General features: G+C 40.3%; 2 protein-coding genes across 2 annotated transcripts in view; both read right to left on the reverse strand.

Moving 5' to 3' along the window:
* Positions 1 to 1,677: 1,677 nt before the first annotated feature.
* On the reverse strand, positions 1,678 to 57,432 carry arhgef18b (rho/rac guanine nucleotide exchange factor (GEF) 18b). The gene is made up of 33 exons (XM_037698313.1): positions 57,334 to 57,432; positions 48,981 to 49,129; positions 46,774 to 47,396; positions 46,554 to 46,686; positions 43,977 to 43,998; positions 42,081 to 42,218; positions 41,939 to 41,996; positions 41,432 to 41,476; positions 40,968 to 41,042; positions 39,250 to 39,358; positions 38,819 to 38,996; positions 23,620 to 23,687; positions 22,958 to 23,000; positions 21,182 to 21,377; positions 20,597 to 20,802; positions 20,051 to 20,191; positions 19,571 to 19,821; positions 19,202 to 19,327; positions 19,001 to 19,118; positions 18,657 to 18,911; positions 18,453 to 18,529; positions 18,129 to 18,307; positions 17,864 to 17,937; positions 15,964 to 16,149; positions 15,727 to 15,873; positions 14,175 to 14,290; positions 13,261 to 13,329; positions 13,062 to 13,109; positions 12,663 to 12,944; positions 12,375 to 12,524; positions 5,118 to 5,466; positions 4,298 to 4,417; positions 1,678 to 2,061 (listed from the first exon to the last, which is right to left on the reverse strand). The coding sequence occupies exons 1-33, from the start codon at positions 57,407 to 57,409 to the stop codon at positions 1,796 to 1,798; spliced, it is 5,073 nt and encodes a 1,690-aa protein (XP_037554241.1). The 5' UTR covers positions 57,410 to 57,432; the 3' UTR covers positions 1,678 to 1,795.
* Positions 57,433 to 66,566: 9,134 nt separating this feature from the next.
* insrb (insulin receptor b) overlaps positions 66,567 to 72,089 on the reverse strand; it is a 92,642-nt gene continuing 87,119 nt past the window's right edge. Inside the window, exons 16-23 of the mRNA XM_037698085.1 lie at positions 71,947 to 72,043; positions 71,745 to 71,812; positions 69,778 to 70,007; positions 68,556 to 68,666; positions 68,207 to 68,369; positions 67,964 to 68,093; positions 67,726 to 67,860; positions 66,567 to 67,085 (exon numbers count right to left, since the gene is read on the reverse strand). Of these exons, the coding sequence (XP_037554013.1) occupies positions 66,731 to 67,085; positions 67,726 to 67,860; positions 67,964 to 68,093; positions 68,207 to 68,369; positions 68,556 to 68,666; positions 69,778 to 70,007; positions 71,745 to 71,812; positions 71,947 to 72,043 (1,289 nt within the window). The 3' untranslated portion in view covers positions 66,567 to 66,730. The remainder of the gene's footprint in view (positions 67,086 to 67,725; positions 67,861 to 67,963; positions 68,094 to 68,206; positions 68,370 to 68,555; positions 68,667 to 69,777; positions 70,008 to 71,744; positions 71,813 to 71,946; positions 72,044 to 72,089) is intronic.

The raw sequence follows: 72,089 nt of genomic DNA on the forward strand, positions 1-72,089 counted from the left end.
AGCTGCTAAAAACATCTACAATCAATCAATTAAATGGTCAATGGGACATGTGGACATTAATTAAAAGTGACATCCAGGCAGCAGAAATGTACCTTAAGTTTACAGTTTTAACGTCTTGCAAAATGTCAGATTAGTGATGAGCGACCAGCGAAACGAGCTTTTAATAAAGCACAACTTGTAAATAGCTGCAGGACAAACTGCGGCTCTGCTAAAGAAGAGGTAAAAACATGCATGAAGGCAAGCGTCGTTTCCATTTCTCTTCAGGTATTCAGTCATTTCCTTCTAACTGGTCCAATTAGTGCAAAAACACAAGTTACAATGAACTTTTTGTCTCATTTCTCATTGTTGCCATTTAAACATTTTCTTTTTGAGACTAGAAATGATCCAGTGAGCTGAAGCAGCTTTGGCTTTGAACCAGTTTTTTTTAGCAGTTATTTATAATCCTTTTTAAAACTGGACATTTTTACCGTCAGAGGAGAGCTCTTGTACATGTGTTAAAAGTATAGCTCCGGTGCTTTCGAGATCAGATTTGGCGATTTTGACAGAAAATTTGTTGTACAAATTTTTTTTTGAACACGTTTAAAATTCAAGCGACAAAACTGCGAAACGTTGCAACTCAAGCGAGGAAATGGGAGCTGCAGGAAGAGAAGCCACCACCGTCCAGATATGATCACAGTAAACTGCTTTTCTGAGCGACTGATAAAAATTCTTTGAAACATTTATCCAAATGTTAAAATGTGGAGGACAGTGTAGTTTAAATGTACCAAAATTAGCCGATTTTCAAAATGAAACACTTCAGCTACACTCCGTTTAAAAAGCTGAGGGGCATAGCTGCAAGAAAAAAAAAAAAAAAAACAGAACTTCTGCTTTTTTCCTGGACAAGACTTATTTTGTAGGAGCTGTGGTAGCTTGGTGGTCTGTGTCACGGTCTTGTAATCCTGAGGCTGCAGGTTCAAGCCCGGGTTGTGTCAGGAAGGGCATCCGGAATAAAACAAATGGGCAAATCTTTCATGCGAGTTTGCTCGCTGTCCCTGAAGGGAGCAGCCGAAAGAAACTTTTTTTTTTTTCTCGATTGTTTTGTAGATTAGGACTCTCCTTTAAGTGAAATAAAGTAATATTACAGTGACATTTCACAACCAGCAGCAACACCACCATTTTAGCTTTTATAAGCAAAGTCTGGACAAGTACCAATGAAAAAAAAATGAAATTAAGCTTCACAATATCAACAGCTGTACAATCACATTTTACAACATTTCCCCACAAAAAGCTCCTTCGTTAGCTTGGAGTGGAATATTTTACACTGAGCAAATGAAACTTCAGAGCTTCAGGTCCAGTGGAAGTGCACAGTAAAAACAAATATCCATCGCTGCACTCGTCCTCCTCATTACTACTTCATTCAAGAGAAACAAATCTGCACAACGTTCCTTTCAGTCACAACTCTTCACCTCTTGTGGCTTTTGTCTTTGGATTAATAAAACATTTCTATAAAAAATAATAATAAAAAAACTTTCTACATGATACCTTTGTTTGACCCCAGGTTTCCACCATATAATTAATAGTAGTTTAGATATAAAACTAAAAATTAAATAAAACATTATATGCAATTAAGTTGTTAAAAAGGAAATTCTGTTTGAGCCACTGCAGCCTTTGCTTTTATAAACTGCTGCAGCTTTGTACAGATAGTTAAACTGTGCTGCTTGTTAAAAGTTGCTCCTTTCAGAGGCTGATCAGGGATCAGTGCCCTGTGCCTGTTTCTGTGTCAAGAGTCTGTGCTTGTTCTTTGAGCAAAGGGAGTCTAAAAAAATATAACTTCCTCCTTATTCAGGTCTTCTGTAGGGATGGTGTAAGGAGGCGATTTGCTGTGGCTGAGCCCGTGAACGTTCTGCACGTGGGGCTGGAACTGAGGGGGATCAGTGCTCTGAGGGTGCGGAGGAATGGAGGGTGGAGGATGGGGATGCGTGGTCGGCATGGGGGGCTTCTGCGCATGAGGAGGGTGGGAGGAGCTGACGGAGGAGGTGAGCTGAGTGTCTAGTCCGGTGCTGTCTGGAGGACTCAGCTGATCTGTCAGGAACAGAAAGGAGAAGCCATCAGAGAACAAAGGATCACTTCAGACATGACAAACAGAATATTAGTGAGCAGCTGCTGCTCTGATCTGTTGGATTATTTATCCAAGCTGCAATCAATCACACAAACTCTCTCACCGATGGTTTTTGTGTCATTGGTAAATGTACGAGAACGAGATTAAAACGTCTTTCGGCAGCAGAGCCGGCCATTAATCAAAGGGAGGCGTGTGAAATTGATAGGTGTTTACACAGGGCGAGGCCAGCGTGAAGCTCCAGAGAGGAATGTCATGGGGTGGAGTCAGCTAGGCCCAGGTGAGGAATGTAAAGTCGAGTTTGTGTTCGTGGGAACCAATACTAACAGGAGTACTGCATACAGAACATTACACGCCCATCAACCATTATTCATCCATCTATTTCAATGGTGTGGACAAGTGAAGACCTTGTATAACCTTTGACCCCGATTTGTGACCTGGACCTTGAAGCTGGGGTGATGAAATGTGAACATGGTGCCCCTTTTTAGTGACGATACATATGGCATAAGTTTATTTTCATATGCAGAATCAACACAAGGTCAACAGTGCAATGAAATGCTCAGGACGAGAAGAACCGTCGACTCGCAACCCCCCCCCCCCGACAATACCAAAGCATGCAACAAAAATAAGGCACCAAATGTGCAAAAGAAATACATCTGCAGCAGCATGGTCCCATTAGCAGAGTGGTCCTATTAGCAATGAGGTTTTCTTAGCAATATGGTCCTGTTAGCAACATGGTCCTGGTAGCAGCATGGTCCTGTTAGCGGTGAGGTTCTATTAGCAACATGGTACTGTTAGTAATGTGGTACCGTTAGCAGCATGGTCCTGTTAGCAGCATGGTCCTGTTAGCAACATGGTCCTGTTAGCGGTGAGGTTCTCTTAGCAACATGGTCCTGTTAGCCGTGAGGTTCTCTTAGCAACATGGTCCAGTTAGCACCATGGTCCTATTAGCGGTGAGGTTCTCTTAGCAACATGGTACTGTTAGCAACATGGTCCTGTTAGCAACATGGTCCTGTTAGCGGTGAGGTTCTCTTAGCAACATGGTCCTGTTAGTAACATGGTCTAGTTATCAGCATGGTCCTGTTAGCAACATGATCCTGTTAGCAACATGATCCTGTTAGCAACATGGTCCTGTTAGCGGTGAGGTTCTCTTAGCAACATGGAACTGTTAGTAACGTGGTCCAGTTAGCAGCATGGTCCTGTTAGCGATGAGGTTTTCTTAGCAACATGGTACTGTTAGTAACGTGGTCCAGTTAGTAACGTGGTCCAGTTAGCAGCATGGTCCAGTTAGCAGCATGGTCCTGTTAGCAGCATGGTCCTGTTAGCAGCATGGTCCTGTTAGCAACATGGTCCTGTTAGCAACATGGTCCTGTTAGCAACATGGTCCTGTTAGCAGTGAGGTTCTCTTAGCAACATGGTACTGTTAGCAACATGGTTCAGTTAGCAACATGGTCCTGTTAGCAGTGAGGTTCTCTTAGCAACATGGTACTGTTAGCAACATGGTTCAGTTAGCAACATGGTCTGGTTAGCAACAAGGTACTGTTGTTAGCAGCATGGCACTGTTAGCAGCATAGTACTGTTAGCAATGTGGTTCTGTTAGCAGTGTGGTCCGGTTAGCAGCATGATGATAACGACTGCGGCAACGACGATGACTGCCCTCCAGAACTGGGTCCGGCTGACAGAACATCCAAGGTTTCCCGTGAAACCAAACTGTTCCCTAGAGTTTGGTCCGTGCAGGCAGATGGAGGATCATGGAGACAGCTGCCATGACAGGCCTGAGCCCGAGGCTGGAAGGGGGCCGGGAACTGAACCACGATGGCACAATGGCAAGGCAGCGACACACAAAACTCCAAAAGTGCATTGCGGTCACAGCCGTAGAGTGGGTGTTCAGTGTAGGCACAAAAAAGAAAAGTAAAAAAAACAACAGGAACAAAATAAAGAGCGAGTCAAAATGGAGCTTCCGTCAGTGCGAGCATACTGCGGCGCACGGGACGTCACGTGCATATGTGTATGAAGTTTCATTAAATTATCTTGAGCAGATCAGAAGGTATGGGCAGGACAAGAGAAAGTTTAGAGATAAGGAGGTAGACTGTCCCAACATGCCCCACCTTTGACAGGCATACACCAATGCAGCAGGCAAACACAGACAGAAGGGGGATCATGCTGAGGTTTGTCCAGATGTCCATGTATTCAGAAAAATACCTGTGTGGTGATGAAGAGAAGGGGGCTGCTGGTGGGGGCTGATGGAGCGCTTGGCCTTCAGGATGTTGTCCTCTTTGGAGGAGAGTTTCAGAGGGAGCATCTGCTTCATGTCCATTGACGCTGAAAGGAGAGAGTTAGAAAGAGAGAGGACAAACACAAAAAGGGTCAGAGTGATTTAATTGGAATATTAGATTTCACAGCAGGACACCATCTGATAAATCAGCAGGTTTAACCTAATTTAGACGGCTAATGAGAGTAATCTGCTCAGGCAAAGAGCAGTAAGCAGAAAAAAAAAAAAAAACTTTCACAGAATTCAAATAAAACTCTTGCAAGAACAGGAGCAAACGGTAATGATGCGTTTTCTACACCAGTCGTAGTTTTAAACCTCTGTTCATCTCGACAGGCATGAGTTTCACCTCAGAAAACTGCTTAAAGAAGCAAAACATAGAGAGGAAAAAAAATAAAAGCTCATCTCTGAGAGTGACCCAGAACAAGCACAGGCAAGCGTGAAGGCATCTCCGAACATACTTTGTTGCATATTTGGTCTCGTTTCAAAGAGCAACTCGAAACTTGTTTGCCTCAGTGATAAACATCCTCGTTTCCCAGAGGCTGACAGCTTTGACAGCATCTTTGTTCAAACCTTCTGCAACCAAGCATGAGCAAAGAGAGCCAACAGGCTGCTTCTTATTGTAAATCTTGCTGTTGTTTTCCTTTCACTTCAGAAAAACTTTTTATTGTTTAGTTGGTTTATTTGGGTGCATTCCTCTAAAGTCTGTTCTTCTTAAAAAAAACAAAATCTGAGACGTAACAGAGTCCTAACCTGTGCTGTCAGTACGATGCGAGGCTTTCCCCTTCCCCCCTTTTCCTTTGCCACTGTTGATTGCTGCCAGTTTGGTGGGGATCTGCTGCTGCACCCCCACCAGTTTGTGCTGCTGGTTGGTGGTGCTGAAGAGATGGAGCGGCACTTCTGTCTTCAGGGGCAGAGTGGAGGAGCCCGCCTCCCGCCGCAGAGTCACCTCAGGGCGCTCGGGATAGTCGGCCGGTGTGACGGACAGGCTGGAGCGCACTAAGGGCTTATGGGCCAGCGGCAAGTCGGACGCACTAGTGGAGCTGGAGAGGCCAGGAGGTGAGAGGAGCTCTCCGTTTAAACTGCCAGACAGAGGAGCCACCTTGAGGAGAAGAAAGACAGTGTCATTTGCCGACATGTGTTAGCAGCAGATACGTCTTCAAATTCTGCATTTCAGTTCAAAGAATGTCTTCCCAGCTCTGTTCTATAATTATTTGTTTCAGTGGTCAGAGCTGGTTTGGACGAGTCGTGGAACATCGTGTTTGCATTTTTCTTTAATCATAACCAGCTTGTATAGACGGCATGATTTTATTTTTCAAGTTTAAAACAAGAAACTTCTTCGGACAATAAATCAGCCGAGTGCTGCCGTGACATTACAGACACACGATCTGTTTAGAAGCAGAGGATTTATGGGTGTAAAGAGGAAAAGGGAAACCTTTTTCCTGCTGAGGCTGCATCTGAGCAGGTCTTTGATGTTTTGTTTTCAACTTAAGCTTAAGGACATTGTATGTGAACACACAAAACGAGAAACGTAAAACCGCTAAAGGTTCATGTGCACATAAAGGTGTGTCCAACAAAACAAGACAGGTCAGTCAGAAAAGCAGAGAAACATGAATACAGCTCTCATGACATCAGGAGATAAAAGACAAGACGGCATTGTTTGTAAAATCGCTAGAATGAATCAAAAACCATCAAGAAGTCAAGTCAGCCAGAAGGATTCATCTACACTGAATCCTTGTTTGTTTTAGGAACCCCACATGTTGGATTACAAGAACTATAAAAGTCTATTGTAATACCAGCCGTGCAATCAGGGATCCTATTCACTTCAACAAAGTGATTAAAGAAAGTTGAATATCCTGCAAAGGAAGACATGAACAAAAACATTTTAACTTCTGAACAGCCGGTGCACACTAAAACATGTGCTTGGCTTCATCATCGCAGCAACGATAACTTCCCATAAAATAAAAATCTCCAATGTGTGAATGCAGTTTGCCGATTTCAACTCCGCCTTTATTAAAATCGCCACCGTCAAACCAGCTGATGAATCGAGCTCTGGCCTTGAATATAATAAACCATCTCAAACACACTCCTCTGGGCTTTGGACATTTTTTTTTATAGTAGTCCCTCACTACTTTGAGATTCACCTTTCGTGAACTCGCTCTTTCGTGGGTTTTTTTGAGTAAACATGAGAAAAAAAATTAATTGTACAGGACACAGTTGTCAACTTTAATATTACTCACGTGATTCGGACAGTACCGGATACAGTACTGTACAGAAAAAAGTTAACGAAAAATTAAATACATAGGACAGGCGCTGCCATTTTGTATCCTGATGCATGCTCCATTTTGTAGTTTTCCCTCAATAAGCCTACACTGTATTGCCACTCAAAAGGACTACATTTCCCAGAAGCCAACAGTGCACTACCCAGAATTCCCAACAGTGCTTCCAGCTGAAATGGAGGGAAAGTTTTGATTCGATACGAAAAAGTTTGGTGTCTATTACAGTGACTTTGGCGCCCAGCGGATGCAGAGCCCCGCACGGAACCCACCGGGAACCGGAGCAGAACCGGACCACCAGACTCATCAATGAACCCGAGAGCTGCTAGTCGGCCCACGAGGACTTCTGAACAATGTTCAAACACAAACAATTTGAACTGAGTTTAGAACATTGTAAGTGTGGGGTTTCTAAATCCTTAAAATATATATAAATACTAAAATAAGTATAACGTCGAGTATTTTCACTTATTGCGGGTGGGTGGGTGGATGGAGGCGGGGTCTGGAACGTAGCCCCCGCAATAAGAACAGAGAGCACTGCACTTGGATTTCACCAGTACTATTTATGTTTGAATATAATTAAAGATAAATGTCCAAAATCAATTGTTAAAACAGTCATAACCACATTTATAGGTTGTATGTGTCAGTAAAATTAATATTTCTGATGCACATTCAACATGATGACTTTGTACCGTGTGTTGCCTCCAGCTGGAACCACAAAGTATAACTTCAGTAAGACGGAGGCTCCTCGATGGTGAAAGTATCCATACGTCCTTCCATTACTCCGCCCTCTTTTATTCCCTCCATCATTTGTCAACTTTCAGCTCTCGGTCATCTTACACTGATGTTCAACTGCTCTTTGAACAAGGCAATCAGTTCTAGTGACGTTTAAAAAAAAACAAACAGGTATCCAAGTCACTGAAGCAGCACGAAGAACTCTGACAATAAGCAATTAGCAGTCTCTGTCTTCCAGAGGTCTTTATAATTAACCAGACCAAACGTGTTATTTCCAAAGTCAGGTTCCTCCTAATCCTGAAAACTGCCTGGATCTTTCTGGATCAGGTGCATCTTTAGTAATGCTGAAATAAGTTGCCTTGGAGATAATGGACACCACCCACAGGCAAGCACAGGTTGGGTGGTTCTGCTTCCACTTTGCAGAGCACGTTAGCCATCTCTTAGGGCTCCTCACAGCACAGACTTCTATAGATGTTAAATACCCAGAATCCTTCACTCTGTGAGGGGATGAGATGGACACACAGGTGCAAACACATCCCAGGTCAAACTCTCATCTGAACAGAATTATGTGCAATAATGCAATTATGAATCAAACTGATGACTTTTTATGGGCCATCTGCAGCTCTGAGCTGGACTGAATTAACAAGATTAGTGAACAAGGCAAGCGAAATGTGTCTAATCCAGAATCAAACTGAGTCCAAGTAGTCACACAGTTTAGAAATGAGAGGATTACTCTGAGTAAACAGTTATGCTCTGTGGGGCATAATCAGAAACGAGCAGGTTTGTCAGACGAGTTTTTTTTAATCCATCAAAATGTCAGAAATCATTTTAAAAACTAACGAATCCATTAAACTATTTATGAAAAACTAAAAAAATGTTATTAACCTCTAAGCTATATTTGTTTAGCTGAAAACAGGACATCTGAAATGAAGTGCTGCTGACGTGAACATTTCTTATAACATAGAAATAAAAAAACAAAAAAACTGCGCATTAAAAAAAAGACAGTTGTCTGACATAGAAATTTATACTTTATGTACTACTACTGTCAAGGGAATTTTGGTAAAGGTTTATGGACGTTTGTCACTAACTAATGTTAGCTTAATGTTTGTTAGAGGTCTGCTGAGAGGAGCCTGCAGGCGCACCTCCAAGGCCTTCTTCTCGTCTGTAAACTGGAAAGCCGAGGTCATTTTGACCGTCTGATTAAGCGTGTATTATAAAGCACTTCCTGCCTCACTGTCCTGTGCAGATTCTCATTGACGAGGCTCAAAGCATGTAACTGTTAATCTGTGCAAGCTTCCTCGTGACTAGACTGGTTATACAAAAACCTTCTTGTGTCCTCAGAATGGCTTCTTTGAGTAAATAGAGATGAAAGGATATTTATTTTATTCAACAACTACACTTGAATAAATGCCTGTGGGAGCTCCTGAGAGCAGAAACTTACTCATATGTAATATTATTCCACAGCAGCAAAACTGATAAAGGTTACCTGAATGAGTTTTTAATCCCTTAAAACACAAAAAACACAAGATTATAAGCAGAGGTGGGTTAAACTAGTTAATCAAATAACTGCATATGTCGAGGAGCTGATGGAAGATGTGAAAGGTCACATATGTTTTTCACTTATTACTGTCTACTGTATATGAACCATGTGTGTGTTAAGAGTTGTTTTGTCTGGACAGAGTGCTGCAGAAGCATGAAGCCTTCACCTGATAAACTCAAGGCCTAAGCGGGCAGGCAGCGCCTCTGATAACATCATAAAAAGATCCTCTTCTATGCTCTCTGAGCAGACTTAGAGACGAAGAGACATGTAAATATCTTGCCTGCTTGTGTTTCAACTCTGCTCCATCTTGAAAGATTAAACTGGGATGAGAAAAATATCTACTCGTTCCTGTGTGGCATATTTATTTAATGAGCTACAAGGGATAATATTAAATTATCCTAACAGAAGCTATTTCTTTACAAAGCAAAAACTACAGGCTGACAAGGACAAAGAAGAGTCGTGTGTGTGTGTGTGTGTGTTTGTATTCATTACCTTTTAAGGCCCATTTTTCCAACATACTACATTGTGAGGACCCACAGCCCGGACCCCATAAGGAGCTGTGTCATTATTGGGTTAGGGGTTAGGTTTAGGGTAAGGGTCATGATTAGACTATAGAAATGAATGGAAAATGAGTGGAAGTCAATGCAAAGTGTGGGTGGGTGGTGTGTGTGTGGTCAGATTGCTGATGAAAATCAATAAATGTATTAAATGAACACACCAGAACAACTCGATATGCCCACAGGCTCTGGTTACAAATGAAAGAAATCATAAACCTGTTGAAGGCACAGATGGAGAACATTTTTAACAATTTTCTAGATTAAAAAAAATAAAATAGAAGTTACTTTTTATTGCCATTCAAATCTTTACCTTTAACCTTGATAATGCACGTTTTCCAAGTTTATATTCACAAGACTATTATGCAACTTGACACGTCTTTATTCTAGTTAACAGTCCAAAAAAACCCATGCTGCCGAACAAGATCAGAAGAGATAAGATGAAAGAAACGTTTCACTGAAACCCAGACAAGTTACAACTCGCACAGCTATTACTTAAACATTCACGAGTCAAACACACACAGTCTTTTTTTTTCTTTTCACAGAGTCTAATTATATCTCTCCAGGTTTGCTGATGAGTCTTCATTTTGGGCGGTGGTGATTAAATGTCATCAGGTTGGCTCAGAGCCTGGGACAGACTGCGAGGTTCCAATTAATGAAAAGACCGTTTGATGTTTGATGCAAACCACTTCCAAGACAAAACCGCAGCCAAGAAATGCACAGCGTGAAGGACAGTGCTGCAACCCATCCATGTGTGGAGATACTTTTTCGCTGGGCTAAGACTGTTTGAAACTAGCTGGTGAGTCATAATTGTGAGAAAACAGATTGATTTTCTGTTGCAGTCTCTAGAATTTTAAATGTTTGTGACCAAGTTAATAGTGAGCCATGCAGCGGCCAATTCTTGAAACTGACTGCCAATTTTAGTGTGCACAGCTTGTAAAACTGTATTCAAGGCCGTGCATATGTTGTTGCTCACCTCTGCCTGGATGCTCGCATGTTTATGACTTAATATACTGAAGTACACATTTGAAATTAAAAGGAGGAAGATTTTAGACCTGGATATCCAGAGCTGCAAGATGTTTTCTGGTATAGATTCACAGCTAAACTGAGACGGGTTTGAGAAGCGTGAAGCGACTTTGTGACAACTTTGAGAGAAAACCTATAGCACTAATCTTTTGCACAAGTTTAAAATTCAAGTAGCAAGACTGAGCGTCTGCATATTGCATGAGGAAATTAAGAACCCCTACAGATGTTTTGAGCCATTCAGGAGACTCCTTTTTGATTGTTTTTCACCAAATAGTTGCCAACGGTTGTAGCCCAGCGAGATACAGACTGCTGGTCTAACAGTGATAGCACATGCAGAATTTATGTAGAACTGATTTCACTTAGGCGTTAGGTCAAGAATGCTTTTCTTTAAACAAACTGCAATAAACTCATGCATTGAAAACTATATATTTAGACGTAGTATAGATTGAATAACTTCATGTACAGATTCCAGAGTTTTTTATTACCCATTCTGATAACTGGAAAAGTTTAATTAAGTTGATTAAGCTGATACCAGTCTTGGGTTAGGATTCCTGTTATTAGTCATCTAAAGACCTTTAAATTATTGGGATGCTATACAAAATAAATGGCAGATAAGGTGTCCGGTTGTTTTGTCAAAGTAATAAAGTGGGTATTGTTCATTTACTTTAGATAAAAAATACAGCACAGTCATTTGGGGGGGGGACATCTCAAATCGTGAAAGGACAATGAGGTATCTCTGTCAGTTCCTTACATGATTACATGAGTTAAAAACCTACGGTTATTGCACAGAGGATGGTATCATGGGAAACAACACACAAACAGAGATGACGTGTTGAAGCATGCATTAGCTGCACTGATAAACAGCTCAGTGGTCATCAAGTCCATGACTCACAGTGTTAACATGCTTTGTACTTATTTGCGGGACCATTATTTAGAGTAAACATATCATTACACGTGTCTTATTTAGGCTCCTGGGGATACAATCATGTGTAAGTCAGAGGTGCAGCTGTTCCTGTTAATGCTCTGACTTTATCAGTCTAGATTTGTTTTTGTTTGGTACAAAGGAAGGCTGTGCCAACACGAAGACTGAAACGAGCTTTCCTCAGGTTGTGACAGACAGACAATCAGCTAAGCAAAGACTGTGACACAAGCCTCTGAAAACACTCAAAGCTCCTATTGGGCAACTTTACGAGGACTCTGACAGATCTGTTAACACCAGGCGTGAAATTACAGTCAGCAGATCTTAAAACTCCTCTCCCATGAAATTCACAAACAATGACCCGCATTGTGTCACAAGGATAGACACAGACGCAAGAAAGAACAAATGGAGGAAACAATAGGAAATGCAAAGCGAAGACAGACTGCTCTTTGACAAGATAGATCCTCAGATAAGTGCTTTTATAAATATAACTTGTAACTTACAGTGTATAAATAGTAGTCTTTATCACTTTCTCCCATCCAAGTTGCACAAGTAGAAATAGATTCTTTCATGTGGATGTTAATAGAAAATATTTGTCCAAGCAGACAGTGATTTGTGATGCTCACAGTTGTCTGCTCATGTTGCAGAATTATGAAGAAGTGTCATAAATAAAAATGACTAACTTGAACAAAAGTGTGTGTAAAGAAGACAGAGGAGGAGATGCAGGAAGATGAATTTATTCAGAGTTTGAGTTTTGGAATTAAAGTTCCCATCATGTGTTGTGAAAGCTGCTCTGAAATGGACTACGAGACTGGCCTTAAGAGAAGGACTACAAAGAGAGAAGTATGGACGGCGTACATTATTCCACTTCATTTATCTTTGATTTATCAGCAAACATCGCATTTTGTGGAACAGAGATTCGTCTTGCTGACGTAACAGTTTCCACTACTACTGGCTTCCCACCTCAATCGTCTTCCTCTTGAACTTTTTCAGGTTTTCCAGGCGTTCCTTTTCTTTTTCCACTGCTTTGGTGGACTCTCTCAGTCTCTCCAAGTCCTGCTGGTACGTCTCTCTCTGCATGTCCAGCTCTTCTCTTTCCTTCGCCAGCTGCTCCTGTATTAAAAACAAAATTTTTAGATTTTACACATTGTAAAACAAAAAGACTACAAAACCTTTGCATCTTTAGCAAATTCAGCATGTATTGCCATTAAATTAGTTTCCACAGCTGTAACGTAGAATGTAGAACTTCACCTCAAGCCGCCTGCACTCCTCCTCTCTTTGCAGTAGCCTGGCCTCGGTAGCCTCAACCTGCTGGCGGTGCCTCTCCCGCTCCTTCTCCCAGCGCTGCTGCTCCTGCCTGTGCTGAGACTGAAGCTTATGCAAGGTGGCCAGCTCCTCTCTCTGCAGAGCCAGAGTCCGCTGCTTCTCCTGCTCCAGAAGCACGTTTCCTCTGTGACGGCCTGGCAGCGGCACCCGCTCTGTCAGTGAGGCCCGCTGCAGCTCGATCTGACTGTCCTGCTGCGATATGATGGCCTGAAGATGCAGAAAAATAAATACCATATGTAACTAAATATTGGTGCTAGTTCTCTCAAAAAGCTGAAGATTGCATTCAGTACATACGCAATATAAGTGAGGATGGGACTCATTTACCTGCAAGCTATAAAGCCTCTGGGAGAGCATCAACACTCTGTCAAAGAACTAAAATGTCAAAAAAATAAAAAGATTAATGAACAAAGTATAAGCAATATGGCTAAAATAACACAAAAGTTGACTGAACTACTAAAGGCATGGCAACAAGGTCAAATCCTACAATGATGAAAGGTGACATGATTAAAAAAAAAAAAGTTACCTCAGCTTCAGGAAACGAGTTGGACCAGATGCAGTTCCACCTTGGAGGAGAGCAGCAGGTCTCATCAACCTGAGCAGCAGTCAGGCACACAAAGTCAAACAAAATGTGATCACTGTTCAGTGGAGGGATATTAAAAAGTAAACAGGTAAATGAAGCCTTCAGGTTAGGAAAATGTATTTCTATGAGGTACAAATTAGTTAACATTTCATAAAATCTCATTAAACTTTTTATTTCATCGTTTCATTTTCTAATTCTGAGTGTTTTTAAACTCAATGTTTTGTTCTTTTTTTAAAAGTTATGAGTCATTTTAGCATTAAATATATGAAAAAGCAGGATTATGTTTGAAAGTGAGCCTGAGTTTACAACCAGATTTGTTCCCATCTCATCCGCCAACATAAAGTGTCACTGTTGTGGAAAAACTTAAATTTTAATAACCCATAAAGAAGGTTAAAAACAAAAGAACGGAGCAAATGTATTATGTGGCACCGTTTGAAGATTTATTATTTGTCAATGTTAAAACTAAGATAATGCTCAAATAATAGTAATAATAAGGTTCAACATTTGACCCATTCCACAGCTCTAAAACTCAGCTATAGAAAAATGCCAAAAATGTACGTAATCCTGGCGTTATTTCACACTCACTCTCCTTTGTTATATTTAACCAGTATAATTATTCTCATGGACCAGGGTTCACTGGAATTAACCTAAACGTTCAGAGTACAATATTTATCAAGGTTTTATCCATTTCCAAACAAATGTGAAAACCTGTGTAAACAGCATTCCTGTAAAACACAAGGATGTGGAAACTTTACAGATGACTTGGTCAGTTTTTGACTATTTACAGGAAATATTACTGCGACTCATCTCCAGATACACAGTATGTGTGTGTGTGTGTGTGACTGCAGAGCTCCTACCGTCTGCTCCAGAGTGTGGCTGCCACACAGGTCTTTGAGCTGAGGGTCCGAACTGGCTCTTTGGCTTCGGTCTCGGTTTCTGGGCTTGCAAGAAAAACTTTTCTTCATACTGCCATCTGGAACAGACGTGCAGACAAAAATACTTGTAGACACACAAAAACAAGCAAAAGGTGACAAACAAATAAAACTAACGCACTGGAATACACAAGTTTTCATAAAAAATTTAAACAAGCATCAACAGCTACTTTTATTTTATTCACAGTTTATGGCAAACCTGACCAATAAATGCATCAAGATTCATTGGTTCCCCTTCATTTCTGGCCTTTTTGGTAGGGGTGGGGGGTTAATTTGGAAGATTTATTTATTAAGTGTGCAGCTTTTCTCACCGCAGTGCATTCTTCAGAGCTTCTCAAAGAACTTAATGTTATTATGATAAAAACATTTTTTAGTTTGGGGAAGCAAAATGTTTGAATGTTTTCAACAAACAATCAAATATGAAATTTAAGATTTTTCATTGGTTACGTTAAATCCGTCTAGTTTGTCTGCATTTATTTTTTTCCCCCCGGATGGCCATGATCCAGAGGACCACCTGGCTCCGCCTCTCGCCATCCTTGTCCGAGAGGCTGCAGAAAGACCTGCTGGAGGGACCCATCACCCCAGAGGCGCTGTTCGGGGCCAACTTCAGGACCATCCTTGAGAAATTGCAGAGGTCCGAGGAGGTCTCAGAGACTGTACACCATCTGGTGACGTCACAGTCCTCCTCCCGCCCCTCCGGCCGTTGGAGGGACCGGCTTGGCCAGCAGCAGAGGTGCTCCACAGCTGCGGGAGCGACTGATTGGTAACTCTAAATTGTCCCTAGGTGTGGGTGAGAGAGTGAATGGTTGTTGTCTCATTTGTCTCTATGTGGCCCTGTGATGGACTTGTGACCCATCCAGGGTGTACCCTGCCCCTCGCACCGTGATTGCCAGACATGGGCACCGGCGACCCGCATGACCCAAAATGGAAGAAGCGGGTAAAAGATGGATGGATCGGCTTATTGCTAACTTTTCAAGTTGTCAAATTCACAAGGTTAACATATATACACATGAAGGCAGCCATCTCAGATTTTGACGTGGCAACCCAATTTTCAAGAGGAATATTTTTTACACCTAGATGTTGCCACACACCAAAATGGAAGTCAGCAGTTAACTTGTTTTTCATGTTATGCTCGCAACAAGCAAAGATGGATGGATAGATGGATGAATGGACAGACCAACAGATGGAAGGACAGATGAATTGCCATTTCCGATTCTCCCTCTTCGCTTTGCAACAGGGGACAACTACAAACACTTGAAACTGACAATCTTACAGAGTATTTAGCACTGAGCATACAAATGAACAACTTTTACGTTAATATTGCTTCCAAGAAATAAAGTTGCAGAATCGAGCTACTCTCCTTGGATAACGATAGGGGAAATGCTGAGATTTTTATTATTTATAATTTATTAAAAGAAAAAAGAGAAAACTTTTTAGATGCTAGACTTTAATAAAGTATTTTGAGTGCTGGACTCACTCTTAATGAAGATGGTTGGGTTACTATCATAGCCACCAAATGTGTCTGCTCGTCTGGGCAGAACCCCAGAACCTCCACCTTCCTCCATCCGAGATGGTTGAGTCTCCTCCCCCACTCCAGACTGCAGCAAGTTCTGCAGGTTCTCAACTAAGATTAAAAAAAGAAGAAATGTAAAATAAAGTAGAATGTATTTATGAACCTTGCACACAAGTACATTATTGTGCAGCATCATCTTACCCTCCGTGATGGCTCCTTTGAGCAGGGTCTCCCCCTGCTGGAGGTCTGAGGTGTCTCCTCGAAGCATAAGTCTGGAACGTGAAGCTACTTCCTCCAGACCGGACACAGACTCTGCCATCTCTGCAAACAGCTGCAGCTTCTCTGTAAGAGCCTGAACAATCACTGCATCCTTCTGGCTCAGCCGCTCTACAACAGAAAACATTTCACAAAAGAAGAGTCATAATTTAAAAAGGTAAAACAAATCTGTAGGTTCTACACAGAAATTATTTTTAGGTCTTTTTTGAAGTAGAACAAAACATTTGAATGCCAAAACTACTTTAATTCTCTGTTAACTTAATTTTACATATGAATGTTTCTGTTCAGTGCCCTGAGATGACTTCTGTTGCGATTTGGCGCTATATAAATAAACTGAAGTGAATTGTAAGAAAAAAAAAACGTCAGTCAACTAAGTATTTCAAGTCAACGGCATCCCCTGGTGGATGATCATATTTTTTTTCTTAATACCCATCAGCAATTTGACATCCGTCACTCAGTCCAGCAGGCTCGTCAGCAACTGACCAATCGACAATAGCAATTTTTCCCGAAGTGAAACACCCCTTAAATGCCGTAGCTGAACCCCTTTTTCCCATGACAACATTGTTGTGATTTTACATTACGAACATTTTGCAGTCAGAGGAATTTTGTGAAAAATCATTAAAAAAAAAAAAAAAAAAAAAGGGTAAAACGTCAGTGGGGAACATGCAATGCAGAATAGGGGTTAAACGACTACACATTTTAAAAGTCGAGTCGACATCGACAAGTCGATGACGTCATAGGAACTCAAGACGCTATATCATATTTGCAAAAAAAAAAAAAAAAAAACAACCCTCATTTATTATTTACAAAAAAAGAACAACAAAACATCGGGTGCATATTTATGCTCCTATCATTTATCATACTGCAAATAAGTCAAAGGAAAAGCAAAACTATTATCAAGCTGCAAAAATGCTGCTGTATTTAGTTTTATTCTATTTAATCCACCACGTGGATTGGGTGGAATAGGGTTGGGAACAGCGCGGAGGGTGTGTGTGTGTGTGTGTGTGTTTCTGACTAGTCGCCATGAAATATAGAAACTCGCGAGATGATCTATAACAGACTAGTCGGTTAGTCTATTCAACCCCTAATGCAGACATGCGTTACCCTGAGAGTAGAGGGTGGAATAAAGTTTATTCCATTTAAATCACCTAAACTGAATCTGGAAAAATGGAAAAGATGGATAAAGCCCTGCAGCTGACCTCATGAGCAGCCGAATACAACAGTGATAAACAGGAAATACCACATGTTCATTTGTATGACGGTAACTGCATGCAACTCTTCCATTTTTGTCATTATTACTTTGTATGCTCAATGATTAAATTAAATGTTAATGCTTAAAGCTAGGTCTAGTTGTGCTTCGTTTTGCATGTAGATGTGTTGCAACTTCGGGTTTCACAGGTTTAGTCTTGATCAGTTAAAACTAAACCGATTTTGCACAAAGCGTTTAATAGGTTGTGTAATGTAAATGTACACGCTTAGTAGCCTACATACTGAACGGAGAGGTGGAGGTATGCACATGATGGTAGTGTAACTGTCACATGGTTGTCACATAAGTCTGAATTCTTGCACTGTGCTGCTCTGCGGCATGGAGACATCTACTGCAGTAACTATTGTAAGTTATTAGTATCTTTGAATTTATTTTTGCCATCTTCACTGGCTTAATGTTGGCTAATAAGGCAAAAATGCCTCAGCAAACAAGCTCCACTACCTTCACCTTTACAGTTATCATTTGTTTGTCTGAGGTTAGCTCGCCCTGGGCTACAATTCCGCATGGGCAGAGCAATCTTACTATTCGTGTCATGTCAATGTCTTCATTTGATGTTACCTTGAAATTCTTTGAGCCTGACAGCCCGAGCCTCCTCTTCTTCGCTGAACAGCCTCTCTTCAGAGTGAGGACAGCTAACAGAGCGAGTGAAGAGGTGACAACACAAAGAAGGTTAATTCATACAGTGCGTGTGTCCTTTTGTTTGTGCACTGACATGCTGCCTTACAAGTTGTTCACATTTCCCACATTAAACCCATTCAGTGATTCCGGATGTGGTTGGAAAATGACAGAAATGTGTTGATAAATCTTGCGTGTAATGAATTACTTCTCAACAGCTTGTCGAATGTGCGTCATCCAAGTGTTTCGCTCCTCTTTACAGGTGGTGTGGATCTCGTACATCTCTGGCTCATTGGAAGAGGCACAAATAAGAAACATGGCTTTCTCCTCGTGGGCCACTTCTCTGACTATCAGCTTTTGGAGAGAGATCACTGGTGGCTTATTATCCTGAGTAAAATAAAACAAGGGCAAATAAAAGCATTAAAGAGACAAAAGTCTGAATGATTAAAAAAAAAAAATTGTAGATAATACTGACAAGGGGGAAAAACAATGTAGTTTTATACTGAAAATAAAAGTTTGAAACATCACTCACAACTGCAGCAAACGCATATCTCTGATCCTTCTCTTGTATTAAAAGCAACACATCTGACAGCAGAACAGCAAGAATATCTGAAAGGATAATCAGAAACAAAACCCTCAGAAAGACATCTAAATGACAAAAAAAAGTTTTTAATTTATGAACTGTTCATTTTAAGCAGAAAATTTGTTTTGAATTGATGGTGCTGTAACAGTGTACCTTTGAGTCTGCCAGAAGCAGCCTTCCAGCTGACTGTGCCCTCATGAAGCAGTTGTCTCCTGCCCTGCGTCAGGTCCTCCCTGCGAAACACCCGGCCATCTTTGAATTTTCCCGAAGCCTTTGGCTCTATCTTGTTGTGTATGTCTTGAAGTCTAGAGTTCTTCTCGTACAGATTAACCAGCGCATCCACCTGTACAATGGTGTCTTTAATCAGACTCAGTGCCCGAGTCAGGTTCTCATGCTCCTCAGTCCCCACTAGAGACAAGAAAACGCTCTGAATAACAATCCTTTTCTGGTTTTAGGACATTTTTCAACAGTAATGGTGATTTATTTAGCAGAAAGACCTTCAGTGTTGTGCAGAATGCGCTCCACCAGGACTGGGTACTTCGTAATCCGCTGTGTCACCAACAGAATACACTCCGTTATTCCTAACCGTCGCACAATGGACAGGTTGTTGATTTTCTAAAAAATAAATAAAGATTTTCCATTTATAGAAAACATAATTAATGAAAAAAATATATAATAAAACTGCTTGTTTATATTACTTTTATGAGGTTCTGAAACCGTCTGTTGTTCTGCAGCTGATCTTTGTAGTAGCTGACAGCTTCAGCGTGGTGACTGCAGAAATCTCCATAACTTTCCTTCATTTTCTCTCCTATTTCACCCGAGAACTAAAGAGAGAAAAAAAACTCTTTCACCAGAAAGTAGTTTGTGCACTGCAACATGTTGATCATACTGTTTAAAGAAAAATGTGCATGTTTAAGTAGTGCTATGGAGGTATGCTTCTGTAGGAGGGTGCCGTTTCCATATGTTTAGATAAATGGCATTAACATCCATGGGACTGCCAGGATGCAAGACACTCCATCTCTCAGTGGTCCTAATGTTATGGCTGACTGGTATGCACTCCTCCCTACCTGTGTGATTAGGATGTCTGCCACTCTGTTGATAGTGTAGTTCTTGGTGCTGGGGGAAACGAGGTTTTCTCGCCGTCTCTCTTTGAGGCGAGAGAAGAACTGTGTGTGAAGTTCCAGGAGGGTTTCCAGTCGGGGGAACAGACAGTCCAGTCGGCTCGAGTCCATCTGAAGGTTCTCCTTCAACTCTTGGGCGTACACAAGCAGCATTATCTTCAGTGTTCGCACGTGGTGCATCTCCGTCTGCATCAGTTCTGCAGAACATGTTTTTTTCCAAAACAGACTTTAACCGTAGAAGTTCTAGAATGGGTTCTCTCATCATTTATTTAATTGTTTTTTTTTTTTCTTGTGCATTCATTTGGCTAAAGTTATTACGTTACATTTATTTAGGGATTATATCTCAATAGTAACTTCTGGAAAGACATGCACACCTTTTTATGCATTTCTAGCTGGATCATCTCTAAGGAAATAAATTCCACTTACCATATATCACATCCTGCCTCTTCACCACTTCCTTCGAGTGCTTCTTTAGATACTGTGGGTCAACCTCCAAACTCCATGAGTCTGCCTTAAAGTCCTGAGCATCTGACTCGAGGTCAACTCTCACTGCTCCATAGTTGGCATCTAAAGAGGAGCAGAAGTGCTGATGATCTCACTAATTGACATTTTCAATTCTAACCAGGCCAGGATTATTACAGTACTGAGAGAGGAGTGCAATAATTAGTGAACTAAAGACAGACAAATGATTACAAACTAATTGCTCTCTAAGTTACATCTTGTTAACCAGTGAATTTTAGGTCGTGGCAGCAATATTAAAAGAGTCTGCATCTCTCTCCCACACACTTCAGCTTAATGAGATGGATGGAAATCGTGGCTCAGCAAAACGCCCTACACACATTCTCCTCTCTGGTGTTATGAAAACTCCCTTGAAGCAAACAAGCGAAGGTTTAAAGATTCAAAAGTCTGAGAAAGGCTCATAATAGCAGCATCGTCACCATCACGACATACAAGAGAGGAACTGAACGTTACCTTCTACAACGATGGACTCAGCGATGGAAGAAGCGAGGGAAATTGAGTCATCATTGCAGCGTTTGAATCCGCCAGCATCTGTTTCATCCATCTCCCCTGAGAGGGATCTGAGGGGTCCAGGGTGGCATACATGCCGAAAGTTAGACAAACTTGAACATACAAATACCCTCAGGGACGAGCACATGCATTTATCCAAAGCAGAAGGACTGAATCAGATAAGCCAAATATCTGTTTTCTGACTGATCACAGCACAGATTTGATCCTCTGCCTCCTCGGTCTCACTCTTTTTTTTTTTTTTTACCCACAAAGTCAAATAAAATGTCTAGATGCACTTTAAAAAGACGCTGCATTAGAAAACAGCTTCCTGCTTTAAATACACATCACAGAGGAAGTAATAATTGAGCTGAAAAGTCAAAAAATAAAACTATTCAGCACGTCTGCAAACATTTACAACTTAATACATTTTAAAAACACCTTTATTTTTTTAATTTTATTTTTCACTAAAATAAATAATTCCACACATAAAGATATATTTTTTAACAAAGTTAGAAAAGGCACTGCAACGTTCATTTCTGAGGTACTCACACTGAGCTGCTGTTGTGACGAAGACCGTGACCAGCGCTGCAGGCAGGGACTAACGTGGAGCTGGTGCTCTGGGCGGCAGACGTGCTAGGGCCACACAAACTAAGGGTCATGCCTGGGATACTTGGTCTGCGGCCATCCAGGACCTGGGATGTAGCTGTGCCTGCCTGATCCTTTTCTCTGTCCCGGTCTTTCAGCGCTGGGAAAGAAAGACGAGAAACAGGTGAACGGAGGAGACGAGAGCGGATGGAGGAGGAATGTGAGGACAAACGAGGAGGGGACACAGAGAAAGGAGAAGATGACCAGTGAAGCGGAGAAGCGGACGACTTGTCCGTGTCCTTTCCAAGTCGACTCCAGTATTTTTTCACCCAAGAACGAGGCAGGGATTGGAAAAAGCGAGAGGTGATCATATCGCGGTGCATCAAGACTCGTACGCCGACATGTCCAGAAAGACGGCATGATGAAGAGGAGAAAGACCGGGAGGACGACTTAACAGTCTTGGAACCACCTCTGGAGGCCCCCGTAGTTTTACCAGAGTTTTTAGCGACTGCTACATCCATAGTGTCAAACACTAACAAGATATTATTAATCCAAACTTCAAGAACAAGTTCAGTAATCTCGGTGGAAATTACAGCGCAGGCAATAGCAGGACAAAAAAGATAAAGAGAATGAGACAGAACCAGTTTTTACAAGCGCCCAACCCAGACTCTTTTCATCCCAGGTTTTGTAATAACTTCTGGAAAGACGCGCTCGCCCTTTTATATTTCTAGCAAATTCTGGTTCTTCACTGATCATCTCCTCTCCCTCCTCGCAGTCTTCCTGACCCCCTGCACAAGTCACTGATTGGCTGGAGAGGGACGTGTGGAGAAATCAGGTGTGGCTGACAGGACTCCAGCTGTTCAGAGGGGAATAACGACTGCTACAGGAGATTAACTAAAGCTGCTGCTGCTGCGGACACTCAGGTCTCCTGTGGGCTCAATCGCACGCAGCAGCACCTGCTGCATGTTCCCACAAAACCAATGCCTTAGATTTCCTGACCATAAAACAAAGTTAAAGCGCATACAATAACTGTCATACTGTGATCGATCCATTTCTAATTTTTCTGTGAAGCCCAAGTCTGCTTTACCTTGTTAAAACTCCAACATCTGTGCTTTGGCTTGACAACTGTTATAAGTTGTAGAAACCACCTTTTGTTCTTATAGTATATTTGAATTGATTGAAAGGGGATGATCAACATGATTTTACATGGATACAGCACGTTAATGTGCTGGATTTAGCCAAATTAGCTAATTTTCATTTGTAGTCACCAGCAGGCAAATGCTATAAAACTTGAAAACCAGGGGGGAAAAACTAACTAACCAGAACCCACAAGCAATAAAGATACAAAAACAACAAATTTAAAAAATCTAAAAGATTGTACAGACCGTAATAACGTCTATTGGCTTGTAAAGACCTAAAACGATCTTTTTAAAGCATAAAAATTTTTACGTTTTTCGTCCTTTTGTGTATGCATAAAGTCTTTATATGTTGTTTATACAACATCACAAAATAAATTCAAACTAAAAAACAAGTGCTTCATCTGACCCGTTATCAGCAGCTAATCATCACCTTTTCTTACTGACTGCTGGAGACCAATCTCCCCACTCAACACTTGGTGTGTACACAAACACACAAACAAAAAAATAAATAAATCAGACTCACATGCACACAAACATAAGATTTTTCATTAAACATTGGGTCAGTGGGATTTATAAGCTCCACAAATATTATTCTGCTCACCAATGTTAGGAGATGATGTGCCGGCCTTCGGAAGACAATCTTTCTGTGTGAAGAAAATTAAAGAGAAGGTTTAATCGAGGACGCTCGTGTTTTTCAGGGTGAGCCGAGTCTGTCAACATGATAGTTACTGTACTTTCTGCAGGTGACAAGATTGCTCAAATGGCCAAGGACTGTACCCAACAAGCAAATCTCAGGCAGATTCAAAAGAAGAAAGCCAGAAATCTAAAGTCGTTTTATAGCAGCGCTGCGAATAGGAGCGCAAAACTCCTCTCCAACAATGATTTACACTTTTCTGTTATTAGGATACACAAACATGGAGGATGTGATAACAATGACGGTTCCATAAAGAGACCAAAACTATTTGTTTTAATCAACTAATAAAATATTTCAGAACAAAGATGCTTAAATCTTTTAAGACTTAAAGTGACAAATCTCTAAATGTCTTATGTTTGTCTCTGAAGGTCTTCCACAAAATATACTTTCATTGCAAAATGAATAAATTATGTCACACCAGGACAAATAAATCTTAATAGGTCTCATTTTCTACCTTAAAATTCTAAATAGTCTGACTATAAGCAAACATAACATAGGAAATAGTACTATTACTGTGACTTTACTTTAGCCTTGATCCACTTTTATCTACGCTTGAGCGTGATGTTTACCTTGTTCCTGCTGCTGGTGCACTCACCCAGCAGAGACTTGCAGCTCTTGTGAACATTCACAGCACAATCTGAAAAACAGGACGGGAACTTGGAGTCAGTGTCCCACCAGGAATGTCGGACTGCATGTAAGACCGTAAATAAAAAGCCACTGAGGAAACCGTCCCGGCCTTCAGCACACTATAAACCACATTTTCAGAAAGTAACACTCCTGAATGTTTAACGTAAAAGGTACAGGAAAAAAAACAAAACTTTAGATTTTCTTACTTTTAATCAGAATGTCAAGTTTTTGATTTTATCGTTTGGTGAAAGAATCACTTTTTTAATGCAGCTGTGCTTGTGCAGCTCAAAAACAGCCACTTGTTTGTTTGCATGATACACTATTACCAAAGCAGGTGAGAAACGCCCCTTTTTCTTAGAAATAAGTTTCTCTTGAAGTCTACTACTCTCCCTGTATGGAAAACAAACCAAGTACTGCCTAGTTTAGTTGTCGATTGTATCTATGCTGATTGGCAGAGATACAAATCAGAGTTGTTGTGGAAAAAACACAGAGCTACCGGTAGTTGTTTCCACTTTCAAATCAGTTTCTGAAACTCTGCTAAAACAAATCAGTTGAATTAATATGTCCTAGACACCCGAGGTAAAAAAAAAAAAAAAAAAAATGGGTAAGGTGAACACGAGAAGCTCTTCCAGAAGGACGAGGCTCGTCAAACAAATGAAGTTATCAAGATGCAAAGCACGACTCCAGGCCAGCCAGTTCAAATCCAGCGCGTGTACACCAGTTTTCATAATTTAGTAACAAGTGAAAAGCAAACCTTAGCCAACACGTTAAGTAGGTCATTTATAAAAACAGAGAAAAGTCAAACTGTTGTTTTTAAAAGAGTTAATAAACCTAAAGTAAAGCATTCACTGTGGTTTTATGATATACGCTCCGAAGTGTCAAAGGTTAAAGGCTGCAGCTGAAATTTCACTAAGTGATCTATTATTTTTCTTCTCAAGTAATAAGTGTCCGTAACCGCAACATATTTAAATTGTCAAAACAGTTTTATAATGGAAAGAAAAAGTTAAGAACATTGTTAAAATCCAATATGGATGCAAAATATTAACAAAACGTGTTGAATCTTTTAATGGCAGCATCAGTTTGGATAAACCAACATGTTCAGTCGTTACAGTGTTGGCTGCACAATTAGCTGAGGGTTTCATTTGCCTTCTGCTTTTCTGTGTGCTGGGACAACGGAGAAAAGGACAAATAAGTACCGTCATTTCCAGACAATAAGCCGCTACTTTTTTCACACGCTTTGAACGTGGTAGCTTATACAATGCTAAGGCAAATTTAAGATTTTTTTTTTTTGATGGGCTAACAAGCTTCATGCCACCAAAACATTTAACTTTGTCACACTCAAGTGCTCACATAGCTGCCCAATACACATCTCTCTTGGGGGGTGGGGTGGGGGGGGTGGGGGTTAGCGATCAATGACTTCCTGGTAGATTAATGTATTTTTTTTTTTATGAGCTGTGTTACAGGCACTGTTCAAAAAAATAATTTACTGTATTTGTGCACGTTACCGGTACATACTTAATTAAAAGAAAATATATATATATTTCTGTGTAAATATCTCATGTTACAACGTCAACACCCGCAGCTTATAGACAAGTGCAGCCTATTTATGTAAAATTTAAACTTTCTTTTTAAGCTCAGTGGGCGTGGCTTATATTCAGGTGCGCTCAATAGTCCACAAATTAGTCTATTCTTGAATGAAACAAAATCACTGAAAGCAATAAGCATCTCTGTATGTTTCGAGTAGAAAAGACCACAAACCAACTAATATACGTCTATGAAAGTGCCGTTAGTTTGTTCATTTTTATGCCAATCACCGATTAATTTTCCTCACTTTATTACTATCTCCAACTACTCCATTAACATACAAAGACCTCGAGAATCTGTAGGTAAAAAGCAAAATTTGGTACAGAAAAACAAATGTTAGGGTTTCTTAATCCCACAAAAGCCAAGTCAGTAACTACAACTAAAGAGTAACAAAAAGCCAGCCGAGTTACAAAAAAATTAAAACAGCAATGGACGTCACCTGCAGTGACATGTTCCTGTTAGAATCAAGTCAAGCTAAACTGAGCTGATTTAGAGAGAAGAGCAAATTCTGCCAAAAAAATTCACACAAACATCTCAGATTCTGACTGCAAATAAGATTAGCCTTTCTAAGATTATTCCCAATGGAAGGAGAACAAGACCAAGTAAAATGCTTAGGAGAAAAAAAGAAGTTAGTAAACAGAAGCAGAAAAACCCAGAGACCTTTAACATCATTTTCCACCTGCTCGAACTACCAGCAATTAGAGGAAAATAAATTTCTCTCAGCTTTGAGATTTCATGTGGGGAAAAAAAAACATGCCATCAATAATTAATGAAGTCTGCCAGAAAAAACATTCAATCTTATCTAAAAAAAATAAAAAAAATAAAATAAAAAAAAAAGTATCACGCTGACCGGGCAAGGCTTGGAAAACTAATGGCAAATAAAGGAAAAGAAGATGTAAAAACAGTGATCTTGACATTATATAAAGACAAATCATTCCAATAACACAAGCTTCAGTTTTAAATTACGAGTACAGTACTTCTTGTTTAAGTTGTGGTGATCATACTCAAGAGTGAATAAAGAGTTTTACTAGATGTAAACAGTGAACCAAAGATAAGCAGGAACACCATGTTTTCTGTTTATGGATAGCACAGAGATCATCAAAACTTGATGCAGCTTCAGACCAGCTTGATTTCTGAAATTATCACCATTTAATCCTTATGCCATTTTAAGTGATATGCAGGTTGAGCAGCTTAAATGATTGGTTATATATATATATATATATATATATAAAATTTACATCACAATCTTTGTGCAAAAGTATCAGCAGCAAGTCTAATTTCAGTGTTAATTACCAGAGGAAGTTAGGAAACAATGTTAAAAGCAATTACAGTATGTTAAAAACTTTGCTGCTCAAAAATGTCCCATGAACAGGCAAACCAAAAGGAAAAGATTACAGTGTCGTCGTGATACTTTCAAAGGTTGCAGCCACAGAACTGAAGCCACTTGCTTCCTGTGTTTTCATACGTGAATGAATTCATACTCGCAAAAGAGGTTCCTCTTTGACAAACTCTGCAGTGGCAAGCCAACCCATGACTGAATTTAGTGAAACAAGAACAAGTGAGAGTACAGGAGGTGTTAACATCTCTGGCGTTTACGTTTCTCACCCAAAAGATTCACACAGTACAACAGAGAAACTTGGTACACATGCAAAGAAAGTCTAGATAGAAATAAAGTACATACTTCACAGCAATGAAAAAAGTAGGCAATAAGTAATAATGTTTTTCTTAGTCATAAAATATACTAATCTAGAACCACTGGAGTATCGTGTTGTTTAGCTTAAGGGCAGTTTGAGGGAATAAAACATTCAGTAAACCTGACATGCTGAAAGCAAACACAGTAAAAAGGTGTGTTGCTAACGGGATGAGATTGTTCAGACCTAGAATCAGTGGACTGAACTTTTATGCAGCGGCAGACCTGCCAAGCACAATTAACACCATGTGACCCAGTCAGAGAGAAAGCTCGGCCTAATGTCAAAGCTGAAATGCAATGAGACAGGCTGAACAGTCACGCCTCAGTCCAGGACATTCCCATTCCCAGCTAATTAAGCTCTGGCAGATGGCATCACCTGCTCCAGGGCATGGTAGGAATTTGCCCTTATCACATGATTTAATTCTTCATTAATAAACACATAGCTTGTAAACTTAATTTTCAGAGTAAAATAAAGTGTTTGCATACTAGGTGGCCTAAACTTTTAGCTGACTAGTCATGTAAATACCACTAGTCATACAAATACCTGCACCAAATGTCAATTTATTTTTTACTTATTTAGCACATTTTAAGTTTGCTAGGTTTTATGATGTGTTGCACACATCTAGTATGCAAGGTGCTTCTGATGGGAGAAACTTGGGACTATCTTGTCCTGAGACCTGTCAACACATGGTGTATGGACTGACATCATTAGAGAGGAAACAAATATGTGGCTTCTCCATCAGTAGCTCAAAAACAAGCAAAGATGGCAAAATTATTAAACACTGATGTACTAGAGAAGGTGACATTTGTGTTGACAATGTCCATTTTATCTGTAACGAATGTGAAAAGCAACTAATTATTAATGTTATTTAAAAAAGGCTGTTTCTTATAGACCAAATAAACTGAAAACAGCCAAAATCATGCTAATTCTCCAATTCATTTTGGTGTTACAGTTGTTTTCAGGCAATATAATCCGCGTTTTGTGCCGTAAAAATATGCAAGCGACTTTCCCATCGTGTTACTGTACATATTCAAGCAAGATAAGTACATTTTACCTGCTAGGTGTGTGTAAGACGGCAGAACTTCTCATGGAAGCTAACGTTAGCCGCGTTAGCAATCACCTGTTGAGCTGCTTCTTCAAAAAAAAAAAAAAGTCTGGCAGCATCAGTGGCAGATAACCAAAACGACACAAAGTCGAAGCTATATTCTGTGAAATCTGCTTATAGTTTCACACGCAGCATTTTGCGTTCACTGTGAGCTTACTAAAGCTATCTGCTAACCCAGCTAATGTTTTTTCTTCAAATAAAGGCGCAGCTAAGGCACTAGCGTCACGACGCTAACAGCTAGCCAGCAGACAAACAGCGAGCTAGTTTAGGCTAGTTCAAAACAAATAAAGTGCCCAAAAACAGTTCGAAAGTACATTAATTTCGTCGAAATAGCGTTTCATATGAGACATAATACAACGAGAATAAGAGAAATCTTTTAAAAGTGCTGGTGTGGATTAGCCATTAGCCTGTTCTGAAGCGGCAGGATGGGCAGAAGTCCGCTGTGGAACAACGGGACAACATCCACCTGATCCCGCTGCGGCAGCTGCTCCTTACTCGAGTCCGTCTGAACCCGCCGCTTCCGAAAACAAGCCTGAACCGTTACACATCTTAATAACTCACATTCCCCGAAGAGATCCAGTAGTAATAAGTATCCCACATGATTTAGTCGAGTTTTGTGTGATCCGCTATGAACAATCTCTGGCAAACAAACGGAGCATTCCACAGAATGAATCCCCACAGCGCTCTGGTCTAATTAAAGGGACACACTTCTTTTCTCTGAGCTGATTTAAATTAATAAAAGTTTAAATACTGTAATAACAAAAATAATGATAACTAGTAAAATGGCATAAGCAGTATTCATTTTCTAATTAGTTACAAAGCAGGGCCGTAACTATAGGTACGTCTGGAGGGGGCTCAGCCCACCCTTTTTATGAAAAGGCCCTTCCAATCAAACTATTTTTTCTTTCATTTCTTTCTGCTTAAAAATAAAACAAAAACAAGCTTTAAAAAGATTTCAAATACACAAAATTATCTTACCAAATATGTTAAATACTTGACTGTGTTCCCCGTAGATTTAAATACAGGTCCTTCTCAAAAAATTAGCATATTGTGATAAAGGTCATTATTTTCCATAATGTAATGATAAAAATGAAACTTTCATATATTTCAGATTCATTGCACACAAACTGAAATATTTCAGGTCTTTAATTGTTTTAAAACTGATGATTATGGCATACAGCTCATGAAAACCCAAAATGCCTGTCCCAAAAAATTAGCATATCATGAAAAGTTTCTCTAAACAAGCTATTAACCTAACCATCTGAATCAACGACGTAACTCTAAACACCTGCAAAAGATTCCTGAGGCTTTTAAAAACTCCCGGCCTTGTTCATTACTCAAAACCGCAATCATGGGTAAGACTGCCGACCTGACTGCTGTCCAGAAGGCCATCATTGACACCCTCAAGCAAGAGGGTAAGACACAGAAAGAAATTGCTGAACGAATGGGCTGTTCCCAGAGTGCTGTATCAAGGCACCTCAGTGGGAAGTCTGTGGGAAGGGAAAAGTGTGGCAGAAAACGCTGCACAACGAGAAGAGGTGACCGGACCCTGAGGAGGATTGTGGAGAAGGGCCGATTCCAGACCTTGGGGGACCTGCGGAAGCAGTGGACTGAGTCTGGAGTAGAAACATCCAGAGCCACCGTGCACAGGCGTGTGCAGGAAATGGGCTACAGGTGCCGCATTCCCCAGGTCAAGCCACTTTTGAACCAGAAACAGCGGCAGAAGCGCCTGACCTGGGCTACAGAGAAGCAGCACTGGACTGTTGCTCAGTGGTCCAAAGTTATGTTCTCTGATTACAGTAAATTTTGCATTTCCTTTGGAAATCAAGGTCCCAGAGTCTGGAGGAAGAGAGGAGACACAGAATTCACATTGCTTGAGGTCCAGTGTCAAGTTTCCACAGTCAGTGGGGTGTCATGTCATCTGCTGGTGTTGGTCCACTGTGTTTTATCAAGGGCAGGGTCAATGCAGCTAGCTATCAGGAGATTTTGGAGCACTTCATGCTTCCATCTGCTGAAAAGCTTTATGGAGATGAAGATTTCATTTTTCAGCATGACCTGGCACCTGCTCACAGTGCCAAAACCACTGGTAAATGGTTTACTGACCATGGTATTACTGTGCTCAATTGGCCTGCCAACTCTCCTGACCTGAACCCCATAGAGAACCTGTGGGATATTGTGAAGAGAAAGTTGAGAGACGCAAGACCCAACACTCTGGATGAGCTTAAGGCCGCTATCGAAGCATCCTGGGCCTCCATAACACCTCAGCAGTGTCACAGGCTGATTGCCTCCATGCCACGCCGCATTGAAGCAGTCATTCATGCAAAAGGATTCCCGACCAAGTATTGAGTGCATAACTGAACATGATTATTTGAAGGTTGGCGTTTTTTGTATTAAAAACACTTGTCTTTCATTGGTGGGATGAAATATGCTAATTTTTTGAGACAGGCATTTTGGGTTTTCATGAGCTGTATGCCATAATCATCAGTATTAAAACAATTAAAGACCTGAAATATTTCAGTTTGTGTGCAATGAATCTGAAATATATGAAAGTTTCATTTTTATCATTACATTATGGAAAATAATGACCTTTATCACAATATGCTAATTTTTTGAGAAGGACCTGTAATTGTTTTGGATGCAGTTGATGTGTCTGAAGTATTTCAGTCGTCCCAATGAGTGTTTATATTCTGAATACAGTTTGAGATTAAACCCTCCTGCTATCCTATGGTCAAAATGATCTACATGCGTTTGAATTCACTTAAAAAGGGAGAAAATGTGAAGTTGTTTTTTCTAGGAAAAATTGGGTTTGAAATATTTGAAAGAGGGTTGTGGACAGAATAAAGCGTTTTTGGGTATCAGATTTTTTAAATAATAATAATATTACTGTAAAGAATAAAAATATATTTCAAGTTCATATCTATTCTGACCATACAAGTTAAAAAAGCCACATTTTTATTTAATTTTTAGACATCTTGCACTTTTTAAATTAATTAATTTTTTTTTACCAATATAGCTCCTACTTTAACTATAAAATATGATGGAATCTGTGAAGTCTAAATTGTAGTAGAAGTATTTTTAGATGGTTTTAGTTTTGATAAATAAAATTTAATTTAGCTGAGCATGGTGGCGCAGTTGGTTGTGCTGGTTCAAACCCCGGCCGAGGACCTTTCTGGGTGGAGTTTGCATGTTCTCTTCATGCATGTATGGGTTTTCCCGGGTAGTCCGGTTTCCTCACATAGACCAAAAACATACATGTTAGGTTGATTGATAACTAATTGTCCCTAGGTGTGAGTGAGAGAGTGAATGGTTGTTTGTCTCGTTTGTCTCCATGTGTCCCTGTGATGGACTGAAGACCTGTCCAGGGTGTCCCCCACCTCTTGCACAGTGATGGCTGGATATGGGCACCAGTGACCCCCGTGACTCGAAAAGGAAGAAGTGGGTAAAGATAATGAATGGATGGACAAATGCTTTTAAGTGAATAGCAACAGCTGTGGTTTGATTATATGTTACAAGTGCCTGCTATACATTCTTTTGCATAGCAATGCCACAAGATACCATACCATTTTATTTATAGAACACTTAAAACAGCGACAAGACCAACCAAAGTGCTGTACAGACAGAACAACAGGCAACACACAAAGCAATATACAAAATGAATTAAACCAGAGTATAGACATAAAAACGATGCAGATAATAAATATGACGACTAACCAGTGTGGAGCATACAGGTTCAAAACACAGATCATCTGGTGTTGAAAGCTACTGAATAGTAGTGTTTTTTTTTTTTTAAAGGGATTTGAAAACTGAGAGGGAGGGGGGCCAGTCTGACAATCAGAGGTAACTCGTTCTAAAGTCTTGGTCCTGCTACAGAGAAGGCCCTGTCACCTCTGCGCTTATGACGAGTTCCTGGAACTGTGAGGAGCAACTGGTCCGCTGACCTCAGGGAACGTGGAGGGACAAACGGTTGTAGAAAATCAGAGAGATGGGGGGGTGACTGTTCAGCGATTTGTAGAAATACAGGAGTATTTTGAACTGGATTTGAAGGTGAACCGGTAACCAGTGCAGGGAGGCCAAAACTGGTGTAATGTGCTCTCTTTTGCATGTACTGGCTAAAAATCGAGCTGCTGCATTCTGGACAAGTTGTAGTCGTGCAATGGAGGTTTGACTGATACCAAACAGGAGTGAATTGCAGTAATCAAGCCTAGATGTAATGAATGCATGTATTAGTCTCCAGGTTATTTTTGGACACTATGGGCTTCAGTTTAGACAGCCACCTCATTTGGAAGAAACATGATTTAACAATCATGTTTACATGATTGTTAAGTTTCAGGGAAGGGTCCATTATCACTCCCAGATTAGTGAGTCTTTGTTTTTCTGACAGGGTTAGAGCGGAAAGGTTGATGCAGTGGTTTGTGATCGTGTCGTTGGGAACAACATGAATTCAGACTTCTTTTCATTGAAACTTAAGAAGTTTAAAGCCATCCAGTCCCTGATGTCAGCCAGGCAGTCGAGCAGAGGTTGAGTACAGCATGCACCATTGTGTCTTAGGGGGAAGTAAATTTGACAGTCATCGGCGTAGAAGTGAAAGGGTATGTTGTGTTTCCGGAAAATAGCACCAAGTGGCAGCAGGTATAAAGAGAATAGGAGGGGACCCAGAATGGACCCCTGCAGAACCCCCCATTTACGCTCTGTCGCTGCAGAACTAAACTCCTTGATGGAGACACAAAAGGATCTGTCAGCGAGGTAGGATCTGAACCAACTGAGGGCTGACCCAGTGATGCCCACCCACTGGTCCAACCTAGCAATGAGGATCTCATGGTCGATGGTGTCGAAGGCAGCCGTGAGGTCCAACAGGACAAGCAGCACAGAATAACCAGTATCTGTGGATAAGAAAATGTCATTAAAAACCTTCAATAGGGCAGTTTCAGTGCTATGGAGAGGTTTAAAGCCAGATTGAAATAGCTCTAAGATGGTGTGATCCTCCAGGAAGCACTTCAACTGGGACTCAACCTTTTTCTCCAGTAGTTTAGAAACAAATGGGAGTTTGGAGACAGGCCGGAAGTTGGATATGACTGAGGGGTCAAAGTTTGGTTTTTTCAAAAGAGGCTGGACAGCAGCATGTTTAAAGGTTTTTGGCACCACGCCAGTGGATAAACTACTGTTTTCTATGGCAAGAATGGACGGACCTAGAGTAGGAAAAACCTCCTTTAGTAGTCGAGGGGGGACCACATCAAAGGGGGAACCAGAAGGTTTCAAGTTGCGCATGATCTGCTCTAGAGAAGACAGAGTGATAGGTTAAAAATGGTCAAATAGAGCTACAGATTGAGGTGAGATGGATAGGTCATGAGTTGGAGGGGAAATGAGAGCCCGGGTGGTCGCAATTTTTTCCAAAAAGAAATGTAAGAAGTTCTCGCACAGCTCAGTGAGGCGGAGAACAAAGTTTAGGGTAGAAAAGAGGACACGTGGTTTGTGAGAGTTTGAGGTAATGATATCAGAAAAGTATTTGGATTTAGCAGCTTTTACCGCTTTCTGATAACGGCGCCAACTCTCTAAGTATTTGAAAAGAGACCTGCAGCCTGTCTTTCCTCCATTTGCGCTCCGCCCTCCTGCACTGCTGCCTAACGGCCTTGGTGACGTCACTCAGCCAAGGTTCTGCTCTGAGTTTTGATTTTCTAGTTTTAACAGGAGCGACATGATCCAGAGTCTTTAAGCAGACAGAGTTGAACTGGGATGACAGCTCCTCAGTGGTGGAGAGAAACACCGGGGGCTGAATCATCATTTCAGAGTTATAAACATCTGTGAAACATGCAGCAGTGAAGTGAAGATATTTGCTAACACTGTCAAACTCATCTGTAATGTTTGCAGAATTGGGAAAAATATAAAAGGAAGAAAAAGTTATTGTTTGTACGTTAATGTAAAAAAAAAAAAAACAGGCTGTACTCTAATCCCATGTGATGCCTCGTGTCTGATGAAATATCCCAGAACATATTTGTTTAATAAATTAGTTTTTAAACACTCATTCATTACATCCCCTCTGACAGAAATTCTGGAAATAGTACAGTCATCATTTGTCTGCCATCACACAGATGATGCAGCGAACATCTTGTTGTGGTCATGAAAAACAAAATTAGAGCGCAGGATGACTAAAGTTCCCTCATGCACTTCTCTCCACACAATCCTGTTCATTCAAATAAAAGAAAAAACTTCAGTAATACCAAGTGGTTCCATTTCCCTGTTCTTCAGAAATAGATGTGAAATTCTTCTCCAGCATGTCACATGGTTTATGAGAAAACTGTTTCCAGTTACAGTAATGTCAACAAACTAGTGGGGCAAGTCATTGCTGCAGATCATATGTCAGCTTGTATTCATCATTGGGAACCAGGAAGAAAATTATATTTCTGCAGAAGGTTCCCCACGCTGCATAGGAGATGCTACAGTTAGCTACTGCTGCTTTTTTTGTTCTTGCAAATAAACATAAAGTTCTAAGTGGATAACCATGTAAAACAAAAACTGACAGTATTGTAAAAGTTTATTAAAATGTATAAAGTACTAATATATATATATATATATATATATATATATATATATATATATCTTACATATGAGTTGTTTTAAAGATGGCAGCAATACACAGTGTTGCTTGAAAGTTTAAGAAGCTTTTAGAATTTCCTATATTTCTGCATAAATATGACATAGAACATTTTTTATTGAGAAAAATGATCCAATATTACATATTTATGAGTGGCAAAAGTATGTGAACCTTTTCTATCAGTATCTGGTGTGACCCCCCTGTGCAGCAATAACTGCAACTAAATATTTCCAGTAACTGTTCATCAGTCCTGCTCACCTACTTGAAGGAATTTTAGCCCATTCCTCTGTACAGAACAGCTTCAACTCTGAGATGTTGGTGGTTTCCTCACATTAGCTGCTGCTTTAGGTCCTTCAACAACATCTGGATTGGATTAAGGTCAGGACTTTGACTTGGTCATTCCAAAACATGAACTTTATTCTTCTTGAACCATTCTTTGGTAGAACCACTTGTGTGCTGAGGATCACTGTGTTGCTGCATGACCCACCTTCTCTTGAGATTCAGTTCATGGACAGATGTTCTAACATTTTCCTTTACAATTCTCTGATATAATTCTGAATTCATTGTTCCATCAACGACGGTGAGCCGTCCTGGCCCAGATGCGGTAAAACAGGCATAAACCATGTTTCACAGATGGGATAAGATTCTTATGCAGAGTCTTCCTTTCTCCAAACATGACACTTTTCACTTAAACCAAAAAGTTTTATTTTGGTCTCATCCGTCCACAAAACATTCTTCTAACAGTCTTCTGGTTTGTCCACATGATCATCAAACTGCAGACGAGCAGCAATGTTCTTTTAGAAGAGCAGTGGCTTTCTCCTTACAACCCTGCCATGCACACCATTGTTGTTCAAGTTCAAATTCATTGTCATTCACATCACATGTGGTAAATGAGGTGGAATGAAATTATGTACCACTACTCAAGGTCCCAGTTACATCCAACAATAGCAAAAATATAAAGTATAAAAAGAAGTAGTATATAAGGATCTAAGATACAGTATACACCAAGATATACTCTAAACACTTGTAATGTAAAACAATACGGTGTGTCAAACAGCAGCACGAACACAAGTCTGTGGTGAGCGGATGGGTACGAGTGACTACAGCAGCATGAGAACAGCAGCATGGATAATCAGCAGCACAGATAAGTCACATATCACCAATTAAAGTGACATTACAGGGATTTGTTTTCTCCTTACAGTGATTATCCTGTTTAGGAATTTATGAGTCTACCAGCTTCAGGGTAGAAGCTGTTCCTCAGTCCAGTGGTTCTACACTTAATGCTCCACAACCTTCAGCCTGAAGGGAGCGGGGCAAAAAGTGTGTGTGCTGGGTGAGTGGGGTTGTTCATGATGCAGGTGGCTCTCTTCCTGCATCTGGAGGTGTAGATGTCTGTGATGGTGGGGAGGCCGACTCCAACAGACTTCTGTGCAGCCTTCACCACTCTCTGCAGAGCTTTTCTTTCTGCAGCTGTGCAGCCCCCGTGTTCAGTGTTCTCCAGACGGTGGACTCATGAACATTAATGTGAGAGAGACCTTCAGTTGCTTAGAAGTTACTCTGGGATCCTTTGTGACCTCGCTGACTATTACACTCTTTGCTCTTGAAGTGATCTTTGTTGGTCGACCACTCCTGGGGAGGGTAACAATGGTCTTGAATTTCCTCTATTTGTACACAGTCTGTCTGACTGTGGATTGGTGGAGTCCAAACTCTTTACAGATGGTTTTGTAATCTTTTCCAGCCTGATGAGCATCAACAACTCTTTTCCTGAGGTCCTAAGAAATCTCCTTTGTTCCTGCCATGATCCACTTCTACAAACATGTTGTGAAGCGCAGACTTTGATAGATCCCTGTTCTTTAAATCAAACAGGGCGTCCACTCACACCTGATCATCATCACATCACTGAAAGCACCCGACTCTTAATTTCACCTTCAAATTAACTGTTAATCCTAGAGGTTCACATACTTTTACCATTCATAATTAAGAAATATTGGATCATTTTCCTCAATAAATAAATGACCAAGCATAATATTTGTCTCATTTGTTTAACTGGGTTCTCTTGATCAACTTTTAGGCCTTGTGCAAAAATCTGATGTTTTAGGCCTAATTTATGTAGAAACTATAGACAATTCTAAAGTCTTCTTAAACTTAAACCCCACGATCCAAAAAGGAAAAAGCAGGTAAAGAGGATGGATGGATGGATGGATGGATGGATGGATGGATGGGATCCAGGCAGAGAGCAATAAAACTAAGGAGTGTTACCTATGATGACATTTTTTAAAGAGTCCTAAAGATTTAGTTTGTTTTGTTTTGGTAAAAGATCCTGATACTACATAAACACTGTGTTCATTTGTCTTCATGCTGGTTAAATGTAACAAAATGTTGGATCGTTATTTAACATTTTATAATTATTTGAATCAGTGCAGCAAATTATATACGTACATATATATATATATTCATATAACTAGATCCTGTCTCTGAACGCTAGGAAACGACTTGTAACTGACTTTCCTTCCCTTCATGGTGACATTTACATGAACGCTCCTACAAGAACCCTGCAGATGTTGGATGCTGTCTATCATGGTGCACTAAGATTCATAACTGGCTGTGATTATCGTACCCACCACTGCACCCTGTATTCACTGGTTAACTGGACATCTTTAACTTCACGCAGACTCTCCCACTGGTTCATTTTCATCTTTAAATCACTTCTTGGTCTGCTGCCTTCATACATCTCCTCCAACATGTCTCTGCGTGAGTGCAGCTACAGCGTGCGCTCTCAGGACATTACTACCAGCAGTGTTCCTTCATTGTGGACTGAACTAGGCAAAAGGGTCTTCTCCTACTCCGCTCCTGTTTCCTGAAATATCTTGCAAAAAGATCTGAAGCTCTCGACCTTGACCTCTCTAAGGGACTTTAAACTTCTGTTAAGTTCCTGGAAAAAACTAATGTAGACACGTTCCTGTTTTTAGTTTTTTTTTACATCGCCTTATAATGTAGCCGTTTTGGTTGCATATTTATATATATATATATAATTTTCTTCCATTTATTTTTGATTTTATATGCTTTTTGAATGATTGTCTATTGTTGTCATCTGTGTTCTTTGTTTAAAAACAGCTCTCTCTTGAAAATGAGTCCTCGAGGCTCAATGAGACTAACCTGTATAAATGAAGGTTGAATGAATGAATAAAAAAAAAAAAAAACACCTAAATAAAAACATGGTGGCTACAGTTTCTGTAAGTTAGAAATTAATCAATTTAATTCTGTATGTTATTGCTAAAGTTTTTACTCTTTGTACTATATTTATACTGCGTTTCTTTATTGATAATACAGTGCATTTGTAAATGTCACAAATCAAACCTTATACTATAAATGTAATGTCTGGCAGAACTAAAGATACTTTAGATTGACGCTTATAAACATTTAACTGTAACCTGATCCACGTGCTTTAAATCATCCTTCAATATAATTTCAACATTTTAAACTTCCATTAAGGGTTATTTTGAGGACTTCATTTCCCAATGTGTTGTATCAACAACCGTCTATGCAGGATTTATTAAACAGTCACAGGCCTACTAGCTAACTTGTTTTACTGCGCTCGAGTAACTTAGGGAAAAGAAAAACACAAGATGCCCCACACAGATCTACTCCGAAAAAGGCAGCTCAGGCTAAGCTTATCCAAAAACAAGTGACAGACCAATAAATTAAAACAAATGTGAATGTGCTTTTTAAAGTACTGAACAAATCAAGATCTTTAAGTAAGAGATGCTTCATGTATTTATAAAGAAACCAAAACCTTCTTTTGCTTTAAATCGGAAAAGTGACAAAGAAAGAGTCAGCAAGGCACAACACAATAACCTAATCGTGAGAAAGTCCCTATTTCATCACAAAATATTCTTTTGAATTCCAGAATTTTTTTTCCCCATTCATGACAGCTTTAATTGCATCTGCATTACTTTAACTGTTGGTCATAATGTTATGGCTGCTCGGTGTATTTTTAAATGTTTTGGTGGGTTGTGTTTGTAACTGCGTGCTCGAGTGCTCCTGTAAGTAGGGGAGTGAGCATGCCGTGAGTGAAGTAGCTGTGTGTGTGTGACTGCAGCACCTGTGCACGTGTGTGTCAGGCTGTGAACAAGCGTGGGTGCGTGTACACCTGTGGCTGTGGCGTTACTCACTCATGCACTGCAGGCCATGCTTTTTCTGCAGGCTTTTGCTGCACAGTGAGCAGGTGGCGGAGCTGGAGAAGGAGCCTGGCACCAAGCGATGCCCGTTGCTGCTATGGCACACTTTCTCCTTGTCCTTCTCCTTCGCTCTCTCTCTCTCTCTCTGCAGCTCTTTCTCTCGGTTCTTACCCTGCAGAAAAAGCAAAATACAAGTGATTTTTTTTAACACAAACTACATGGTTGTCTAGCACTTTGCATAATGTATAAAAAGATTAAAAGTGTTGTGTGTGCCACATCATGCACACAAGTGTTATGAGTATTTGGTTTTTGTAATACAAGAACGTATCAATAAAGGAAGGAAATGACAGCTAGTTTCTGAAGCTTGTTGCAAATTTCACCACTTCTTATTTCTTGTTTACCACTCGTGTGTTATTGTTGTTTACCTTGTCTTTGTTGAAGGAGCCGGTCACCCTGTTCCTCAGAGAGCTGAAGGTCCTTCTCACCTTGGCGCCTTTCTCCACCTTCTCTGTACGATCCTCCTCTTCCTCATTCCTAATAGAAGAAGAAGAGAGTAGGTTGCAAAATATTATATCCATCTTTCATTGAAGATTTATTCAAAGTTGTAACTTTGTGTGTAGGACAGTTTAATTTTATTTATTTTATTTTTTTCATATATGATGACGCACAGTACAATGTAGTGTGATACTTTGATATGGTATAAAGTTTATTCATTTTAAAAAACAAAACGAAACAATTCCATAAACTATATAAAAAAAATACCAGATTTAAAATTAAAGGCAGGAGAAAGAAGAAAAAATCTTATTATATCTGCCCCTTTTTTCAAACAGTTCAATCATAATAATTTTCAAGTAACAGAACAAAACAAATAACTAATTTTTCTAATTCTAATACAAAACACACTAAGCTACTTTTTTTTTTTTTTTTTTTTACAATCCAGCTTTGATCTTTTTCTTAAATGTACACATTGACTTGGCATTTTTCACATCACTCTCTAGACCATTCCACAATCCAACTCCTTGGATTGAGGTAGACCTTCCCTTCAGACTAGTTCTGAATTGTGGTTTGACAAATATTTCTGTCCCCTTAAGATTATAACAACTTTGTCTTTTAACAAAATGTTATGGTCTCCTTGGGAAATTGTTTTGATTCAGTACTGCAATGTGAATTGGCTTGAAAATGTTTCTGGTCCTGACTAAAAGTTTAAGGTAACAACTATGAGCAGAATATTATTTAAGTTCATGACAGTTTCAAACCACTAACAGCAGCCCGGTGTGAACGTTTGATTGTTTCATATTCACATCTTATTTTAACAAATATTTATTTTAGTTCACGAGATCAGAATTTATTTGTTGCACCTCCTTCAAAAATGTGAAGTTCTGAGTTTGTTTTGGACAACACTTTTATGACTGAGCACTTGGAGGACCAGAACCTTCATCAGCAGGCAGGGTGCTGGGGAGTTTAAACTATTGTCATGTTGTAGAAGCCTTCATCTTTTCAGCTTCAATACAGACTTGGCTTTTAAAACTCACTGGTATAGTCCATAAATAATGTCTTGTTCTGTGTCTCTAAACACCAGTTTGTTTGGTTTTTTTGTCTGTGATCTGGTTCATACAATTATGTGCCAATCAAAAGGCAAGTTATATTTCCATTTGTAATCCTAGTTTTACAGTTCTGTAGTTGTTCTGGGCATGACTCATCTGCAACTCAAACATCGTTTTGTTTAGCATCAATACAAACAACTGTTTTATGAAAAAGTAAAGGGGATTAAAAATACCCGTGCCTAATTTACTCCAACAGATTTGTTCTTGAATGGGTCCCATTCTGAGTAACGGTTAGCTCGACTCCCAGTCAGAATTTCTCCCTGATTTTCCAAGTTAGGGCAACTTAATTAAGGTATTGCTGTCTGGCGCAGGTTAGACAATGACTACTTATAAAAACTCATCAAAATCCAACTTTAAAACACCAAATCTTTCCAAGTTGTTCTTATTTATTTGTAGACAACTAAAATAACCCTTTTGCTCAAAAACAAAATGAGAATTTTCATGAAATTTTTTTCATGAAAAACCAGTTAGTTAATTATTTGTATCATTCCTGCAGTATAATGACAGGTGGGTGGACAACTGCAGAGGGTTGTACTTACTCATTTGAAAGGAACTCGTACCAAGTGACATTTCCTGATTTTTTGGTGTCTGAACTGTTGCTTCTCTGCTTTGCTCTGCAAATGACAATTAAAAACGTTAACGCAGGGAGATTTCAACAGGAAATGGGTCCAAATATAAACCGATGACTAAGAGACAAACTTGTCAAAACCAAAGTTTACACAGATGATGAAAACAAATGCAATCTGACAGTATGAGCTGATTTGTGTTGCTGTGAACTTTTAAGGTCTCGCTTTTAGTGCTCGACAGATCCTTTCCAGGCACGGTGACTTACAGTATTACAGTTAAGGTCAGTGCACCAAGCAGACTCGTGCAAAATCACATGCAAAGATCATACATGCACACACACATAACCCCGTGTCAACACTTGGCTGCACTGAAGCTCTAAATAAAGATGTCTTTAGAACAGCAGAGGCGTGCAGACCTCCCTCCCCTGTTTACTTACCCGTGGTACAGCTTTAGCTCCTGCAGAACTTTCTGTACCATCAGCCTAAGACAAACAAAACACTGACACTGAGTGGTGGGAGAGGAGACCAGAGGACTGCTGGGAACTGGGTGTCAAATTGTGATTTACAGGAAACAAAGTCCTCCCTTCTGCTGCATCCACAAAACAATCAAGAGTGCACATATATTATAGATGCACACATTTACCAGAAGGAAAGGAATTGTGGGAGGGGGAGACTGCAGACGGATGACATGGAGAAGAAATGTCAGGCGTAGAGTGGGGAAAGCCCCCCTGTCATGTGGGAGTTAGGTAACAGAAACAAACTATGAACAAGAGCTGTGAGGATAATTTACAAAACATGTTGGCTGTCCTCTAAATCAAACCAGAGCTGCATCCCTTTTCTCTTTCAAGCATCATTAAAACCTGCACAGGAAGACAAATGCATCTTTTGGAAAAGAGCTCAGTATACTCCACATATTCCTTCCTCAGCTTGCAGACGATACTCACATATGGCTCTGGTCTTCAGTCGAGTGCAGGTTTTCTTCAGGGTCGAACTCCTCGGCCACTGGACAGAGAACCAAACAGGCTTGGTATGAAAATAAAGTATAAAACACGAGCTCACATGAAATACAGCTCTGTGTCGCCCCACCTCCTGCTGCCCTCGCGGCCTGTTTGGACGTCTGTACGACACGAGAAATGTGCGCCGCTCGGGAACATTCATCTGTGGCGAGGATGTCTGAGCGAGAGTACAGCGGCCTGCCAGGCACACCGGTGGTCTGAGAGAAGAATAAACACACATGATCATCTTGTGCACATCTGATCTGTTTTACGTCCACTTCCCAACATACAACAGATCCTGTATTGAGATTAATTTTGCTTACAGTTGGTCTTTATTAGCCGCTAATCTGCAGCATATTGAATCCCTTTTGGTCACTTTGGTCAGGACTCTCTCTAATTTAGCACAATACTTTAAATGATGCTTCCTCCTCTGTGCATGGACTTATTTGGTATCAATGTTTGTTGTATTCATCTTTTAATTTTATTATTTTTAGGTAGACACATTATGTTCATTTTCAAGAAAAAATGTTTGCATTTTGTAGAAAACCTTTTTGAAATCATGCTACAAAGTGCTTTAAGATGTGCTGTACTCCAGGTTTACAACGAGGAATGTTCAGAGGTTAAAACGTGGTGGGAAATGTTTTAGGATGAATGATCATGAACTTTAAAGCTTTGAACACGCTGGAGCAAAGTTCTATTTTAGGAACGGTAAGAAAGGCTCCAATCAATGCTCTCAAGCTTAAACCTAAATAGCCTCTTCAATCAACACAAGGCTGGTCATTTAAGGCTTTAAAACTAAGCAAAAAAATGTAAAAAATCTACTTTTAAAATTATAAACTTGCAGCTAAACTGTGATTTTGTTTTTTAAAGTAAATTTTTACCCGATGCAATGTTTAAAAAAAGTGATTTTTTTTTTTTTTAATCATAGCACTCATTTTACTCACTATCTTTGAGTCATACTGTTTGTTTAATCTCTTTTCATTAGTGAAAAAAAGTGCCATCTGACTGTGGTTAGGACGTCCATCAAAATGTGGTGCCTGGTGTTGTACAAACCGGATTCCAAAAAAGTTGGGACACTAAACAAATTGTGAATAAAAACTGAATGATGTGGAGATGGCAAATGTCAATATTTTATTCGTAATATAACATGGATGACAGATCAAAAGTTTAATCTGAGTAAATGTAACATTTTAAAGGAAAAATATGTTGATTCAAAATTCCACAGTGTCAACAAATCCCAAAAAAGTTGGGACAAGTAGCAATAAGTGGCTGGAAAAAGGAAATTGAGTATATAATGAACAGCTGGAAGACCAATTAACACTAATTAGGTCAATTGACAACATGATTGGGTATAAAAAGAGCTTCTCAGAGTGTCAGTGTCTCTCAGAAGCCAAGATGGTAAGAGGATCACCAGTTCCACCATTGTTGCGCAGAAAGATAGTGCAGCAATACCAGAATGGTGTTACCCAGCGTAAAATAGCAAAGACTTTTAAGTTATCATCATCAACTGTGCATAACATCATCAAAAGATTCAGAGAATTTGGAACAATCGCTGTGCGTAAGGGTCATGGCCGTAAAACTCTACTGGATGCTCGTGATCTCCAGGCCCTTAAACGTCACTGCACCTCAAACAGGAATGCCACTGTCAAGGAAATAACAGAATGGGCTCAGGAATACTTCCAGAAAGCATTGTCAGTGAACACAATCCACCGTGCCATCCGCCGTTGCCAGCTGAAACTCTACAGTGCAAAGAGGAAGCCATTTCTAAGCAAGCTCCACAAGCTCAGACGTTTGCACTGGGCCAGGGGTCATTTAAAATGGAGTGTGGCAAAATGGAAGACTGTTCTGTGGTCAGATGAGTCATGATTTGAAGTTCTTTATGGAACACTGGGACACCATGTCATCCGGACCAGAGAGGACAAGGATAGCCCAAGTTGTTATCAACGCTCCGTTCAGAAGCCTGCATCACTGATGGTATGGGGTTGCATGAGCGCTTGTGGCATGGGCAGCTTGCATGTCTGGAAAGGCACCATTAATGCAGAGAACTATGTTCAGGTTCTAGAACAACATATGCTCCCATCTAGACGTCATCTCTTTCAGGGAAGACCCTGCATTTTTCAACACGATAATGCCAGACCACATTCTGCAGCAATCACAACATCATGGCTACGTAGGAGAAGGATCCGGGTACTGAAATGACCAGCCTGCAGTCCAGATCTTTCACCTAGAGAGAACATTTGGCGCATCATAAAGAGGAAGGTGCGACAAAGAAGGCCCAAGACGATTGAACAGTTAGAGGCCTGTATTAGACATGAATGGGAGAGCATTCCTATTTCTAAACTTGAGAAACTGGTCTCCTCTGTCCCCAGACGTCTGTTGAGTGTTGTAAGAAGAAGGGGGGATGCCACACAGTGGTAAAAATGGACTTGTCCCAACTTTTTGGGGATTTGTTGACGCCATGAAATTTGGAAACAGATTTTTCCCTTAAAATGATACATTCTCTCAGTTTAAACTTTTGATCTGTGATTTGTGTTCTATTCTGAATAAAATATTAGATGTTGGCACCTCCACATCATTGCATTCAGTTTTTATTCACAATTTGTTTAGTGTCCCAACTTTTTTGGAATCCGGTTTGTACATGTTTAAAGAAACATATGAAATGTCCATCAAATCAAGCATTGCACTCAGTTTGTGCGATTTTTAATCCACCTCTCCCATTCTACTCAGACTGAAAATAAATGTTTGTTCCCCAATTGATGGAGCAGAAGTCACGTCCTCTCACAATTTTCACAAAATAAACATGAAGAAAATACTGATTCATAATGGGTTTTTTTTTTGTTTGTTTTGGCATAGTTTACGAAATACTTGTAGCAAGTCTAAAACTGAAGCCAACTGGTTCCTCTTTTGTTTCGCTTTCGTGTGAACAGCAGATGCAAAGCTGAAGACCATGAAGAGGGAAATGTGTCAGGAAATAGAAGGAGAAGAGGGAAGTCAAGAATGTAGAAGTGAGGGTGGCACCTCTAAATGTGGGGACAATGCCAGGCAAAGATAAAGAGCTGGCTGACATGATGCAGAGAAGGAAGGTAGATGTTTTATGTGTTCAATAGAACAAGTGGAAGGGCAGCAAGGCTCGCAGCATTGGAGCAGGGTTTAAACTGTTCAGCCATGGTGTGAAAGAGAAATGGAGTAGGGGTGGTCCTGAAGGAGAAGTTAGCAAATAATGTAGTAGAGGTGAAAAGAGTGTCAGATAAGGTGATGTGTCTGAAGGTAGAAGTAGAAGGTCTGATGCTGAATGTTGTCAGTGGTTATGCCTGACAAGTTGGATGTGATAGAGAGGAGAAAGATAGTTTGAAAGGATGCTGATGAAGTGAGAGAGAGTATTCCCAGGGAGGAACATAAGAGTGACCTATAAGAGTGGAGGAAGGAGTACGCAGTTCGACTACATTCTGTGTAGAAGAAGAAACCCGAGGGAGATTGGGGACTGTAAGGTTGTGGCAGGGGAAAGTGTGGCCAGACATTATTGGATAGTTGTGTATAAAATGACTGTTGTAAAGAAGAGAAAAATAGTAAAATAAGAGAAGACCAAAGGGTGGAAACTGAGGAAAGAAGAATGTTGTGAGAAGTTCAGAGAGGAACTGTTAATGGCTCAGGGTGAAAAGAGCTTCCAAATTACTGGACTGCAACAGTAAAGAGAGACAAGTAAGAAGGTACTTGGTGTGTCATCTGGACAGAGAATTGAGGATAAGGAAACCTGGTGGTGGAATAGTGAAGTGCAGGAAGCTATTCAAAGAAAGAGGTTAGTCAATAAGAAATATACCAGTGAGATGACTGAAGAGAGGATACAGGAATATAAGGAGATATACAACACAGAGCAACAAGGGAGGCATCAAAGGCAAAGCAGAAGGAGTTTGATATAGGAGGTTGGACACTAAAAATGTGAGAAGGTCTTGTACCGATTGGCGAGACAGAGGGATCAGGCTGGAAAGGATGTGCAGCAAGCTAAGCTTGTTAAAGATAGGAATGGCAATGTTCTAACAAGTGAAGAAACAGTGATGGGAAGATGGAAGGAGTACTTTGAGGAGCTAATGAGTGAAGAGAATGAAGGAAAAGGAAGAGTAGAGGTCATAGAAACTCTGGACCAATAAGTGGGAAAGATTAGTGAGGGTCAAGTTCAGAAAGCTCAGAATAGAATGGAGGAGGAGAAGGCAGTAGGAGCTGATGACATCCCAGTGGAGGTCTGGAAAGAGGGAAAAGCCGAAAGAAGAACTTAACAGCTGATGCAAAACTAAAATAAATAAATAAATAAAAATTCAAACATTTTTAGTTTTTAGTCTAAATATTAGTCAAGAATGAAATATTTTTTAAATCCCAAAGTTACAGTTTAGCAAAGGCAGAAGATAAGTTTTCCTTAAAATGTTAGTTTCTGAATAAAACATTTAAACAACTCTTCCACTGGTAACAAATCCTAAAACAAGCAAACAATTCCTGCCGTGAGTGGGAAGTTGAGAAGCAGAAGAGAAAAAAAAAAGAGACTGTTGGTCTGACTTATTTTCAGGTTGATTACCTTCATGCTGGAGCCATCGGACTCCTCTCCGGTTGATGCAGAGCAGCTGTCAGACTGCTGCAGGGTGGACTGGAAAAGACTACTTTGCTGCTCCTCATCATCGCTGTCTATGGCTATGGTGTCCAGACTCAACCTAACAGCAACACACACAGACAGGATTAGGCTCCGAGGTAAATCTGTACCCAGCCAATCTTTAACATCCAGTTGTTGCTCATCTTACCTCCTGTCAGAGCTGATGGGTGACAGAGGGACCCCCCAGCTATGCCGCCGAGATGTCGACATGGATCTGACCAGAATAGGTAAACTGTCCAGGTCTGGCTCTCCATCTAAATCCATCATTGCTTGGCCCTTTATCTCTTCAAGTCCTGTTGTTGCTTCGACAGTTTCTAAGGATCCCAGCTCTCCATTTTGAGTAAACATCAAGTTAAAATGTAAAGAAGGGTCAGCGGAGTCACCACCGTCAAAGAGACAACCTGAGAGCAGCTCAAGACTGAGCTGAGTGACGAGGTCAGAGGGAAGTTCCTCCGGAGGTTGTGTGCAGAAGGGAAGTGATGTTGCATCGACATGCGTGCAGTGTGTGGTCAGAGCGGTCTGCGTAGGCCGGTCAGTGATTGGACTGTCTGTGTTTGACAGCAGCTGTGAGTCAACAGGCTGCTGGCTGTTTCGCTCTGTTCTTTTAGTGGTTCCTGTTGATGCAGGGGTCTGTGAGGTCAGCGTGGCTCCCTCCAGGTCTCTGAAGTACTCAGAGTCTGTGAGAGAGGGACTAAGGCCTTGCAGGTCTTCCACACTGCTGCCCTCCTCCACAAAGGGACAGTCGTAGTCGCCGACTACAGAACATGTATCCTGAAATTATGAGAAGAGAGGAAGATGAGATTAGACAAACTGTTCAATGAATGGAGACAGTAAGGGGATAAAGCAGGTTCTTGATGCCGTCTTTCAGCTCATGTTTGGCTGAGTGACATTAAATTTATATTTAGGAGTAAATTAATACATTTTTTATTTTTATTTTGGGAGCTATGCTTTCACGATTAACAGTTTTGGATCAAGTGCAATGGTACCAAATAAGATGTGTTCGTCTCCTAAAGCATGAGCAAAACATTTGTCCCACTTAGTGGTTGGTTTGTTGCAAGGACCTAAACACAGCCACAGACCTGAGAAAGATTTTAGAAGCATGGTTTAAGTAAACAAAAACTGAGCAAACCTGAACGATACATAACTGGAAACAGACAAGAGCGAGCTCAATCAGGGGATCCATAAATGTGGGATGGGTGATTAGTGAGTGAGAGCAGGTGTGCTGATTATATATGAGACACAGGTGAGACGAAGCTGAAAGCATCAACAAGAACTGACAGAGACTTAATAAACAAATAAAAATAAATGTTTCAAATCATAAGCAAACAGAAAATAATCAAACAGGAATCATTTTAAAACACTGAATCTAAGAAAAAGTGAAAATAAAACGTTCTGTGGATGAGAAGTTAACAGTCACTGTGAAGCCAGCAGTTTGCTGCTTTGAAGTTTTGAGTTTGGGTTTTTGGCAGCTTTGGCAGCTTTGGCAGCAGGTTTTGGTGCTTTTGAAAGCAGAAGTGACATTAGGACGAGGAGGCGGGCTAGAGAATCCTAAAACACATACGGAAATAAATATGCACCTTTAAGACCTAATATCTATTTAATTTGGGAATCATTTAACACAATTACTGATAGAACACTGATTTTAAGAAGTGAAACTGACTTGTGAAACAAAAACACGTCTTGTAGGAAAAATGTAGTGACTCAGTATTTGATGACGATGATAAAGGCTGATCATGAGAGTCAGCAGCAGAGATCATCGGTAATCTGCTCTCGTTTGAATTTCTGGTTCACTACACTAAAACCGTCCATCCATTATCTTTTACCCGCTTCTTCCATTTTGGGTCACGGGGCTACACTAAATCCATCTAGTATAAATTCCACATTGGTATTAATAATAAAAACAAAGACTTTATTTAACAAGAGAACTTGCATTTTCTTCAAAAATGCAGTGCTGAAGCTGAAACTGAACATTTAAAGCTAAAAGAATCACCAAAAACACCAGCTATAAAAAAAAAGCCCAATGCTAGCCGAAAGAAGTGAAACACTAACTAAAAGAAGCAAAATACTAGCCGTAAACTAAAACGGCAAAAAGCTAACAAGAGCTGAGTGTAGAAAATCATAGTTTTGCAAAACATTAGCTAAAAACTAAAAATAGCAAAAGGCTAGCTAAAAAAATTAAAGTTGAAAGATAAAAGTAGCAACAAAAAAAAACCTAGTAAAAGCAGCAAAACAAACAACAAAAGGCTAGTTGAAAGCTAAAAGTAGCATCTGGATTTTTTGATCTATTCATTTATTGGATGGGGAGAGAAGATTGTGAAAACAAAGTTTATCCAGATGTTGCAGACACGTCTTTACCTGGTCATCAACGTTGCTGCCGAAGAACTCATCCTCTGTGATGGAGGCCGGGGTTAATGAGGTCGAAGACCTTTTCCCACTGGGAGCAAGGGGCCGGACGCCGAGTTGCCCATTGGGATTCCCACAGGAGTGACTACATGAATCAGATGCTGGACAACAAAGGATTTATTGTTAGTTAATTATTAACAATTCTATAACAGAACACCAGAAGGGATTAAAAGAGAAGCAGACAGGTTGCTGACTGGATCAGCCGTACAACACCTGTGTAGTCAGTTTGAATTATTCTGTGCACGGTGAATGAAAAGCCCCACCGAACACCCTGCTCCAACCTCTGGCTGAAAGCTTCTTTACATTTCCAATACATAAACAGATTCATGATGCCACAAACCAGTGTCACCACTGGCAACCAGTATGTGGGACAGCGATAGTCTCCATGTGAAGAGCAGGAGTTTATCTGAGCCTTTAGCAGCTCGGGATGTGTAAACAATGCAAAAAAAAAAAAAAAAAAAAGAAACCTGTAAAGATTCAGTGTTTATGAAGGAACTGTGCACAGGAGAAGTTAATGTGGTGTTTGGGAAAGCTCACTCATCATTTTACCACTGACTATAAATAAATCATCAGTGTCTGATGGTTTCTGCTGGTTCAGACCATCTGAGAAGGACAGGTTTGCATCTCCAACGGATAACCGAATCTTAAAAAACTCTGGCGTAAAAGACAGCAGACAGTACGCATTTCTCCAAGAATTGTTAGGTTTTTTTAATTTTTATTGCAATGCATTTAAACTGTTTCAACAACAAATCAAGCTTTGGACGTGAGCAACATTGTTGTCGTCACATCCACCCTCAGCTTCACAAGAACCCAGAAACAATAAACTTTCTTTTTAAGACAAAAAGTAGAAAATTGTGTTAATGCCTTTGTCAAACTACTTCAACAACCTGAACTAATTTAAAGCTAAAGTTGCAACAAAATCGAGCCTAAAAGACAAACTAGCCTATTTTTCAGACTATAAGTTGCACTTAAAATCCTTTAATTTTCTCAAAAATCAACAGTGAGTCTTATAATCAGGTGCGCCTTATGTATTAACTCTGGTTGTGTTTACTGACCTCAAACTGATTTGATGTGGTTATTGTGAATGAGTTGAATAAAGTTTGACTTATCTGACTGTTTTGTTTCACCTAGTGCGCCTTATAATCCGGTGCACCGTATGTATGAAAACAGACCTGTTCATTGATATTGCGCCTTATAGTCAGAAAAATACAGTAACTGCAACTTTGCTTGCAGTTTCAAAAAGCTTCTAAATGCATGGACTCTTGCACTGTTTAAATTACCCAGACTATTGTCATTTTAATATTCCTTCCTCATTATGGCCTTACATTGGTCATAAAACCAGTATGTTGACATGACTACAAAGCGTGGAGGTAAAACACTCGTAAAGCACGACAGCATGAAACATAAACTATCCAAACTGAGGTGCACGGATGGAACTGCTACTGCTGTACAACATCTGAATGCATCTGTAAAGGAGGAATGTAAAAGGCACTGAAATCTGGTTCAGTTTTCAGCCTGCTATCAGTCCGCCAAGACTTTTGGAGAACGAGCAGACTCTCGACTGTGATGAACTTTCTTCTCCTTCCCAAATGCATCCATTCTGGTGACATTTGTTGACTTTCAGAGGCACGTTAGAAAAAAGTGAATCTGACTGTCAGAAATGTGCCAGCTGCTTGGAACAGGGTTGTAAATGTTACAGCTTTAACACGTACTGTCCTAAATGTTACAGATCAGGTTGTGGTGATATTCAGCAGCACTGAATCCTTCCAGGCCCACGCTCTCCTTCATGGTCTGCAGCAGGAACTACAGTTGGTGAAAATGTTGGTGGTGGTGTCCACAAATCTCACACTTGGTGTATGTGTTGTGAATTCATCACAGCTATGACCACACGAATGTTTAGCACATCTGCAAAATTGACTGAATTGCAAGCGATTTCAGATTATTTAATGTTAAATGGCTCTGGCAGCCATCTTGAATTGGGTTGACTCCAAATCCATCCATTTAACCGTTTCTTCCTTTTCGGGTCGCGGGGGTCACTTGCGCCCATGTCCAGCTATCACTGTGCAAGAGGCGGGGGACACCCTGGACAGGTCTCCAGTCCATCACAGGGACACATAGAGACAAACGAGACAAGCAACCATTCACTCTCTCACTCACACCTAGGGACAGTTTAGAGTTACCACTCAGTCTAACATGCATGTTTTTGGTCTGTGGGAGGAAACTGGAGTACACGAAGATAATCCACAAATGCACGGAGACAACATGCAAACTCCACCCAGAAAGGCCCCCGGCCAGGAGTTAAACTGGCGACCTTCTTGCTGACAGGCGGCAGCACTCCCAACTGCACCACCGTGCCCCCCTACTTGGCAACCCAATTTTATGAAATAATGTTTGTTATGCCCAGATACAGCCACACATTAAAATGGAAGTCGGTGCCTCGCACGTATTTTTCAAGTTGTCATGTTCGCAACATCCGCAGACGGATGGACTGATGGGTGGACAGACAGACGGAAAGGGTGGACAACAATGTAGACATTTTAACAGCCTCCAGTAACTACAGGAAATATTCAGTTACATCTGACTGTCAGCAAAAGGTTTTTGAATAACTAAATGTAGCTCATAGTTTTATTAAAGTGATGAGTCTGAACCAGGAGTGGACTGCTAGTGATTATCTGCCAGTGTGTGTCAGAGTGGAGCTGTTTGTGTTGACGTGAAACCTCCGAATGACCACTGAGGCCGCTGCCTTTATCTCCATCTGCCTCAGGACTTTAGTCTCTCCTCATTCCTAAAGTCAGCTCATGCAAGTTTAAAAAACACAACATGGATGTTTTAAGACACGCAAACCTCACAGAAACCCTAGAAAGCTCCCAACCTTCTTGTTGTTCTGAGCTGCCTCAGCTAAATTCACACAGACTCAAACGTCAATGCTGCTGTATAATATCTGATACCTTTAAATGACTTACTTAGTGTTAAAATAAGTGAAGTAACATAACGAGGGTGTGAAAAACAATATATAAGATATATTCTGAAAATAACACTTGCACATGTTGCAGTTATTTATATCAGTGGTTCCCAACCCTGGTCCTTGAGGAACACCATCCTGCAGGTTTTAGTTGTTTTTCTGCTCCAACTCAACTGATTCAGAGACAGACAGACAGACAGACAGACGTATATACATACACACACACACACACACACTCTATATATATATATATATATATATATATATATATATATACATACATATAATATATATATATATATAATTACTTCCTGCTATTACTTCAAGTTCTGCAGAAGCCTGTTTATCACCTTCTTCTTCTGCTTCTTCTTCTTTTGGTTTTTCCCTCTTCAGGGTTGCCATAGCGAGTCATCCTCCTCCATCTCACCCTGTCCTCCACATCCTCCATCCTCACTCCAACCACCTCCATGTCTGTTAGACAGCTTGTTAATCACCACTTTATTTAAATCAAATCTATAAAAGCATGGAAACAACTAAAACATGCAGGATGGTGTTCCTCAAGGACCAGGGTTGGGAACCATTGATTTATATTATTGTACAAGGCAAAGACAAACAATTATGGTTTTGCCCATGTTTGTGTGCGTTTGTCTGTTAGCAAATTACCTCATAAATTACTGAACAGATTTGAATAATACCTACAGAAAGTAATTATTGGATGGTCCTCTACAACTGATACATTTTTTATTTTCTTAAGAGCATAAAATGACTATACCTCTGTGAATTTTACAGATACTGAGATAAAATTTGGTGTGTTAGATGAGAGTGATTTAGAGCACATGCTTCAAGCTCTAACATAATTAGCATGAGAATGCACATAAAGTTACTTTTAAAGTTTGACTAAAATACCTATAACTTTTTCATTTCTCAACATGATTTTAGACTAAAACTCCAAACATGAAAGGCAGCGGGCGATATGCATTCCTTCAGGAATACAAAGTCTTTATATATGTTCTTGAAAAAAAAAAGTTGGTTTATCAGGATTAAACTTTGTTGACAAATAATATTAACAACAAATTCCACAAAACAGTGTAAGTTGCTGGTGGATAAGCTCGGAGGCCTCGTGTCCTGCAGCCATGTAAAAACGCAGAAACTCAGCGATGATATAAACCTGCAGAAACCACTTCTGTCTTCTTCCCGACAGCCAGAGAAGCTCAGATATAAACACACAGACGGGCCAACGGTAGATCCAGTTGTCTATATCATTAAATCACCGGCTGAGGCTGCAGGGGTGGCAGTGTCCTCAGTGGATGGGGAGTCGGTTTGTGTCCCAGTCCCACTTGTGCTGAGTGTAAACTCAGCCTCTGCAGCAGCTGCTTGCTGCTGTCCTGTGGAGTCGCTGTGGCCTTTTATGGTTGGACTTTCATTTCTTTTGAGGAGCAAACATCAGTGTGTGTTTGTGTGCTCAAGGTGTGTGTGTTTGGGCCATATTTGTTTTGGCACTGTCACCATCAAGCTCATGTTGGACTCTTTTTACAGTTTGACAGAACAAAACAAGGATGGCCTCCCTCTACTACTGAAACTAGTTACTATTAACAAATAAATAGACAAATTGCATTTCCTGTGAAACTGCAGAGTGAATGCTTATTGCTGAAGAGCTTGCTGAAAAAACTGCTGAAATTAGCTAAAAACATGCTGAAATGCAGCTGAAATTGAAGAACAAGCCTAAATTAACAGAAGAAATAAAGCAGAAAGAGCACATTTGCTGAATTAGGTTTAAATAAGCTGAAATGAGCAAAAAAAAAATTGCTGAGAAGTAGCTGAAAAGGCAGAAAGAAGCTTACACTATCAAAATGAAGCAGAAAGAGCTGAAATGATCTAAAAAATGTGGAATTAGCAAAAAAAAGCTAAAATTAGAACAAAAGAGCTAAATTTTAGCTGAATTAGCATAAAAAGCTGAAACTAGCAGAAGAAAGCTGAAAGGAGCATAACAAGCTGAAACAATATAACTTACCACGAAAACTTGAATTTATCTGAAAACAGCTGAAATTAGCTAAAAAATTTCCTGATGCATGCTCAATAATCCAGGTAGAAAAATCTAAAAAAGTTAAATCTGGTCCTCTGGACATTCAAGAAAAAACAAAACAAAGCAAATCAACAAAAAAATGTAGAAACGTTTCGTCTCTCATCCGAGAGACTTCCTCAGTCTGAGGAGCCGCATTCAGCTCAGTCTCCCAAATAGCACCATCTCAGAGTGGATCAACCAGTTTTGCTGCATCGTTCCTCTCCTGGACAGAGAGGAACGATGGTTTGAGAGAGGAGTAAAGGAGGCCATCTTTGTGAAAAGAAATCGTCCATCGTTAAACAGGGGTGGAGGCCTCCGGGTTCAACTGTCCCCCTCTTACAATGCTGTGATTGCTAGTATCACTCAGCCCTCTGTGAACAGTAAACAGCCATCAGTGTGCTAATGACCCATTGTTAGGCTGATGGTCCTTCTTGAGCATGTGATCAGCTGGTTTTGGTTGTCAGCAGCAAAACTGGTTGATCCACTCTGAGATGGTGCTATTTGGGAGACTGAGCTGAATGCGGCTCCTCAGACTGAGGAAGTCTCTCGGATGAGAGACGAAACGTTTCTACATTTTTTTGTTGATTTGCTTTGTTTTGTTTTTTCTTGAATGTCCAGAGGACCAGATTTAACTTTTTTAGATAGCTAAAAAATTGCTAACAAAGTAGCTGAAAAAGTAGAACAATCTTAAATTAGCAGAACGCAGAAAAAACACGCTTACTCAATTAGTCTGAAAGAAGCAGAAATGAGCTCAAAATGTGCTGAAATTATCTGAAAAAAGCTGAAATTAGTTAAAAAAAAAAACAGCTGAAAGTAGCTAAAAAGCAGAAAGAAGCATAAAATACCAGAAGGAAGAGAGAGCACAATTTTGCTGAAAGTTGAAATTAGCACAACAAATGTGGAATTAGCTGAAAAGGCTAAGTTTAGCATACAACCATATAATAGCTGAAATAGTAGAAAAAGCTGAAACTTGGAGAAATAGGCTGAAAGGAGTGTAACAAGCTGAAATGAGAAAGAAAGAAGTTAGAAGCACAAAAATGTTGTAGTTAGCAGAAAGAATCTGAAAGGAGCACAAAACAGCTGAAACAAACAGTTGAAATTAGCTGAAAAAAGTTTAAAATTGCACAAGGAAGCTGAAAGAAGCAGAAACAGAACAAAATGTGAAAGGAGCAATGAAAGGTTGTAAACACATCTAAAGATGTCAAGGATGTAAAATGAGCTCAATTCATTTTCTATGAGAAAAAAAAGTGGCAGAAAAGGCTAAATATTTTAAAAAGCTAAAGCTGCACCAATACCAAAAGCCATAGCAGGATTGTCCTGAAAGAGCTGAACGTTTTGATAAATTTGTTGAAATAGCTTGAAAACTGCGGGACAAGAATCACACTGAAAAATGTACAGAAGAAAAATGGATCATAATAGTATGAATGCTTCATAAACATCCACACACTTAAACATTTAAAGGCTGATACTTTATTGATTCATTACACTTGTGCATTATGCTTTACCTACGTTGTATTAGTTTCATTTATTTGGTTATTATTGTTTCTATTTTTCAGAGTTTGAATTCTACAACAATAACCTCACATTTTCTGTCTGCTCAGCATCTGTCGTATCTCCATTTAATTTGAAACAATAAAATGTTATTGACTTGAAACAAAAACTACTTGAAACAATGTGACAAATTAATACAATTTTAGCTGTTGATAAAACACAAAAGTATTAAAACTGTTGATATCGTTTGCCTCAGTCTGAGGCACCTCAGCACCTCAGACTGAGGAAGTCTTTCGGATGAAAGATGAAACGTTTCTACATTTTTTTTGTTTTGCTTTGTTTTGTTTTTTGAATGTCCAAAGGACCAGATTGAACTTTTTTAGATTTTTCTACCTGGATTATTGAGCATGCTTCAGAATGCAAGACAACGTTGAGAATGTAAAGTTTAAAAACAAATATTGCTCATTTGCTCTGCTACAAAATTCAAAGGACTTTGGTTATGTTATTCCACTTTGGTCTTAAACTACTTGTCATTTAATTCTGCCAATTTCTATAAACTTAGGCTGTTGATTGAGGTATCCACAACAGGTAAGATAGTGACTGTTCATATAACTTCATCACAGAACTCCAGTTCAAAAGACCTGAGCTATCAACTTAAACTGCAATTTATTTATTTATTGAAACTGACAGTATGCAGTTTTGGAAAGAGGCAAACTTAATTTATCTTGAGCCATCTAAAAACACATCAGCACCTTTCTATAAAACAATCTGTATATCTGAAGGAACCTTGTACTCTTTGAGTGTTTTATTAGAAGCTTACAGTTCACTATAACATTACAACTAGTTTGTATATTAAGCCAAAAATATGTTGTTCTTTTAAAGCAGCCTTTACAAAACATTATGGATGCTGTGCAGACAACACACAAATGTATCTACAGCAGGTAAGATATTATCAATTCATAGCCTTTCCACAGAACCCCACTTCCAAAGAGCTGAACTATCAGCTGAAACTTTGTTTTTCTCTTAACAGTAAACCCGAATGTTGTGTTCCTTGTTATACAGTTCAGTCTTTAGGTGTTTTTGAAATTAAAAAAGAGGATGCTGACCAAATATGAAACAAGTGAGGTCACATGTTTTAGCAGCTCATCACAAGAGGAACCTGAGCTTCATATGATAATCGGACTTTTCTAACGAGTTGTTTCTCACATGTATGGTCACACCTTTTGGTTTGAGACAGACGAGCTGCCGGCCCGCAGCACAACCCACACTGAGCACGACGGTGATCATTTCTGGGTCGACAGTGTTTGGTGCCAGCACGACACAATGGAAAGTGCAGCTTGTACGGCACATCTGACAGATGCCGCGTGCAGATAAACCCAGATCAGTGTCAGGTCTGTGCAAACATCACAACAAACTGTCAGGTCTTTGATGGGAAACACTGAGCTGCACAGATGAAGCGATGCCTCGTGAGAGAGACAACAGGGGTCCAAGAGGCAGAAAGATGACTCCATTTCAAAAAGTCATAAAGGTTTTACATTTTACACACAGGTCCAAACGTCTCACTTCACTCTGAGACAAACTTCCACCTGACAGGCTGCAGCCGTCACCCACCACACCACAACCACGTCAAAAAACAGCAAGCACTGCGTGTGAGTGGGCGCCGAAGAGAAGCAGAGACTAAAATATCAGGAGATCTCAGGGGGGCCGTGTCCTGTCCTGCTCCCCCCCCAAGCTGGTTCAGAACCTGCTCAGAACCTCTGACTCTGGACCAAGACGTGAAAGCAGATTACCTCTCTTGAAGGACCATCTCTTCATCCAGAGTTTAGAGAAGGACGGCCAGGAGTGATTGAGAGGCGAGTCGGCCATGCTGCGCAGGGAGGAGGCCAGCTCGAAGTGGAGCTCGCTTGCAACTGGGAGCTGTGGCATCCAGCGACAAGAGGAGGGAGGGAGGGAGGGAGGGGAGGCGAGGCGAGAAGCTCAGAGCTGCTGGTTGGGGGTTTACTTACAGCAGGGGAAAATGAAAAAATAAAGAGTAGGTGTGGTGAAGGGTTCAAACAAGAACAAGTGACTCTTAGAGAAAGAATATTTGACTGTTTTCCTTTGGCAGCTGCTCTAACCCTGCTGGACATCTACGACTCACTGAGTGTTGGAGTCAGCCCAACTCAACATGGCCGCCACAGCTAATTCAATTAACAAACACAAAAATGGCTACAACCTTGTCATTCTTATTAAACTCAAATTTAGTGTGGTAGTAGCTGAGTGTTATCCCCAACACAAGTCTAAGAGCTGTACTGTGTGATATACTTCAAAACATTGTTGGCATCAACCATGTTTGTCTGTTAGCAAAATATCACACGAGCCACCACGACTTTTAACGAAACTCTTAAGGAAGTAATCACTGGCTGTACTTCTGCAACTGATGGAGTCAACTCAGTTCAAGATGGCTGCCGCAGCTAATCAATCAATATTTGCCAAAGACCAAAAAGTAGGTACAGAAGGAGAAGAAAATGTGATTTGAAGTTGGTTTTTTTAAAGATTTCAAAAGAAAAATTGTGGCGTTGAAATGATACTTTTCCACTTGTGAAATGTAACTGTTTCTGAGAGAAGGAAGTGAAGTCACTGAGCACGGAGAACATTGTCTCTTTTCTTTCTCTTGTCCACTCACAGACACAAGAACACATCTTAACTGAAGACACAAAAGAATTCAAACGTTTCTACAACAAAACTAAAATGACTGCTCGTTCCTGCAGCAGTTTGACCTTTAGGGTCACCATTGTGTTTTTCACTAACGCACAACAGGTGTCAACTTCCTGCTTGTCCTCAGACAGGGAAGCAGAACCAAACTATAGAGAAGACAGGTGGAAATATTGTTCAACAGAACTCACAACATGCGCAGGCAACAAGCCGTCCAGATGAATGCAGGAGGCTGCACAAGTTTCTGCTACAAACACACAAGGAGGCGCTCACTTTAGATGAAACTGCAGCCGACAAAAGGACGACAGATGAATCCTTCGCTTTAAAATCCAAAACAAAGAAGGAAAGACGTCGGAAGTCATTCAGGTTGACAGCAAGAACCCTAGTCCTCCAACAGAACCAACCAGCTGCTTCCTCTTTTTGTCATTCTGTGCAGCTGAGTGGCTCACGCGCACACACACACACACACACACACACACACACACACACACACACACACACACACACACACACACACACACACACACACACACACAGCAGTGCTGCTGTGACACGAGTTGTGGCAGCTGACACACTTTATAACAGAGCAGCAGGTCTGAAGCAAAGTCCTGAGCTGAAAATGAGTGACGTATTGTCAGTAAAATAATTTATGGATCAAACTAAGGCAGAGCGTCTGTTTGAATGTATCTCTGAGAAAAACACTTAAAGCTTCATCGACAGAGGGACTAAGAGTTTTGACACTGTGGACCATGACATCTTATGTCATAAGCTCTCACACTGGTTTCTCAGATCACACACATCGTCAAGCTGGTTTTCTAATTACCGGTATCTCAGATCGGAAGCAATGTGTTCATCATAATGGTACTTCTTCCAGTGGTGTACCACAAGGCTCTGTCTTAGGACCCACTCTTTTTACAATAAGTAAAGTAGGTCAGAACATTTCTGACGCATCCTTGCATTTCTGTGCTGACACAATAGTTTATTGTCGAGCTAGAACAGTCGCTAAGGTTTTCCAGCTTTTACAGTCTGCATCAACATCAGTCCAGTCAGATTTGTTTCATCTCAAACTGGTGCTAAACGCTGACAAAACCAAAGGGATGTTGCTTTCAAACAGAAGGTTAGTACCAGCAGTCCTTCCTTCCTATCTACACATGGTGTTGAATTTGTGGATTTTTACAAATACTTGGGAAACTTGGTCGATGCACATTTCTTTTAAACCTCATGTTGAAAACTTGATAAAGAAATTGAAAGTTAAACTGGGTTTCTTTTTCAGAAATAGATCCTGTTTAATTCTTAATGATAGGAAACGTCTTTAACTGCGACTTTCCTCCCCTCCGTTGATGCCATTATCTACATGAACGCTCCTGCAAGCACTTGCAAATGTTGGTCACTGTCTATCATGGTACGCTAAGATTTATAACTGGCTGCAACTACCGTACCCTTCATTGCACACTGGTTAACTGGACATTAACTTCACGCAGACTCTCCCACTGGTACATTTTCATCTTTAAATCACTTCTTGGTCTGTTGCCTTCATACATCTCCTTCATACATCTAGTGCAGCTACAGCGTGTGTTCTCAAGACATCATTACCTGCAGTGTCCTCTCAATGTGGACTGAATTCGGCAAAAGGGTTTTCTCCTACTCTGCTCCTGTTTCCTGGAACACTTTGCAAAAAGATCTGAAGCTGTTGACCTTGACCTCTCTAAGGGATTTTAAACAACTGTTAAGTTCAATGCAAAAATCAACGCAGACATGTTCCTGTTTTTAGTATTTTACCCCATTTCATAATGTAGCTTTTGTTTTTATCACTTATTTTATTTACTTTTCATTTTATATACTTTTTTTTTTTTTTGGCTGTTTATTGTTGTGTGTACCTTATTTGTGGTTTAGTTTAAAACAGGTCTCTTGAAAATGTGTCCTCGTGGCTCAATGGGACTAGCTGTTTAAATAAAGGTTGAATGAATAAAACCCAGCATTTTTCACACAAGGTGAGTTTTAGTCAGGATTCCTGAGCTTCAGATCTGAATCAGACCAGTTTTTAATGCAGTACCACCTCAGGGCCTGAAGATCTAAAATGACCTTTCAGTCTTTGTTCACAGGTTTCTCCAGGTTCTTGAACTCAAGACTTTGAAGATCTCATCCTCTGCAGTTCATAAAGTCTTCCCAACTTATCGATTAACATCATCCTGAAATTGTCCATTTGAGTTAGTTTGCAGATCAGTAAACCTCTGCCCGTCTTTAATTCTGATTCAGCAGGTTTCTTACTAACCTGCTGCATCCAAACAGATGTTTCAAAATGCTCCTCCAGCTGTTTCTTATTAATCCCACTTACATTTACAGCATTTTGTTGCCTCTGCCCCAACTTGCGTACTGCTGCAAAACAATTTAAAATGACTTTTTCCCATCCCAAAATGGTATGTTTTAAACATGTGATTTGTTTGTTTGTGGTACTGTGTGGCTAATTTACTCAATTTGACCTAAACGAGGCAATGAATGTGCATCTGTTAGAGTTTCTTTTGCAGCTGTGTTGTGTAGGAAAATGTGGGCTCATGCTGACACGGTGCCGGGTCGATGAGAAGAGTAAAGAAAACACTTTAAAATGATCCTAAACGAAGAGATTTTCTCTTTTTAAACGAACCACAGCTAAACATCCAATTTGTAAACTTTATTTCCATTTGTTCTTCTCAAATATACGTTTTCTGGAAAAAAAAAGGCACAAAAAAACCCCCATCTGCTTCTAGTGAAATAGTGCAAAAAGACACATCCTCCTTTAATTTGTTTCATAAATTTAATATAAACAGTTAATTGTAGAATAATTTACACAGCAAGATCATTGCAATATTTTCTTTACATGTCACTACTCTCCTTGGAAAACATAGAAAAAATAAATCGAGCGCTTTTTCTTCTAAAGTCATGGCACATCTTTTTGATCCTGTAAAGTCTGATTTCTTTCCATCTACGTTTGTGAGTGAACTCAACGTGTCGATATCTGTGGTAGATAAAGATAATGGCACATTTGGATCCAGTGTGAGGGAGGGGGATAAAGCCATCTCTGTGGGTTTGGACAACAAACGCCTGCACAGCATCTCGTCGTCACATAAACACAATATTACCCTCAAAACGAACACATCTGCAGTAAATATATGAACCAAGAGGTTTCCTGCAAGACTGAATGAATCTGGAACCACATGTGCATCGAGAGGCTTGAAGACAGAGGAGGAAGAGGAGCGACCAGACAGTCAGCTCTTCTGATTTGAGCTACAGCACAGGAGACAAGATGAAAAGGATTTTTTTTTTAAACTGGAGACGACCACAGATCAACCCAAAATCATTGGATGAGAGGTTTGATGCCACCTCATCTGATACGATCTGATTAGCCATTTGTGTTACTTCCTGTTTGATCCATTTAATTTGACTGTATTCACAGCAGTTTTACATCTTCTGTGGTCGTTTCCAGTTTCTTTTTCACCTCCCTTAATCAAAACATTTACAAAACCACATGCTCCAATAGAAGGAGTCTATGTGAGACAGTAGAAAAGGCTCTGCGGCTGACGTGTTGCCTGGACCGACATTCAGAAACATGCTTGATTAAGAGCAAATAGTTAGAGGCCACATACTGTTTATATATTGTGTTATAACAGCCCTCGGACTGGAGTGGTGCTGCTGTTCTTAAATACATGGACAGGCTCTAAACGGGTGTTTTATCCTGCATGGTGTCATAAAAACAAAAAAAAAACAATATTCTCAAATTTAGAAAAAAGCTTTACATACATTGATAATGACAAATTATGTACAAGAAGTAGTAAAACTTTACAGTCGGGGAAAAAAAAAGTATTTGGGCTAAAAAAATAGAAATGAACATCTCTAAAATGTAATACTTTTCTTTAAAATAAAGCAATAATGCACGGTTGTTTTCACCGTGCGCAGCATGCTCTGACCAATCAGAGTTCAACAAGGTTTCCCTAAAACCACGTGGGGTCAAAATGTTATTTACAAGTTTTTAAAAGCTTATTAATCATCTCGTTCGTTTTTTTTTTTTTTTTTAACTACGCTACAAATGAATGCATCTCAAAACCAGTTTGTAGTCACTGGTTGCTAAATGTGGAGGGTTCCTGCGTGTGCTTTTGGGGGGGTGTCGCTGATGAGAAGCAGAGATCTGTGATCATCTATCAAGCTTTTTTGTTTTCTTCTTCCATGCACAAAGCAAGCTCGAGTTCAGCAGAGTGGAGACGAGTTCTACATTTTCTCTTTGTTTTTTTCTGTGAGAATCATCGTCAAACCCCAAATTACAGGATTTTATTTTATTGTTTTGCACTTACTGCTGGGGGAAAAAAAAAAAAGCACAAGCATAAAGACGTGATTTTTATTTCAGGTTTGGAGATGGTTCTAGACATGCCAGTCTGAGAGTGGGGACGACTGTTCAGACCGGATGGGAGGGGTCAGGAGTGACATTTAGTCTCAGCAAGGCACTTTATGGGTGGGGGGGAGGGGGGGTGGGTTGTCCCGTTTGCTTTGCCACTCCTGACCTGCAATGCCCCATCCGGCCACTAGAGGGCAGCCAGAACCACATCACGTCTGAGTTGCGGAAAAGCGGATTCCTGATTATCTTCGATAAGGATTTGTTTTTAATGAAAACTTGCGCTTCGGTTAGAGCGGACAAAAGGTCGGTCACTCTTCCTCCTCATCGTCCTCTTCATCCTCGAAACACAAAGCATCAGGCCGCCTCCCTGAGACGAAAACTTACAATCTAGATTTTGCGTTTAAGAGTTCTTATGGCACACAGGATTGTCCCAGTCCTTTGCAGAGGGGCAGAGAAGGTCCTCCTCTTTCATTTTTATCTTTTCCATCCAGCCCACGTGCGTCCTGATCAACAGACCCAATCCACGGCATCGACAGAAAATAAAGGTCATCTCTTGATATTCACAGTAGATTTTTTTTTTTAAATACACAAAACACAATCAGAACAGAGAAACAAACAGTCGGAGGAGATACGGGGTTTTGATTTGTGGGGTTTACAAAAGGTCCATGACTGACTGAGCATCAATAGCTTTGGCTGCGTAGACGAGCAGGTACCGTCCAGGCGCTGCAGAGAAGCAGTCTGGACGGAAACGGCCTCTTCTGGTGCCCCGTGGGGGTGGGAGCAAAATAAACTAGTCAAGGGTCCAAATCACTTCCTGATGGTTTTTTTAAACAAAGTGCTACAGCCTAGAGAGCAAGATAACGTTTTAACAGCAAAACAAGCTGCAAAATCCAAACATTTCACATCAAAATGGCCTTGATTTGAACTCCAGACAGAATTATTTTAGAGCTCCCCCAGAGACACAAGAAGAAGAAAAACACAGACAGGAGAGGACTCAACACAACAGATGGAGGGAATAAAAAAAAACTATCAAAGGGGTGCAGGTAATGTACAATAAAATGATGTTCTCTGCTATGAAGGAGGCAGTGTGGGGTGACTGAGGCTCTTTGAACCGATTCCTCCATTTGCACTGAGGTAGACTCTGGCCAAACAAAAAGACGAAGACAATCTAACTTAGAATAAAAGAGAGCTCCCTGCTGTTCACCACAGATTACTGCACCTGGGGAATAAAACACCTCTTCATATCGCTTCACGCTTCAAAACCTCCCGGACCAGACCGATAATCCTAACGAAACAAATGTGCGTTACTCAAAAGACGTGGATACTGACTTGATTCAAAAGTTGCACAATCTAAATTATGCACCTCTCACCTGTGCAGACCACATCACGAGTATTTGAATCGCTTCCATTTTCTAATCTATTTCACAGATTATTTTTCTATCGAAAGAGCTGAGATAGCAGCTCCTCAGAGTATTTGCAAAAATCTAAACCGCAAACTCAATAGCGTCACAAATCCTCTGTGAGGGCCTGAACCTGACAAAAGCTGCAACAATAAAATAAACAGGATTCCTTTTGGTAAAAGTGTTAAAATGAACCCATGCATGCGCTGCAGCCTGCTCCTGCATGACACCGGGTACTACACAGTGTCTGAAAGGACAGGCACAACTATGGAGGCAGCTTCTCCGAGTTGAATTTGTTTGTTGTTGGCAGGAGGTCACAATACACTTTGGCTTTTCTGGAAATGTTCCTTTGGATCAATCTCACTAATAAAGAACAAAAGTTTAATAATTGGTCATCTGATCGCTGGCTTACCAAATATGGGGTGTTTCCTGAGAGGGATCAAGTTGTTTAAAAGATGCGAGCAGATGGGGACAAACGCCAAGGAAACGCTCGAGTAGGCCTGTCACAATAACAAATTTTGCTGGGCAATTAATTGTCTCATAAATTATTGCGATAAACGATAATATTGTTTGAAATTTGACAATAATTACGAATTATTGTCAAATTTAAGTTAGTTAATTTGTTTTGACTGTAGTGTCTTTTTTCAACCACTAGATGGCAGTATAAGACTGTTTGAACAGAAGGATGGATAGTGAGGGAGCGAGCAGCGTGTCTCTAAAAAAACTGGGAAGCCCCTTGATGTGACATGGGTTCTCTCTTCGATTCTCAAAATGGCGCACGCTCGGTGTGGTTTGAGCTCTTTAGCATAGCATTATTCACGCAAAGCTTTTAATAAAAAAAAAAATCAGTAAACAAGTTCTCACCTTCTTTTTGCTGAGAAAAAACTTTTTACATGAAGGCACGGGTTTCAACCGTTTATTTTGGAGCTTCAACAAGACGGAGGTTTTTCCTCCGCGGTCGGCCAGTTAGCTTAGCTCGTAGCTTAGCTGCTTTTAATGATCCAAAAACGCGATTTTGGACGGTTAAAATGGATTTTAATGATAAAATAGAAAGGGAGGGGTCGGTGAAGAGCACAGAGTTTCCTTTTGTCATCCAGTGTCTTCAGTAGAAAGAGAGAGACATGAAGAAACGATAAAACCGATAAATGAAAATGAGGTCGAGAATCTTCTTTAATCATGCGATTAATTGTTTTATTGTTTATTGCGACAGGCCTACGCTCGAGATCTTTGTTAATCTTTTTAGACCGTAAGCAGCCACTGGTTAAGAGAATAAAAATGTAGTGGGGTGTGGTGATAGTTAAAAAACACCAAGAGTTTGAAGTGAATTTGGCAGCTGTGGCACACGGTGTTCTGAACACTGTGTGTGACAGGACGACCTCACGGTCCCCACCGCTCCCTCCGACATAACCATTTTCACGGACAAAAACGAGCCAACTGGGATCACAAAGACATAACTCCCAGCATGATATGACCAGAGAAAGGCAGCGGATTGAAAACTACAACCTCATTTCTCTTTGTAAAGCTTTAAATCGCCGATATGTGTTAGTTGCTTCCAAATACTGCGAGTGTGAACAAGGTTTGTAGAAAGTGAAAACGATGAGTCTAAAGAGGTTTTTTTTCCTGATCCAGATGCAGCGAGGAACGAGAAGGAAGCTGGAGATTTGAGTCACAGAGCGCCGACGCAAGATTAGTGTGATTTCTGGGACTACGGACCAAAACAAAATAAAAAAAAAAGAGAAAATCTGATCAAATAAAACACAAATAAAAGCCTCTAAAGGAAAAAAAAAAGCGTTACAAATATAAACAACAATATGTACAAAAACAATGTCATACAGTATATTATATATAAAATATTGGTTGGGAAGCACCAATATTTCATATATACTATTCATATTATATAAATTTATATATTTCTACTAAAATATATCAAAGCAGCAGCTATTGGTCAGTCTGACGAAATCTTTTTGTCCAACTTTTTACTTTAAATATCCTTCAGCCACATAGTGAGAACAGAAATAATAAAGGAAGGGGGGGGGGGGGGGAGTATAAAGCCAATAAATTAAATCTATTTACCAAATACCTGATGATTCTGTGTGTAGTTTGGAATTCCAAAAACAAAACCATTTCTCTGGGAATAGACGTTTGTTCTACGATCGAGTCTTTGCATATCATCCCACTGATTTGAGTAGAAAAGGAAACGAGTTTGAGCGACGAGATTCTTTCTTTGTAGGCCACATTTTAAAAGGCCACTATCTGAATAAAAGATTTCATTTAGAGAAACAAAAAAAAAAGGGGAAAACATATTTCACAGAAATGTGGAAATGCAGATTGGTGGAAGAGAAAGAGACGAGTCTGAGCAGCCTTCTTGGTTGGCTATAAAGTCTGTTGTGTTCACAGTTTTTGTTTCGTTTCATTATGAATTCCCACAACCCCCCCCCCCCCATCACAAGAACTACTGGAAACACGGCCGTCTCTCGCAACAGAGTCTGCCATTATGAAGTCTGATGTGTCGTGGAGCAAGTTGTAAAAAAAGTGTTTGCATCCCTTGCTTGCCTGTGCTCGGCAGCCACGAGGAAGAAAATTAAAAGTCCTGAGATTTGTGTCTTTTCTTCTCTGAGAACAAGAAAATCATTCAAACCATGAAAGACACAGAAAAAAAAAACCCAACAGACTGGAAGAGAGAAAGAGTGGAGGGTGGCAAAGGTGAAACAAGTCACTTCAAAGTAAATGTTAGGAGGGGCTAGATCTGGGCAACGATAAGATTCTTCCGTTCTTCTTGCCACCGTTCATGTGCGTGTAGGGAACGTGCTCCTCGTAGTTCCCCCTCAGGGCCACCGAGGGGGCGCTGTCCCTGCCTAAGCTCTCCTCTCTCTGGGAATAAGAAGAAGGGTCCAGCGGGATGCTTTCCATATTGTCCAGGTCCAGGTCGAAGTCCTCCGTCTCGGGGACTTTGTTCTCCTCACTGTAGAAGAAGGAGACCTCCTGGAAGGACGGGTGCAGGTCGTCCCGCAGCATCTCGATGATTTCGAGGAACGTCGGGCGCATCTTGGGGTTGTACTGCCAGGACATCTGCATCAGGCTGTGGCTGGAAATGTTCAACCAAACAAAGAGAAAGAATGATTTTAGAATGATCGTGTTAGAATGTTATAAAAACAGTCTATACTATCATCTATACAAATATACATTTCTATAATAGGTTACAATTGATTCTTCTATGATAAAAACTATTAAAAATTAATTTGGACTCATTGTTTAGGAAGTTTTGATCTTAATTCTCACCAAACAGTGCCACCTACTGACAAGAATCTGCAGTTTGACAAAAAAGTGAACTTGGTTATAAAGTCCATGCTCAATAATCCAGATATACAATCCAACAATTTTCAGTCGGGTCTTCTGGACAGTTTCTTTTTTTTGTGCTGAAACGTTTCGCCTTCGATCCGGAAGGCTTCATCAGTCTTGGATATATATATATATATATATATTTTAGGATCCAGTAACTGCTGCTGTATCAACTTTATCAGTTGTTCTGCTGCTTTCAAGTGATCAAAGTATGTTTTTTTCAAATTTGTATTTACTCCCCTAAACTCTAATAAGAAATACTCTGGTAAAGTCAACACAGATTGTGATGCGAGGTCACGTGAGTCTTGCAGCCTGATGCTTTCTCTCTTGGGAAGATTCATGATGTTGAAAATAAAATTAAAAATAAAAATCTAGTTGGTATTTACATCCTCTCAGGGCAGTTCTCTGGTCGGTCCAGGTATCCTCCATCCATGACGAACTTCAGGACCTGCTCATTGGATAAACCCTGGTAAGGCTGCTCTGCTAGAGTGCTGATCTCCCACAGTACAACTCCAAAAGACCTGCACACATGCATGTACACACACACACACCATGTGGTTACGGGTTACACGTATGCAGTCAGAATATCAAGCCTTCACCGCTGGTTGCTGAGGTGTGACCTACCAGCAGTCGGAGTGGGCTGTGAAGACTCCGTCCTTCAGAGACTCTGGAGCCATCCACCTGACAGGAAGCAGACCTTTCCCTCCTTTACGGTAGTAGTCTGTCTCGTAAATGTCCCGGGTCATACCGAAGTCTGACAGTGGGCGAGACAAAGAATTGTCAGCCAAAATCCACTTCAGCACCTCTTTACGAGCTAACCTGCGTGTGGGGGACACAGCAAAACAAAGCGAGCACAAACATCTGTACCTCCAATCTTGACGGTGAAGTCCTCAGCCACCATGCAGTTTCTGGCTGCCAGGTCTCTGTGGACAAACTTCTTGGCATTGAGGTAGGCCATGCCGTCTGCGATTTCTGCTGCCATCTGCAGCATGTCCTTTAGAGTAGGAGGAGGAGAGCCCGACGGGTTGTTCTGCAAGCCACACAGAGGTAATCAATTCAGTTTGTCAAATATGTGAAAATCTCACAACTACACAACTTTTATTGTGGTCATCTTCTCCAATCTGGACATTTTTTATATTATGTCTTTAATTTGATGAAATTAGGCTTTTCTGGGTTGTTTTTTGTTCAGAATGAGTAGATAACCAAAAGGACGTACCTCAGAGTCTGGCCTCAGACTCCGCAGGTAGCTCTTCAGGTCACCGTGAATCATCAGCTCCATCACAACCAGAGTGGGCTGACCTTTGGATACGACCCCCAACAGACGCACCTGCAAAACAAACAAAAACAGACAATACATTAAAATAATATTCAGCTGTTTTAGACAAATCTTGAAAATGATGTTAGGAAAGATTTCAGTCTCAAAGTATGGTGGGGATCACTCAACTATAACCACATCACACATTAGCTTGATACCTGTAAAAAAAGTTAGTCATTTTTTGTGTTTGCAAAGGTCGATTAGCTGAAGTAGCCAGCCTGAACTGGATTGATTCTAAAAGTAAATCAATTTTCTAAAGATTTCATTCAAATCTGACAAGTGGTTCATAAAATATTTTGCTAACAGTTTACTACAATAGTTATTTTAAAGTTTTAAACAAAGCTTGCATGATCTGTTTTAGTATTTAAATGTATTAGGAGGACTCTTGTCTACTAAGATGCCAAATTTAAACTCAATGTGCACAAAATTTTACTTTAAATATTGAAAAACTTTTTTTTCTTCTTCTAAAGTTTAGCCTATAAGCTGAATTTATTTCCAATTAAATGAGTTGAAATTTGAAGTAAATTAGACCAAGTGGCAAAAAAAATAAAAATAATTTTGTGAGAACTTGTCACCAAAGCTTAACCACACAATTACCGTTTCATTTTTAATCTGCGGGCACAAATAAAAAGGTTAATGAAAATTACCTTGTGCCAGACAAAGTAAATTGCTACACTCAGTAACTTTTCAAATGCGTTACAAATAAAACTTTAGTAACAGCTGCTTACTAATCTGACACATGAATAAATCACTGCTCCAAAAATATTGATCCTCCTCTCTTCACATAGTGAATAACCATCTCAGCATGGGTTTGTGCAGTTGACAGGACAACATGTGGCATTTTAATTGGTGCTTAGTAGGTCATGTAATGAAACCGACATGGCAGCCACGGTCCCTCGCCAAGTGTGAACATTTGTTTTGGAGTCAAACTGTGTCAATATGGCCGCTTCAACACAACAAGCAAGTCATGATTCTCTGAGTCACTCGCTGCTTTCAGGCACAAGAAGAAGAAGAAGCTGTAATAGACTGTATCTGACGAACGCACGGAGAGCCGCCTCAGCATGTTGGAGTTTAGAACTGAAGCAGGATTTCATGAATACAGTTTAAAAAGGGTCATTCGTACCACGTGGTGACAGCTGAAGGCCTTCATGACCGAAGCTTCGTTGAGAAATTCGATTCTCTCTCGCAGGCTGGCCGATTCGTTGACCGTCTTGACGGCGACGCGAGTCTCAGATTCTCCTTTGATGATGTCTTGAGCGATTCCTTCGTACACCATGCCGAAGGAGCCCTGACCTAGCTCTTTGAGCAGCGTGATCTTCTCCCGCAGCACCTCCCACTCATCAGGAACATACACTGCACAAAACACACACACAAACCTAGAACCTGCCACCTGCAAATAATACGCCTTTTGTTCTAATTATCCAAGTCTCAGCAAGCTAACAGGTAAATACAACAAAAGTTGTCAAACGTAAATAAAAACAGAACCCGGCGGTTTGCAAATCTGATAAACAGTTTACTGATAATGGGAAATAGTAACCATATTAAATGTTTAAACAAAGCAAATTTAGAAATGTTTTGCAGCAACAAATGTCTAAATAGATGGGACAGGGCCAACAAAAAGCTGTCAAAGTAAGTAGTGCAAACAAGAAACAGATGGAGGAGCATTTTGCAATTAAAAAGATGAAATGGCAACAGGTCAGTAGGAGGACTGAGTTTAAAAGAGCATTTTTGATAGACTGGAAATTTGGGAAGACTTCAACCAGTCAAACAGGTTCAAGAATCTGGAGAAACTCCTGTGGTCAAATGACAAGGATGAAAGTTAAAACTGGAGACCTGTGATCACTGGGCCTCAGGTGAAACTATTAAAAACAGGTCCGATTCTTATCTAGACATCACTGCATGGGCTCATTCCAAATCATTGTCTGTAAACACAGCTTACTGTGCCATCCACAAATGTTGGTTAGATACGGTTCTAACATGCAAAGAAAAAGCCAAATAAACACCACCCAGAAACGCTGCCGTCTTCTCTGTGTCAAAGCTTTTAAAAATGGACTCAGGCAAAGCGGAAACTGATCGGTGGTCAGACAAATCAAAATTGTAATTTATTTGTTGTAAAATTGTGAATACCGTGTCCTCTCTTCTAAAGAGGAGAGTGATCATCTAGCTTGTCATCAGCACACAGTTCAAAACCCTGCCTCTCTGATGGTATGGAGGTGCATTTCTGCCAATGGGATAGGCATCTGACACATCTGGAATGGTAACATCAATGCAGAAAAGTATATACTGGTATATATGCTCCCGTCCAGACAATGATTTTTTCAGAGAACATCTAGCAAAACAATACTAGACTACATAAACATCATGTCTTAACAGTAGAAGAGTCCTTGTGCTGAACTGGCCTGCCTGCAGTCCAGACGTCTCACCAATTGAAAGCAACTGGCACCTCATGAAATGAAACATCGAGCAAGGAAAACTCAGAACTGTTCCATAGTGAATAAAATATGGGATTATGAGATTTGCAAAACATTTCATTCTGGATTTATTTACATTTTACACAACATCCCAACTTTTTCAGAACTGGGGTTGTACACAGAAAGCAAGATTGTCAAGCACTGTTGTTATGCACAAAGTTTGTTTTCTCAGTCATCCAGGTATATAACAACAAAAAAGGTTGAATCATGTCATCTGGACTTCGTTTTTTTGTTAAAAAGAAACGTTTCGCCCCTCATCCAAGAGGCTTCGTCAGTCTGAGGCCTAGCCATCTGGTATTACCCAGAAGCCACCCTGACTCTTGTGTTTCAAGCCTGCCTCAGATACCCGTTATATACCTGGATGACTGAGAAAACAAACTTTGTGTTTTTGAAACCATTAGTGAAAAGGCCAGACTTCAGGGGTATCTGAGGCAGGCTTGAAACACAAGAGTCAGGGTGGCTTCTGGGTAATACCAGATGGCTAGGCCTCAGACTGACGAAGCCTCTTGGATGAGGGGCGAAACGTTTCTTTTTAACAAAAAAACGAAGTCCAGATGACATGATTCAACCTTTTTTGTTGTCACTGTTGTTATGGTTTCTATAAAAATGTTTTCCTTACTGTCGCTGGCGCTGAAGTATTCAGGGTTTGGTGAGGTGATGAGGTCTCCAAGCGGGCCTTCTGTTTGCCTGCAACACAACCACACAATAACTGAGATGTTGCAAACTAAAAGTTTATCCAGCGTGGCTTTAATCCATTCATCTTCAGTATGCTTCTTAAAAACAGCTGGACTCACAGTATTCAGATTGGTCTCGTAACTCACCTCTTCCTGATGATGTAAAACACACCACCTGCTACAAACAGCAGCAGGATGAGGCAGATGACCGGACCCATCACAATCCAAACTAAACCTGGATCAGCTGCAGTAAAAAAATAAAATAGACGGTCATTTCAGTTCAAGAATAG

Source organism: Nematolebias whitei, chromosome 3 (assembly GCF_014905685.2).
Source record: "Nematolebias whitei isolate Nwh7 chromosome 3, NemWhi1, whole genome shotgun sequence".
Taxonomy (NCBI): domain Eukaryota; kingdom Metazoa; phylum Chordata; class Actinopteri; order Cyprinodontiformes; family Rivulidae; genus Nematolebias; species Nematolebias whitei.

Bases quoted from the DNA above. Each gene is read 5' to 3' on its own strand.
- arhgef18b (XM_037698313.1), bottom strand. From the start codon at position 57,409: ATGGCCGACTCGCCTCTCAATCACTCCTGGCCGTCCTTCTCTAAACTC. The intron at 23,688-38,818 runs GTGAGTAACGCC...CCTGTTTTTCAG, and splicing joins GCATGGCCTGCAGTGCATGA to ATTGTGCTGTGAATGTTCAC. The intron at 18,912-19,000 runs GTCTTTCTGCTA...TCTTGTCTCTAG, and splicing joins CATTCTGCACAACACTGAAG to TGGGGACTGAGGAGCATGAG.